This window comes from Fringilla coelebs, assembly GCF_963513975.1.
Source record: "Fringilla coelebs genome assembly, chromosome: Z".
NCBI classification, from domain to species: Eukaryota; Metazoa; Chordata; class Aves; order Passeriformes; family Fringillidae; genus Fringilla; species Fringilla coelebs.
In genome coordinates, this window is record NC_140031.1 from 23,425,377 (window position 1) to 23,495,586 (window position 70,210).

The following is a 70,210-nucleotide window of genomic DNA, read 5'->3' on the forward strand; positions in this document are numbered from 1 at the left end:
GAGAGAGAGAAGTACTATTGAGGGTAATAGAAAATGGGGGGAAGCATGTGTCTTCACTGATTTGACTGATTTCAAATCCCATTTGAAGCCTAGACATTTGTGGAAGAAAAGCAGAGAGAAATAGATGTTAGGCAGGGAGGTATAATTAAGAAGTGTGGAAGTAGAGATAGCCAGGCACTTATCCCAGCCCTTTAGGCTGTAGGAAAGAGGAGTCTTTTCCTCCGAGTGCTGGCTTGGCAGCCCGCCGCAGCCCACTGCCAAAGCCAGCCGTGTTCTCAGCTCTTTGGGCTTTGGAAGAATTTGCTTTGGCCCATAGATTTTTGTGCTGGACGCTCTGATTTGCAGCCTTGTGAGAGGAAGGAAACATTGATAAGAATTCTTTGATTTGCAGACTGCGTGCGAAGCAAAGAGCAGCAAAAGCCCCCCCAGAAAGGAGACTGGGCAGACAGGGAAGAGAAGCCGCAAGAGGGCTCGCAGCGCGGACTGTCCCTGCTGCCAAGCGCGCCAGCCGCCCCAGCCGGCGCGAGGCCCCTTTCCCTGCGGGCAGTGCAAACGGTGCGCAAGTTCCTCCTCTCTCTGCTCCAAGCTGCGCCTCTGCACTCAAACAGGCTGAGCCTTTTCAAAGGCACCACAGGGCAAGCTGAGGCCACTTGGAGGATGGGCCCTGCCAGCCGTGCTCAAGGTTACAACCCACTTCCAACCCAAAGGGCTCAGCTCAAACCCACTTCAATTCACAAGGAAACCTTGCCCTGCCCCCCAGCAAGACGCACTTCATACAAGTAGGAATAGATAGCATCAAAGCTTGCTTTGATGGGGCTGGTCAACTTCAAACGGGGATGAAGCAAAAGGACGATGACGTTCCAAGGAATTGAAAGCACAGAGAGCAAACTCATGGTGATGATCAATTTGCATATGTGTCACAGCCTGAAAAGACAGAAATTCGGACTAAAAGGGAGGTCTCCGAGCTTGCTTTCAGGGTGTGTATTAAATTGACAATGGATGGTTTGTTTCTTATCTTCCAGGGTGTTTGAAACCATCAAGGAAAGGAACAAACACAGGAGAAGACATGGCCCACGGAAGGAAGCAGAGCCTCTTGCCAAGAAGAAAAGGTCCAATTAGACAAGCCTGCAGTCGTGCAGGGCTAGCCATCAAGAGTTAGCCCTCAAGAAGACTAGATAGGAATAAGATGGCTTTTAAGACTTTAGGGTTGCTTATTCTTCTACTGAGTTGACATGGTAGCAAGTCTCTCCATTTCTTAGTTCAGATTAGTTCCGATTAGTTCCGATTAGTTCCGATTAGTTAAGTAGTATTATTGAAGATGTTTTTCTTAGTAGTCATAGATTTCTCAGTAAATGGAAGAGGTTTGGTGTTGGCTACGCTCTGTCTTTTGTCATTTTGCCTTTGTTGAGACGCAACCTCTCTTTATCATTAAAACAAAGTTTGTTCCAAATTCTGTCTTTTTGTCTGCATGAAATCACTCCAGCCAAGTTTGTTCCATTTGCTTGGTGTTGCAAGCATGGCACTTGCCCTGAGAGAAGAATGTGGGCACGTGAGTCCTCCCACCGGCCCAGCCCCCTGCTCAGCTGGCAGGACTTCCAAAGGGCCGTCTCCATGAGTGCCAAGGAAATAACGGTGGGGCTTCATCCTTTGATGCCTAAAAACCTCGGCTGGGAGTGCAAAGGGAGGCTTTGTTGAATTCAATGAATTGGAGCAAAATGAGTGATCTTGTCTCACTCCACTTTCTGGGATAAAAGCAGAGGGTTCCGTCCTTTTTTGCTGCCCAGCAACAGAACTTGCTTTCATTGTGGGCGACAGATGGACTTGAGCGCCTTCGAGGACGTTTCTAACCTCTCCGATTCTATAAAATCCCTATGCACCACAAAGACATCAGTGGTTGCATTTCAGTTTCAATGTAAAGGCCCACTCTCCCGCTCTGGGCCTCCAGCAATCTCCTCAGCTAAAGCAGAGCGGCTGTGCCCATTATCCTCTCACTTCTCACAGCTTTGGCATTTGCAGCAAAGAAGAGTCAAAGTCACTCTTTGGTCTAGCCCAGCAAATGGCAGTGCCTAGCAAGGCTTTGGAGGCAGGGGCTGGGGAGGATGGAGAGGGGGCCAGGGAGGGGGGAATTGCCAGGCTGCTTCTGGCAAGGCGAGGGAAGCTTGCCCTTGTCCGACGGAGCCAGGGCAGGTGGGATTTGGAACCTACAAAGTATCTGCACTGCAGATACTTGAGAACCTACAAAGTATCTGCACTGCAGTGGGCCTTGGTACAGCTGCGCCCTGCCTTTGCTGGCGTGTGTGGAACACGCAGGCTGGCAAGGAAGCCAGATTTGCTCTTGCTTAACGCTAGGCGGGATGGCAGCAAAACTGGCTGGGTTTTGCCATAGCTGGGACCTAAGTCTTGAAACAAAGGTGAAGGCCGTCAGTGTGGAGAAGTCATTCTGTCAGTGTTCCTTTCTCAGAGCAAGCCCAGAGTATTAGAGATGAACATTCTCCCTTCTTCAAGGCAGCTGGAAGAATGACATAGAAATTCTGCACGACAGATTGACTACCAAAACATGCTGGTGGACTGCCCCAGTGTGCGGCCCCATCAGTTGCCCTGAAAAACATCCTGTTTCTCCAAGGTGCAAGGAAGGAGTGTTGCGGTGAGAGACCCGCTCACTAGGCCAAAGGAGGCAAAACATCAAGTGACATCTTGGGCAGCAATAGGACAACTGAGCAAGGGGGCAGGAGGAATGCCTTCACTTGGAGAGAAAGCTTTGCACTTGGTTCTGCACGGAGCGCCTTGCAGCATCTAGCTCCTCTCAGAGCCCGAGGAGAGCCAGCGGCGGGAGTCGCCCTGCTTCTCCAGGGCAGGAGATGGGCTCTGGGCTCTGGGCCCTGGGACAGAGCCAGGCTCCTGTGCACATTCAGCTGCAGGCACCTTACAGAGAAGCCCAGGCAAGACCCAGAGCTGTCCCTGCACGCCTTTTGCCCGTCTCATCAGACCACTGATGAGAAATGCCCCAGGGGGAAGGTTCTCTCAGCAAACTTGCAGCCAAAGAAGCAAAAGGGGCAAAGGTGGCCCATCCCTGTTCCTGTCCCCTGGCTCCCCTGGGGTTCTCAATGGAATGTTGCCCCTAGCAACTGGCATTGTCTCCCACTCCTGTGGCCGTTGGTGGAACACTGGTGGAGCAGCAGCTGCAGGATCTGCTCCTGGGCTCTCCCTGCCTCTCTCTCTCGCTTTCTGCACTCAGCGCCACACCCGGCCTCTGCATCCACATCCTCCTCTTCTCCTCTGCCGCCAGGCATCCCCACAGTCCCTTTGGGACTGTCAAAGGTAAGGAAGTCCATGTTTGCCCTCAAAGCACTAACAGAACGGCAGGAGGCTCCAGCTGCCTCTCCCGCCAGCCACCACAGACAGGGTGCGTGCTCGCTTTCCCCAGACGAGATTCCTCATGAAAGCGGGCTCCTACTTCTCTTGGAATAATGCTGCTCCCAGGGCAAACACAGACCTTTCCACAGAGGACAGAGAGAGCTGTCACGCTGCACTTGCAGATGCTCGTCCACTGATGACCTGATGAAAATTCTTGGCACCCATTTCACTCCTGAAACTTTGTTGTGCTGACCCAAAAACATATTGGTCATTCCTGAGGAGTTCAGGGCTCCAGTGTCAAAAAGTCCTCTTGCGCCCTGACCCTGCTCACACCTCCTCCAAAGCTTCAAAAACCAGAAGGATGGCATTTCTCCTCTGTGATCCCTACCGTTCAGGGCATGGAAGCAGTTTGCTGGCCTTCTCCTCCAACAGGGGCTTTCATCTTCAATAATGATCTGGTTTCTGCAATTCTTAGAGACTTGCATACTTACATCACTCACAGATCCATTCTGGTTTAATCGCTTTATAGTTTGTTTTTGGGGGTTTTTTTGATCTCTTTTGCATAGAGATAGTGGTATAGATTTGTCTGAGTTTTTCAATGTCTGAAGGGCTGGCTCTGCTTCATGGCGAGAGGCAGCCATGAAATGCCATCTTGAGTGGTCCTTCTCAAGAGCACAATCACAGTAGGAGAGAATTTTCTGGGCTGGAAGGGATTCTCAAAGATCATCGAGCCCGCATCCTGGGCCTGCCCAGGACAGCCTCAAGAATCACAGCCTGGGCCCAAGGGCAGTGCCCAAAGGGTTTTGGAGCTCTCTCAGGCTTGGTGCTGTGACGCCTTCCCTGGGGAGGCTGCTGCAGTGCCCAAGCACCCTGTGAAGGCTGAAGAGCCTTCTCCTTCTATGCAACCCAAGCCTCCACTGGCACATCTTCCATGCCATTCTCTTGGTTCTTCTCCATGGCCCCAAGACCCGAGAGAGTAGTGCACGCCCTTCTGCTTCCCGTCTTGAGGAAGCTGCAGGCTGCTAGGGGGTGCTGCCTTTGAAAATCCAAGTGAAAAAACCCAGCAATTCCACCAAAGGGAGGGGAGCTGGGACAGAGGAGCTCGTGCTTTGCAATGATGAGGATGAGAAGGAAGGCTAGCGACACATCTTGGCAGAAGGATTTTTATCTGGAGCATTGTTTTCATCTCTTGCAGGTGGAAAGGGGAGGCACAATGAAAAGGAAAGCAAGAGCCAAGAGTCAGCCGTGAGTTTTGGCACAGGGTTAAAGGACAGCCAACTTGAGCAATGGCATAGAGGAGAACTGCTCTTTCAGAGTCAGGGTGGCATTGGGGCAAGGCTTTGGGTCTACGGGCGCTGTCTCTTGACCGCTCGCCTTTCTTACGTCCGCCTTCTTCTTCCTTTAGACACATCAATGTTGGCAGTGACTTTCAGGCCGAGCTCCCAGAGCTGCAGACCAGAGCAGCCAGTGAGGAGGAAGAGCATGCAAGCCTGGTGTGGAAACCCTGGGAGGAAGATGAATCTGACATGGAAAAACCGGACAGAGGTAGCTGTCAAGCTTCTCTTCCAGCCCTGGCATACTGGGCTGTGGGAAAGGCTGCTTCTTGGGTCCAAAGGCAGCTTTTTGCAGGCTCTGCTTCTCTCCTTGTCTCGCCCATCTTGCCACGTGCAAGTCTTAGAGGCAAAGAGAATGCTCTGCTTTTGCAGCAGAGCGGGCAAAAGAGCAAGCGTCCTGCTCTCCAAATTGGCCAGGGCCATTTGCCACTGGCAGAGGAGAGATTGGCCCCCACTTCTTCTTACAAAAGCTGCTTGGATGGGAGAGCCAGCAGCACTGTGTGGGCCTTTGCTTCAGCTGCCCCTGTCTTTGCTGTGCTTTTCATGCTCTCCAAGCTGATGACTTTAGCTCCTGTGCTTTCCTTCTGCCTTGGAGATGGCAGGCTTTGCCCCTTCTGGGCTCAAGCCTGACTTTCGGTGGGTTTCTCTTGTGCTTGCAGTAAGAGAACTCTTGGACATGGCCAGCTCCCGTGGCCTTCCCGGGGCAGCAGCTAACCTGGAGCTGGCCCTGCACTGCCTGCACCAGGCTGGCGGCAGCGTTCCGGTAAGAAGCGGCTCTTTGGGCGCAGGGAGGAGTGGACAGGGAATTCAGAAGGCCCGGGCACTGGCACAGCCTTTCCTGGCTGCTCCTTGAAGAAGGCACTGAACAGGAAGCAGAGCCCTTGCTGCCTGTTGTGTCTCCTGCAGCTGGGCCAGGCCTGAGCCCTAATGGCTCGAGCAGGAAGAATATCTCTCCTGGAGGCACTGGCCGACGCTCCTGCAGCCTGCTGCCTTGTGAATGGCCTGGAGATCCCTGTTCTCTAAGGCATTTGCAGGGGAAATTCCCAGAAGCCTCAGTGAGCCCAGGCAATTCTGGCTGCAGGAGCAGCAAGATCACTGACTTGGTCAGCCAAATGGCACTCTTGGGGAGCAGGATCAAAAGGCTGGGCAGCAAAACCCAGGGGCTGGCAGCAAATGCCAGTGTTTGAGCCCTATGGGAGCCAGTGGCCGGAATCCCTGAAGAGGCAAAGTAGCTGAAAGGCAGCATGGATGATTTTTGGCTTCTGCTTTTGTTGTGGGGCAGCTAAAGCCTTTTCCCCCTTTGATCTTGCAGGAGGCTCTGGAGATGCTGCTCTCGGGGGGGCCTCCAGCACCTCAAGGCCATCCCTTGGCCGATTATCATTACGCAGGTAACCAAAGCAGAGCTTCTTCTTCACTGACACATGCTGCCGGCTCCTTAAGTGCCGTGGCAAGCATTTCTGCTTCAACAAATTGTGCTTAACACCCGCACGAGGTCTCCACTTCTCCGGGGGGCGGGCAAAGCACCAGCATCTCCTCCTTCAGCTTTACTTCCTTTCCATGCCTTTTCCCTGGGCCATGCCTGCTCCTGTCTTCCTTGCCTTCTGAGGGAGCAGACGTGGACACGGGTGAATGATGGCTGGCGCCGACTTGGTTTCGGCAGCCAGGGGGATCTGCTTCAAGCGGATAGAGGCATCAATTGACCCGCTGCTGCTTTTTACGGCCAGGCTCCGATAGATGGACACCTGAGGAGAAGGAGTCCTTCCAAAAGGCTTTCCACACCTACGGCAAGGATTTTCATCTGATCCAGAAGCAGGTAAAGCCATAGGACGTTCTTTACCCTAGCAGATCATCAGAAGGAAAGCTTGGTTATTTCAGCTACCAAAGACGGGACTTCAGTCTCTCTCTTCTCAAGCACCAAACACCTTCAAGTAGTAACAAAAGGGGACATCCAAGGCCTGCGGGAAAATGACGATCCTGCCTCTCCAGCCCTTTTCTGCAAGCTCTCTTGCAAGAAGCAGCTGTATTCTGTCAGACTTGTCTCACAGGTGTGCTGCTGCTTGCACAACACACATTGCGCTGGCATAATTGCAGTGAAGCGGGCAAAGAAGAACGGTGCTCGATGGATTTGTTGTTGGTCTGTGCATTACATGTGGTACCACGTAGCATAAGACACGGTTTATTCCTTTGCATGATGCCTCGCTTCCTCTAGATGATTTCATTTTACACCCTACTCCATTTCCTCCAGGATTTTCCTTCCTCCCTTACTCCATCTTCTGCTTTTTCTACAGCAGGCTCATTTGGGATTCCTTCTTTTTCTCTTCCCAACAGATCCAGAGTAAGACCGTGGCACAGTGTGTGGAGTACTACTACTCCTGGAAAAAAGAGCATCAACTTGCCAGCACCCTTGCTCAGGTGAGTGGCAAGAGAATCGAGACATGCCAGGAGGGAATCAAGGAACTGGCAGAAGGGGACACAAGCTGCTGGCAAGCCATGCCAGATGCCGCTTTGCCAGGATCCCGTCGTCCCCTGCACTGGGAAAGGCGCAGCAGATGCTGCCCAGGGCTTCATTGTGCTGCTGCCCTGGAATACGCAATCCTGGAGCATAACTTTGACCCAAGAAAGCAGCACTGCCACCAACATGGCCTTTGACTCTCTACAGCTTGGTTTCTCAAGGGCTGGCAGCCTTGCTGATTCCAATCACACCCTTCATTCCCCACTGCTTGCCAACAGCAGCAATCCCAGCTGCCTTCATGCAGATGCTGCACATTTTCAGGGATCTTTTGGAGCATCCCAGCCTACTCCCCAAGAAGGAGCTGCCGCTGCTGTGGCTCTGCTCAAACTTTCCTTACTGGCAAACAGCAATTTCCTTCAGAGACAGAGACAGAGAGAGAGAGAGAAGTACTATTGAGGGTAATAGAAAATGGGGGGAAGCATGTGTCTTCACTGATTTGACTGATTTCAAATCCCATTTGAAGCCTAGACATTTGTGGAAGAAAAGCAGAGAGAAATAGATGTTAGGCAGGGAGGTATAATTAAGAAGTGTGGAAGTAGAGATAGCCAGGCACTTATCCCAGCCCTTTAGGCTGTAGGAAAGAGGAGTCTTTTCCTCCGAGTGCTGGCTTGGCAGCCCGCCGCAGCCCACTGCCAAAGCCAGCCGTGTTCTCAGCTCTTTGGGCTTTGGAAGAATTTGCTTTGGCCCATAGATTTTTGTGCTGGACGCTCTGATTTGCAGCCTTGTGAGAGGAAGGAAACATTGATAAGAATTCTTTGATTTGCAGACTGCGTGCGAAGCAAAGAGCAGCAAAAGCCCCCCCAGAAAGGAGACTGGGCAGACAGGGAAGAGAAGCCGCAAGAGGGCTCGCAGCGCCGACTGTCCCTGCTGCCAAGCGCGCCAGCCGCCCCAGCCGGCGCGAGGCCCCTTTCCCTGCGGGCAGTGCAAACGGTGCGCAAGTTCCTCCTCTCTCTGCTCCAAGCTGCGCCTCTGCACTCAAACAGGCTGAGCCTTTTCAAAGGCACCACAGGGCAAGCTGAGGCCACTTGGAGGATGGGCCCTGCCAGCCGTGCTCAAGGTTACAACCCACTTCCAACCCAAAGGGCTCAGCTCAAACCCACTTCAATTCACAAGGAAACCTTGCCCTGCCCCCCAGCAAGACGCACTTCATACAAGTAGGAATAGATAGCATCAAAGCTTGCTTTGATGGGGCTGGTCAACTTCAAACGGGGATGAAGCAAAAGGACGATGACGTTCCAAGGAATTGAAAGCACAGAGAGCAAACTCATGGTGATGATCAATTTGCATATGTGTCACAGCCTGAAAAGACAGAAATTCGGACTAAAAGGGAGGTCTCCGAGCTTGCTTTCAGGGTGTGTATTAAATTGACAATGGATGGTTTGTTTCTTATCTTCCAGGGTGTTTGAAACCATCAAGGAAAGGAACAAACACAGGAGAAGACATGGCCCACGGAAGGAAGCAGAGCCTCTTGCCAAGAAGAAAAGGTCCAATTAGACAAGCCTGCAGTCGTGCAGGGCTAGCCATCAAGAGTTAGCCCTCAAGAAGACTAGATAGGAATAAGATGGCTTTTAAGACTTTAGGGTTGCTTATTCTTCTACTGAGTTGACATGGTAGCAAGTCTCTCCATTTCTTAGTTCAGATTAGTTCCGATTAGTTCCGATTAGTTCCGATTAGTTAAGTAGTATTATTGAAGATGTTTTTCTTAGTAGTCATAGATTTCTCAGTAAATGGAAGAGGTTTGGTGTTGGCTACGCTCTGTCTTTTGTCATTTTGCCTTTGTTGAGACGCAACCTCTCTTTATCATTAAAACAAAGTTTGTTCCAAATTCTGTCTTTTTGTCTGCATGAAATCACTCCAGCCAAGTTTGTTCCATTTGCTTGGTGTTGCAAGCATGGCACTTGCCCTGAGAGAAGAATGTGGGCACGTGAGTCCTCCCACCGGCCCAGCCCCCTGCTCAGCTGGCAGGACTTCCAAAGGGCCGTCTCCATGAGTGCCAAGGAAATAACGGTGGGGCTTCATCCTTTGATGCCTAAAAACCTCGGCTGGGAGTGCAAAGGGAGGCTTTGTTGAATTCAATGAATTGGAGCAAAATGAGTGATCTTGTCTCACTCCACTTTCTGGGATAAAAGCAGAGGGTTCCGTCCTTTTTTGCTGCCCAGCAACAGAACTTGCTTTCATTGTGGGTGACAGATGGACTTGAGCGCCTTCGAGGACGTTTCTAACCTCTCCGATTCTATAAAATCCCTATGCACCACAAAGACATCAGTGGTTGCATTTCAGTTTCAATGTAAAGGCCCACTCTCCCGCTCTGGGCCTCCAGCAATCTCCTCAGCTAAAGCAGAGCGGCTGTGCCCATTATCCTCTCACTTCTCACAGCTTTGGCATTTGCAGCAAAGAAGAGTCAAAGTCACTCTTTGGTCTAGCCCAGCAAATGGCAGTGCCTAGCAAGGCTTTGGAGGCAGGGGCTGGGGAGGATGGAGAGGGGGCCAGGGAGGGGGGAATTGCCAGGCTGCTTCTGGCAAGGCGAGGGAAGCTTGCCCTTGTCCGACGGAGCCAGGGCAGGTGGGATTTGGAACCTACAAAGTATCTGCACTGCAGATACTTGAGAACCTACAAAGTATCTGCACTGCAGTGGGCCTTGGTACAGCTGCGCCCTGCCTTTGCTGGCGTGTGTGGAACACGCAGGCTGGCAAGGAAGCCAGATTTGCTCTTGCTTAACGCTAGGCGGGATGGCAGCAAAACTGGCTGGGTTTTGCCATAGCTGGGACCTAAGTCTTGAAACAAAGGTGAAGGCCGTCAGTGTGGAGAAGTCATTCTGTCAGTGTTCCTTTCTCAGAGCAAGCCCAGAGTATTAGAGATGAACATTCTCCCTTCTTCAAGGCAGCTGGAAGAATGACATAGAAATTCTGCACGACAGATTGACTACCAAAACATGCTGGTGGACTGCCCCAGTGTGCGGCCCCATCAGTTGCCCTGAAAAACATCCTGTTTCTCCAAGGTGCAAGGAAGGAGTGTTGCGGTGAGAGACCCGCTCACTAGGCCAAAGGAGGCAAAACATCAAGTGACATCTTGGGCAGCAATAGGACAACTGAGCAAGGGGGCAGGAGGAATGCCTTCACTTGGAGAGAAAGCTTTGCACTTGGTTCTGCACGGAGCGCCTTGCAGCATCTAGCTCCTCTCAGAGCCCGAGGAGAGCCAGCGGCGGGAGTCGCCCTGCTTCTCCAGGGCAGGAGATGGGCTCTGGGCTCTGGGCCCTTGGACAGAGCCAGGCTCCTGTGCACATTCAGCTGCAGGCACCTTACAGAGAAGCCCAGGCAAGACCCAGAGCTGTCCCTGCACGCCTTTTGCCCGTCTCATCAGACCACTGATGAGAAATGCCCCAGGGGGAAGGTTCTCTCAGCAAACTTGCAGCCAAAGAAGCAAAAGGGGCAAAGGTGGCCCATCCCTGTTCCTGTCCCCTGGCTCCCCTGGGGTTCTCAATGGAATGTTGCCCCTAGCAACTGGCATTGTCTCCCACTCCTGTGGCCGTTGGTGGAACACTGGTGGAGCAGCAGCTGCAGGATCTGCTCCTGGGCTCTCCCTGCCTCTCTCTCTCGCTTTCTGCACTCAGCGCCACACCCGGCCTCTGCATCCACATCCTCCTCTTCTCCTCTGCCGCCAGGCATCCCCACAGTCCCTTTGGGACTGTCAAAGGTAAGGAAGTCCATGTTTGCCCTCAAAGCACTAACAGAACGGCAGGAGGCTCCAGCTGCCTCTCCCGCCAGCCACCACAGACAGGGTGCGTGCTCGCTTTCCCCAGACGAGATTCCTCATGAAAGCGGGCTCCTACTTCTCTTGGAATAATGCTGCTCCCAGGGCAAACACAGACCTTTCCACAGAGGACAGAGAGAGCTGTCACGCTGCACTTGCAGATGCTCGTCCACTGATGACCTGATGAAAATTCTTGGCACCCATTTCACTCCTGAAACTTTGTTGTGCTGACCCAAAAACATATTGGTCATTCCTGAGGAGTTCAGGGCTCCAGTGTCAAAAAGTCCTCTTGCGCCCTGACCCTGCTCACACCTCCTCCAAAGCTTCAAAAACCAGAAGGATGGCATTTCTCCTCTGTGATCCCTACCGTTCAGGGCATGGAAGCAGTTTGCTGGCCTTCTCCTCCAACAGGGGCTTTCATCTTCAATAATGATCTGGTTTCTGCAATTCTTAGAGACTTGCATACTTACATCACTCACAGATCCATTCTGGTTTAATCGCTTTATAGTTTGTTTTTGGGGGTTTTTTTGATCTCTTTTGCATAGAGATAGTGGTATAGATTTGTCTGAGTTTTTCAATGTCTGAAGGGCTGGCTCTGCTTCATGGCGAGAGGCAGCCATGAAATGCCATCTTGAGTGGTCCTTCTCAAGAGCACAATCACAGTAGGAGAGAATTTTCTGGGCTGGAAGGGATTCTCAAAGATCATCGAGCCCGCATCCTGGGCCTGCCCAGGACAGCCTCAAGAATCACAGCCTGGGCCCAAGGGCAGTGCCCAAAGGGTTTTGGAGCTCTCTCAGGCTTGGTGCTGTGACGCCTTCCCTGGGGAGGCTGCTGCAGTGCCCAAGCACCCTGTGAAGGCTGAAGAGCCTTCTCCTTCTATGCAACCCAAGGCTCCACTGGCACATCTTCCATGCCATTCTCTTGGTTCTTCTCCATGGCCCCAAGACCCGAGAGAGTAGTGCACGCCCTTCTGCTTCCCGTCTTGAGGAAGCTGCAGACTGCTAGGGGGTGCTGCCTTTGAAAATCCAAGTGAAAAAACCCAGCAATTCCACCAAAGGGAGGGGAGCTGGGACAGAGGAGCTCGTGCTTTGCAATGATGAGGATGAGAAGGAAGGCTAGCGACACATCTTGGCAGAAGGATTTTTATCTGGAGCATTGTTTTCATCTCTTGCAGGTGGAAAGGGGAGGCACAATGAAAAGGAAAGCAAGAGCCAAGAGTCAGCCGTGAGTTTTGGCACAGGGTTAAAGGACAGCCAACTTGAGCAATGGCATAGAGGAGAACTGCTCTTTCAGAGTCAGGGTGGCATTGGGGCAAGGCTTTGGGTCTACGGGCGCTGTCTCTTGACCGCTCGCCTTTCTTACGTCCGCCTTCTTCTTCCTTTAGACACATCAATGTTGGCAGTGACTTTCAGGCCGAGCTCCCAGAGCTGCAGACCAGAGCAGCCAGTGAGGAGGAAGAGCATGCAAGCCTGGTGTGGAAACCCTGGGAGGAAGATGAATCTGACATGGAAAAACCGGACAGAGGTAGCTGTCAAGCTTCTCTTCCAGCCCTGGCATACTGGGCTGTGGGAAAGGCTGCTTCTTGGGTCCAAAGGCAGCTTTTTGCAGGCTCTGCTTCTCTCCTTGTCTCGCCCATCTTGCCACGTGCAAGTCTTAGAGGCAAAGAGAATGCTCTGCTTTTGCAGCAGAGCGGGCAAAAGAGCTAGCGTCCTGCTCTCCAAATTGGCCAGGGCCATTTGCCACTGGCAGAGGAGAGATTGGCCCCCACTTCTTCTTACAAAAGCTGCTTGGATGGGAGAGCCAGCAGCACTGTGTGGGCCTTTGCTTCAGCTGCCCCTGTCTTTGCTGTGCTTTTCATGCTCTCCAAGCTGATGACTTTAGCTCCTGTGCTTTCCTTCTGCCTTGGAGATGGCAGGCTTTGCCCCTTCTGGGCTCAAGCCTGACTTTCGGTGGGTTTCTCTTGTGCTTGCAGTAAGAGAACTCTTGGACATGGCCAGCTCCCGTGGCGTTCCCGGGGCAGCAGCTAACCTGGAGCTGGCCCTGCACTGCCTGCACCAGGCTGGCGGCAGCGTTCCGGTAAGAAGCGGCTCTTTGGGCGCAGGGAGGAGTGGACAGGGAATTCAGAAGGCCCGGGCACTGGCACAGCCTTTCCTGGCTGCTCCTTGAAGAAGGCACTGAACAGGAAGCAGAGCCCTTGCTGCCTGTTGTGTCTCCTGCAGCTGGGCCAGGCCTGAGCCCTAATGGCTCGAGCAGGAAGAATATCTCTCCTGGAGGCACTGGCCGACGCTCCTGCAGCCTGCTGCCTTGTGAATGGCCTGGAGATCCCTGTTCTCTAAGGCATTTGCAGGGGAAATTCCCAGAAGCCTCAGTGGGCCCAGGCAATTCTGGCTGCAGGAGCAGCAAGATCACTGACTTGGTCAGCCAAATGGCACTCTTGGGGAGCAGGATCAAAAGGCTGGGCAGCAAAACCCAGGGGCTGGCAGCAAATGCCAGTGTTTGAGCCCTATGGGAGCCAGTGGCCGGAATCCCTGAAGAGGCAAAGTAGCTGAAAGGCAGCATGGATGATTTTTGGCTTCTGCTTTTGTTGTGGGGCAGCTAAAGCCTTTTCCCCCTTTGATCTTGCAGGAGGCTCTGGAGATGCTGCTCTCGGGGGGGCCTCCAACACCTCAAGGCCATCCCTTGGCCGATTATCATTACGCAGGTAACCAAAGCAGAGCTTCTTCTTCACTGACACATGCTGCCGGCTCCTTAAGTGCCGTGGCAAGCATTTCTGCTTCAACAAATTGTGCTTAACACCCGCACGAGGTCTCCACTTCTCCGGGGGGCGGGCAAAGCACCAGCATCTCCTCCTTCAGCTTTACTTCCTTTCCATGCCTTTTCCCTGGGCCATGCCTGCTCCTGTCTTCCTTGCCTTCTGAGGGAGCAGACGTGGACACGGGTGAATGATGGCTGGCGCCGACTTGGTTTCGGCAGCCAGGGGGATCTGCTTCAAGCGGATAGAGGCATCAATTGACCCGCTGCTGCTTTTTACGGCCAGGCTCCGATAGATGGACACCTGAGGAGAAGGAGTCCTTCCAAAAGGCTTTCCACACCTACGGCAAGGATTTTCATCTGATCCAGAAGCAGGTAAAGCCATAGGACGTTCTTTACCCTAGCAGATCATCAGAAGGAAAGCTTGGTTATTTCAGCTACCAAAGACGGGACTTCAGTCTCTCTCTTCTCAAGCACCAAACACCTTCAAGTAGTAACAAAAGGGGACATCCAAGGCCTGCGGGAAAATGACGATCCTGCCTCTCCAGCCCTTTTCTGCAAGCTCTCTTGCAAGAAGCAGCTGTATTCTGTCAGACTTGTCTCACAGGTGTGCTGCTGCTTGCACAACACACATTGCGCTGGCATAATTGCAGTGAAGCGGGCAAAGAAGAACGGTGCTCGATGGATTTGTTGTTGGTCTGTGCATTACATGTGGTACCACGTAGCATAAGACACGGTTTATTCCTTTGCATGATGCCTCGCTTCCTCTAGATGATTTCATTTTACACCCTACTCCATTTCCTCCAGGATTTTCCTTCCTCCCTTACTCCATCTTCTGCTTTTTCTACAGCAGGCTCATTTGGGATTCCTTCTTTTTCTCTTCCCAACAGATCCAGAGTAAGACCGTGGCACAGTGTGTGGAGTACTACTACTCCTGGAAAAAAGAGCATCAACTTGCCAGCACCCTTGCTCAGGTGAGTGGCAAGAGAATCGAGACATGCCAGGAGGGAATCAAGGAACTGGCAGAAGGGGACACAAGCTGCTGGCAAGCCATGCCAGATGCCGCTTTGCCAGGATCCCGTCGTCCCCTGCACTGGGAAAGGCGCAGCAGATGCTGCCCAGGGCTTCATTGTGCTGCTGCCCTGGAATACGCAATCCTGGAGCATAACTTTGACCCAAGAAAGCAGCACTGCCACCAACATGGCCTTTGACTCTCTACAGCTTGGTTTCTCAAGGGCTGGCAGCCTTGCTGATTCCAATCACACCCTTCATTCCCCACTGCTTGCTAACAGCAGCAATCCCAGCTGCCTTCATGCAGATGCTGCACATTTTCAGGGATCTTTTGGAGCATCCCAGCCTACTCCCCAAGAAGGAGCTGCCGCTGCTGTGGCTCTGCTCAAACTTTCCTTACTGGCAAACAGCAATTTCCTTCAGAGACAGAGACAGAGAGAGAGAGAGAAGTACTATTGAGGGTAATAGAAAATGGGGGGAAGCATGTGTCTTCACTGATTTGACTGATTTCAAATCCCATTTGAAGCCTAGACATTTGTGGAAGAAAAGCAGAGAGAAATAGATGTTAGGCAGGGAGGTATAATTAAGAAGTGTGGAAGTAGAGATAGCCAGGCACTTATCCCAGCCCTTTGGGCTGTAGGAAAGAGGAGTCTTTTCCTCCGAGTGCTGGCTTGGCAGCCCGCCGCAGCCCACTGCCAAAGCCAGCCGTGTTCTCAGCTCTTTGGGCTTTGGAAGAATTTGCTTTGGCCCATAGATTTTTGTGCTGGACGCTCTGATTTGCAGCCTTCTGAGAGGAAGGAAACATTGATAAGAATTCTTTGATTTGCAGACTGCGTGCGAAGCAAAGAGCAGCAAAAGCCCCCCCAGAAAGGAGACTGGGCAGACAGGGAAGAGAAGCCGCAAGAGGGCTCGCAGCGCGGACTGTCCCTGCTGCCAAGCGCGCCAGCCGCCCCAGCCGGCGCGAGGCCCCTTTCCCTGCGGGCAGTGCAAACGGTGCGCAAGTTCCTCCTCTCTCTGCTCCAAGCTGCGCCTCTGCACTCAAACAGGCTGAGCCTTTTCAAAGGCACCACAGGGCAAGCTGAGGCCACTTGGAGGATGGGCCCTGCCAGCCGTGCTCAAGGTTACAACCCACTTCCAACCCAAAGGGCTCAGCTCAAACCCACTTCAATTCACAAGGAAACCTTGCCCTGCCCCCCAGCAAGACGCACTTCATACAAGTAGGAATAGATAGCATCAAAGCTTGCTTTGATGGGGCTGGTCAACTTCAAACGGGGATGAAGCAAAAGGACGATGACGTTCCAAGGAATTGAAAGCACAGAGAGCAAACTCATGGTGATGATCAATTTGCATATGTGTCACAGCCTGAAAAGACAGAAATTCGGACTAAAAGGGAGGTCTCCGAGCTTGCTTTCAGGGTGTGTATTAAATTGACAATGGATGGTTTGTTTCTTATCTTCCAGGGTGTTTGAAACCATCAAGGAAAGGAACAAACACAGGAGAAGACATGGCCCACGGAAGGAAGCAGAGCCTCTTGCCAAGAAGAAAAGGTCCAATTAGACAAGCCTGCAGTTGTGCAGGGCTAGCCATCAAGAGTTAGCCCTCAAGAAGACTAGATAGGAATAAGATGGCTTTTAAGACTTTAGGGTTGCTTATTCTTATACTGAGTTGACATGGTAGCAGTCTCTCCATTTCTTAGTTCCGATTAGTTCCGATTAGTTCCGATTAGTTAAGTAGTATTATTGAAGATGTTTTTCTTAGTAGTCATAGATTTCTCAGTAAATGGAAGAGGTTTGGTGTTGGCTACGCTCTGTCTTTTGTCATTTTGCCTTTGTTGAGACGCAACCTCTCTTTATCATTAAAACAAAGTTTGTTCCAAATTCTGTCTTTTTGTCTGCATGAAATCACTCCAGCCAAGTTTGTTCCATTTGCTTGGTGTTGCAAGCATGGCACTTGCCCTGAGAGAAGAATGTGGGCACGTGAGTCCTCCCACCGGCCCAGCCCCCTGCTCAGCTGGCAGGACTTCCGAAGGGCCGTCTCCATGAGTGCCAAGGAAATAACGGTGGGGCTTCATCCTTTGATGCCTAAAAACCTCGGCTGGGAGTGCAAAGGGAGGCTTTGTTGAACTCAATGAATTGGAGCAAAATGAGTGATCTTGTCTCACTCCACTTTCTGGGATAAAAGCAGAGGGTTCCGTCCTTTTTTGCTGCCCAGCAACAGAACTTGCTTTCATTGTGGGCGACAGATGGACTTGAGCGCCTTCGAGGACGTTTCTAACCTCTCCGATTCTATAAAATCCCTATGCACCACAAAGACATCAGTGGTTGCATTTCAGTTTCAATGTAAAGGCCCACTCTCCCGCTCTGGGCCTCCAGCAATCTCCTCAGCTAAAGCAGAGCGGCTGTGCCCATTATCCTCTCACTTCTCACAGCTTTGGCATTTGCAGCAAAGAAGAGTCAAAGTCACTCTTTTGTCTAGCCCAGCAAATGGCAGTGCCTAGCAAGGCTTTGGAGGCAGGGGCTGGGGAGGATGGAGAGGGGGCCAGGGAGGGGGGAATTGCCAGGCTGCTTCTGGCAAGGCGAGGGAAGCTTGCCCTTGTCCGATGGAGCCAGGGCAGGTGGGATTTGGAACCTACAAAGTATCTGCCCTGCAGATACTTGAGAACCTACAAAGTATCTGCACTGCAGTGGGCCTTGCTACAGCTGCGCCCTGCCTTTGCTGGCGTGTGTGGAACACGCAGGCTGGCAAGGAAGCCAGATTTGCTCTTGCTTAACGCTAGGTGGGATGGCAGCAAAACTGGCTGGGTTTTGCCATAGCTGGGACCTAAGTCTTGAAACAAAGGTGAAGGCCGTCAGTGTGGAGAAGTCATTCTGTCAGTGTTCCTTTCTCAGAGCAAGCCCAGAGTATTAGAGATGAACATTCTCCCTTCTTCAAGGCAGCTGGAAGAATGACATAGAAATTCTGCACGACAGATTGACTACCAAAACATGCTGGTGGACTGCCCCAGTGTGCGGCCCCATCAGTTGCCCTGAAAAACATCCTGTTTCTCCAAGGTGCAAGGAAGGAGTGTTGCGGTGAGAGACCCGCTCACTAGGCCAAAGGAGGCAAAACATCAAGTGACATCTTGGGCAGCAATAGGACAACTGAGCAAGGGGGCAGGAGGAATGCCTTCACTTGGAGAGAAAGCTTTGCACTTGGTTCTGCACGGAGCGCCTTGCAGCATCTAGCTCCTCTCAGAGCCCGAGGAGAGCCAGCGGCGGGAGTCGCCCTGCTTCTCCAGGGCAGGAGATGGGCTCTGGGCTCTGGGCCCTTGGACAGAGCCAGGCTCCTGTGCACATTCAGCTGCAGGCACCTTACAGAGAAGCCCAGGCAAGACCCAGAGCTGTCCCTGCACGCCTTTTGCCCGTCTCATCAGACCACTGATGAGAAATGCCCCAGGGGGAAGGTTCTCTCAGCAAACTTGCAGCCAAAGAAGCAAAAGGGGCAAAGGTGGCCCATCCCTGTTCCTGTCCCCTGGCTCCCCTGGGGTTCTCAATGGAATGTTGCCCCTAGCAACTGGCATTGTCTCCCACTCCTGTGGCCGTTGGTGGAACACTGGTGGAGCAGCAGCTGCAGGATCTGCTCCTGGGCTCTCCCTGCCTCTCTCTCTCGCTTTCTGCACTCAGCGCCACACCCGGCCTCTGCATCCACATCCTCCTCTTCTCCTCTGCCGCCAGGCATCCCCACAGTCCCTTTGGGACTGTCAAAGGTAAGGAAGTCCATGTTTGCCCTCAAAGCACTAACAGAACGGCAGGAGGCTCCAGCTGCCTCTCCCGCCAGCCACCACAGACAGGGTGCGTGCTCGCTTTCCCCAGACGAGATTCCTCATGAAAGCGGGCTCCTACTTCTCTTGGAATAATGCTGCTCCCAGGGCAAACACAGACCTTTCCACAGAGGACAGAGAGAGCTGTCACGCTGCACTTGCAGATGCTCGTCCACTGATGACCTGATGAAAATTCTTGGCACCCATTTCACTCCTGAAACTTTGTTGTGCTGACCCAAAAACATATTGGTCATTCCTGAGGAGTTCAGGGCTCCAGTGTCAAAAAGTCCTCTTGCGCCCTGACCCTGCTCACACCTCCTCCAAAGCTTCAAAAACCAGAAGGATGGCATTTCTCCTCCGTGATCCCTACCGTTCAGGGCATGGAAGCAGTTTGCTGGCCTTCTCCTCCAATAGGGGCTTTCATCTTCAATAATGATCTGGTTTCTGCAATTCTTAGAGACTTACATACTTACATCACTCACAGATCCATTCTGGTTTAATCGCTTTATAGTTTGTTTTTGGGGGTTTTTTTGATCTCTTTTGCATAGAGATAGTGGTATAGATTTGTCTGAGTTTTTCAATGTCTGAAGGGCTGGCTCTGCTTCATGGCGAGAGGCAGCCATGAAATGCCATCTTGAGTGGTCCTTCTCAAGAGCACAATCACAGTAGGAGAGAATTTTCTGGGCTGGAAGGGATTCTCAAAGATCATTGAGCCCGCATCCTGGGCCTGCCCAGGACAGCCTCAAGAATCACAGCCTGGGCCCAAGGGCAGTGCCCAAAGGGTTTTGGAGCTCTCTCAGGCTTGGTGCTGTGACGCCTTCCCTGGGGAGGCTGCTGCAGTGCCCAAGCACCCTGTGAAGGCTGAAGAGCCTTCTCCTTCTATGCAACCCAAGCCTCCACTGGCACATCTTCCATGCCATTCTCTTGGTTCTTCTCCATGGCCCCAAGACCCGAGAGAGTAGTGCACGCCCTTCTGCTTCCCGTCTTGAGGAAGCTGCAGACTGCTAGGGGGTGCTGCCTTTGAAAATCCAAGTGAAAAAACCCAGCAATTCCACCAAAGGGAGGGGAGCTGGGACAGAGGAGCTCGTGCTTTGCAATGATGAGGATGAGAAGGAAGGCTAGCGACACATCTTGGCAGAAGGATTTTTATCTGGAGCATTGTTTTCATCTCTTGCAGGTGGAAAGGGGAGGCACAATGAAAAGGAAAGCAAGAGCCAAGAGTCAGCCGTGAGTTTTGGCACAGGGTTAAAGGACAGCCAACTTGAGCAATGGCATAGAGGAGAACTGCTCTTTCAGAGTCAGGGTGGCATTGGGGCAAGGCTTTGGGTCTACGGGCGCTGTCTCTTGACCGCTCGCCTTTCTTACGTCCGCCTTCTTCTTCCTTTAGACACATCAATGTTGGCAGTGACTTTCAGGCCGAGCTCCCAGAGCTGCAGACCAGACCAGCCAGTGAGGAGGAAGAGCATGCAAGCCTGGTGTGGAAACCCTGGGAGGAAGATGAATCTGACATGGAAAAACCGGACAGAGGTAGCTGTCAAGCTTCTCTTCCAGCCCTGGCATACTGGGCTGTGGGAAAGGCTGCTTCTTGGGTCCAAAGGCAGCTTTTTGCAGGCTCTGCTTCTCTCCTTGTCTCGCCCATCTTGCCACGTGCAAGTCTTAGAGGCAAGGAGAATGCTCTGCTTTTGCAGGAGAGCAGGCAAAAGAGCTAGCGTCCTGCTCTCCAAATTGGCCAGGGCCATTTGCCACTGGCAGAGGAGAGATTGGCCCCCACTTCTTCTTACAAAAGCTGCTTGGATGGGAGAGCCAGCAGCACTGTGTGGGCCTTTGCTTCAGCTGCCCCTGTCTTTGCTGTGCTTTTCATGCTCTCCAAGCTGATGACTTTAGCTCCTGTGCTTTCCTTCTGCCTTGGAGATGGCAGGCTTTGCCCCTTCTGGGCTCAAGCCTGACTTTCGGTGGGTTTCTCTTGTGCTTGCAGTAAGAGAACTCTTGGACATGGCCAGCTCCCGTGGCGTTCCCGGGGCAGCAGCTAACCTGGAGCTGGCCCTGCACTGCCTGCACCAGGCTGGCGGCAGCGTTCCGGTAAGAAGCGGCTCTTTGGGCGCAGGGAGGAGTGGACAGGGAATTCAGAAGGCCCGGGCACTGGCACAGCCTTTCCTGGCTGCTCCTTGAAGAAGGCACTGAACAGGAAGCAGAGCCCTTGCTGCCTGTTGTGTCTCCTGCAGCTGGGCCAGGCCTGAGCCCTAATGGCTCGAGCAGGAAGAATATCTCTCCTGGAGGCACTGGCCGACGCTCCTGCAGCCTGCTGCCTTGTGAATGGCCTGGAGATCCCTGTTCTCTAAGGCATTTGCAGGGGAAATTCCCAGAAGCCTCAGTGGGCCCAGGCAATTCTGGCTGCAGGAGCAGCAAGATCACTGACTTGGTCAGCCAAATGGCACTCTTGGGGAGCAGGATCAAAAGGCTGGGCAGCAAAACCCAGGGGCTGGCAGCAAATGCCAGTGTTTGAGCCCTATGGGAGCCAGTGGCCGGAATCCCTGAAGAGGCAAAGTAGCTGAAAGGCAGCATGGATGATTTTTGGCTTCTGCTTTTGTTGTGGGGCAGCTAAAGCCTTTTCCCCCTTTGATCTTGCAGGAGGCTCTGGAGATGCTGCTCTCGGGGGGGCCTCCAACACCTCAAGGCCATCCCTTGGCCGATTATCATTACGCAGGTAACCAAAGCAGAGCTTCTTCTTCACTGACACATGCTGCCGGCTCCTTAAGTGCCGTGGCAAGCATTTCTGCTTCAACAAATTGTGCTTAACACCCGCACGAGGTCTCCACTTCTCCGGGGGGCGGGCAAAGCACCAGCATCTCCTCCTTCAGCTTTACTTCCTTTCCATGCCTTTTCCCTGGGCCATGCCTGCTCCTGTCTTCCTTGCCTTCTGAGGGAGCAGACGTGGACACGGGTGAATGATGGCTGGCGCCGACTTGGTTTCGGCAGCCAGGGGGATCTGCTTCAAGCGGATAGAGGCATCAATTGACCCGCTGCTGCTTTTTACGGCCAGGCTCCGATAGATGGACACCTGAGGAGAAGGAGTCCTTCCAAAAGGCTTTCCACACCTACGGCAAGGATTTTCATCTGATCCAGAAGCAGGTAAAGCCATAGGACGTTCTTTACCCTAGCAGATCATCAGAAGGAAAGCTTGGTTATTTCAGCTACCAAAGACGGGACTTCAGTCTCTCTCTTCTCAAGCACCAAACACCTTCAAGTAGTAACAAAAGGGGACATCCAAGGCCTGCGGGAAAATGACGATCCTGCCTCTCCAGCCCTTTTCTGCAAGCTCTCTTGCAAGAAGCAGCTGTATTCTGTCAGACTTGTCTCACAGGTGTGCTGCTGCTTGCACAACACACATTGCGCTGGCATAATTGCAGTGAAGCGGGCAAAGAAGAACGGTGCTCGATGGATTTGTTGTTGGTCTGTGCATTACATGTGGTACCACGTAGCATAAGACACGGTTTATTCCTTTGCATGATGCCTCGCTTCCTCTAGATGATTTCATTTTACACCCTACTCCATTTCCTCCAGGATTTTCCTTCCTCCCTTACTCCATCTTCTGCTTTTTCTACAGCAGGCTCATTTGGGATTCCTTCTTTTTCTCTTCCCAACAGATCCAGAGTAAGACCGTGGCACAGTGTGTGGAGTACTACTACTCCTGGAAAAAAGAGCATCAACTTGCCAGCACCCTTGCTCAGGTGAGTGGCAAGAGAATCGAGACATGCCAGGAGGGAATCAAGGAACTGGCAGAAGGGGACACAAGCTGCTGGCAAGCCATGCCAGATGCCGCTTTGCCAGGATCCCGTCGTCCCCTGCACTGGGAAAGGCGCAGCAGATGCTGCCCAGGGCTTCATTGTGCTGCTGCCCTGGAATACGCAATCCTGGAGCATAACTTTGACCCAAGAAAGCAGCACTGCCACCAACATGGCCTTTGACTCTCTACAGCTTGGTTTCTCAAGGGCTGGCAGCCTTGCTGATTCCAATCACACCCTTCATTCCCCACTGCTTGCTAACAGCAGCAATCCCAGCTGCCTTCATGCAGATGCTGCACATTTTCAGGGATCTTTTGGAGCATCCCAGCCTACTCCCCAAGAAGGAGCTGCCGCTGCTGTGGCTCTGCTCAAACTTTCCTTACTGGCAAACAGCAATTTCCTTCAGAGACAGAGACAGAGAGAGAGAGAGAAGTACTATTGAGGGTAATAGAAAATGGGGGGAAGCATGTGTCTTCACTGATTTGACTGATTTCAAATCCCATTTGAAGCCTAGACATTTGTGGAAGAAAAGCAGAGAGAAATAGATGTTAGGCAGGGAGGTATAATTAAGAAGTGTGGAAGTAGAGATAGCCAGGCACTTATCCCAGCCCTTTGGGCTGTAGGAAAGAGGAGTCTTTTCCTCCGAGTGCTGGCTTGGCAGCCCGCCGCAGCCCACTGCCAAAGCCAGCCGTGTTCTCAGCTCTTTGGGCTTTGGAAGAATTTGCTTTGGCCCATAGATTTTTGTGCTGGACGCTCTGATTTGCAGCCTTGTGAGAGGAAGGAAACATTGATAAGAATTCTTTGATTTGCAGACTGCGTGCGAAGCAAAGAGCAGCAAAAGCCCCCCCAGAAAGGAGACTGGGCAGACAGGGAAGAGAAGCCGCAAGAGGGCTCGCAGCGCGGACTGTCCCTGCTGCCAAGCGCGCCAGCCGCCCCAGCCGGCGCGAGGCCCCTTTCCCTGCGGGCAGTGCAAACGGTGCGCAAGTTCCTCCTCTCTCTGCTCCAAGCTGCGCCTCTGCACTCAAACAGGCTGAGCCTTTTCAAAGGCACCACAGGGCAAGCTGAGGCCACTTGGAGGATGGGCCCTGCCAGCCGTGCTCAAGGTTACAACCCACTTCCAACCCAAAGGGCTCAGCTCAAACCCACTTCAATTCACAAGGAAACCTTGCCCTGCCCCCCAGCAAGACGCACTTCATACAAGTAGGAATAGATAGCATCAAAGCTTGCTTTGATGGGGCTGGTCAACTTCAAACGGGGATGAAGCAAAAGGACGATGACGTTCCAAGGAATTGAAAGCACAGAGAGCAAACTCATGGTGATGATCAATTTGCATATGTGTCACAGCCTGAAAAGACAGAAATTCGGACTAAAAGGGAGGTCTCCGAGCTTGCTTTCAGGGTGTGTATTAAATTGACAATGGATGGTTTGTTTCTTATCTTCCAGGGTGTTTGAAACCATCAAGGAAAGGAACAAACACAGGAGAAGACATGGCCCACGGAAGGAAGCAGAGCCTCTTGCCAAGAAGAAAAGGTCCAATTAGACAAGCCTGCAGTTGTGCAGGGCTAGCCATCAAGAGTTAGCCCTCAAGAAGACTAGATAGGAATAAGATGGCTTTTAAGACTTTAGGGTTGCTTATTCTTATACTGAGTTGACATGGTAGCAGTCCCTCCATTTCTTAGTTCCGATTAGTTCCGATTAGTTCCGATTAGTTAAGTAGTATTATTGAAGATGTTTTTCTTAGTAGTCATAGATTTCTCAGTAAATGGAAGAGGTTTGGTGTTGGCTACGCTCTGTCTTTTGTCATTTTGCCTTTGTTGAGACGCAACCTCTCTTTATCATTAAAACAAAGTTTGTTCCAAATTCTGTCTTTTTGTCTGCATGAAATCACTCCAGCCAAGTTTGTTCCATTTGCTTGGTGTTGCAAGCATGGCACTTGCCCTGAGAGAAGAATGTGGGCACGTGAGTCCTCCCACCGGCCCAGCCCCCTGCTCAGCTGGCAGGACTTCCGAAGGGCCGTCTCCATGAGTGCCAAGGAAATAACGGTGGGGCTTCATCCTTTGATGCCTAAAAACCTCGGCTGGGAGTGCAAAGGGAGGCTTTGTTGAACTCAATGAATTGGAGCAAAATGAGTGATCTTGTCTCACTCCACTTTCTGGGATAAAAGCAGAGGGTTCCGTCCTTTTTTGCTGCCCAGCAACAGAACTTGCTTTCATTGTGGGCGACAGATGGACTTGAGCGCCTTCGAGGACGTTTCTAACCTCTCCGATTCTATAAAATCCCTATGCACCACAAAGACATCAGTGGTTGCATTTCAGTTTCAATGTAAAGGCCCACTCTCCCGCTCTGGGCCTCCAGCAATCTCCTCAGCTAAAGCAGAGCGGCTGTGCCCATTATCCTCTCACTTCTCACAGCTTTGGCATTTGCAGCAAAGAAGAGTCAAAGTCACTCTTTGGTCTAGCCCAGCAAATGGCAGTGCCTAGCAAGGCTTTGGAGGCAGGGGCTGGGGAGGATGGAGAGGGGGCCAGGGAGGGGGGAATTGCCAGGCTGCTTCTGGCAAGGCGAGGGAAGCTTGCCCTTGTCCGATGGAGCCAGGGCAGGTGGGATTTGGAACCTACAAAGTATCTGCCCTGCAGATACTTGAGAACCTACAAAGTATCTGCACTGCAGTGGGCCTTGCTACAGCTGCGCCCTGCCTTTGCTGGCGTGTGTGGAACACGCAGGCTGGCAAGGAAGCCAGATTTGCTCTTGCTTAACGCTAGGTGGGATGGCAGCAAAACTGGCTGGGTTTTGCCATAGCTGGGACCTAAGTCTTGAAACAAAGGTGAAGGCCGTCAGTGTGGAGAAGTCATTCTGTCAGTGTTCCTTTCTCAGAGCAAGCCCAGAGTATTAGAGATGAACATTCTCCCTTCTTCAAGGCAGCTGGAAGAATGACATAGAAATTCTGCACGACAGATTGACTACCAAAACATGCTGGTGGACTGCCCCAGTGTGCGGCCCCATCAGTTGCCCTGAAAAACATCCTGTTTCTCCAAGGTGCAAGGAAGGAGTGTTGCGGTGAGAGACCCGCTCACTAGGCCAAAGGAGGCAAAACATCAAGTGACATCTTGGGCAGCAATAGGACAACTGAGCAAGGGGGCAGGAGGAATGCCTTCACTTGGAGAGAAAGCTTTGCACTTGGTTCTGCACGGAACGCCTTGCAGCATCTAGCTCCTCTCAGAGCCCGAGGAGAGCCAGCGGCGGGAGTCGCCCTGCTTCTCCAGGGCAGGAGATGGGCTCTGGGCTCTGGGCCCTGGGACAGAGCCAGGCTCCTGTGCACATTCAGCTGCAGGCACCTTACAGAGAAGCCCAGGCAAGACCCAGAGCTGTCCCTGCACGCCTTTTGCCCGTCTCATCAGACCACTGATGAGAAATGCCCCAGGGGGAAGGTTCTCTCAGCAAACTTGCAGCCAAAGAAGCAAAAGGGGCAAAGGTGGCCCATCCCTGTTCCTGTCCCCTGGCTCCCCTGGGGTTCTCAATGGAATGTTGCCCCTAGCAACTGGCATTGTCTCCCACTCCTGTGGCCGTTGGTGGAACACTGGTGGAGCAGCAGCTGCAGGATCTGCTCCTGGGCTCTCCCTGCCTCTCTCTCTCGCTTTCTGCACTCAGCGCCACACCCGGCCTCTGCATCCACATCCTCCTCTTCTCCTCTGCCGCCAGGCATCCCCACAGTCCCTTTGGGACTGTCAAAGGTAAGGAAGTCCATGTTTGCCCTCAAAGCACTAACAGAACGGCAGGAGGCTCCAGCTGCCTCTCCCGCCAGCCACCACAGACAGGGTGCGTGCTCGCTTTCCCCAGACGAGATTCCTCATGAAAGCGGGCTCCTACTTCTCTTGGAATAATGCTGCTCCCAGGGCAAACACAGACCTTTCCACAGAGGACAGAGAGAGCTGTCACGCTGCACTTGCAGATGCTCGTCCACTGATGACCTGATGAAAATTCTTGGCACCCATTTCACTCCTGAAACTTTGTTGTGCTGACCCAAAAACATATTGGTCATTCCTGAGGAGTTCAGGGCTCCAGTGTCAAAAAGTCCTCTTGCGCCCTGACCCTGCTCACACCTCCTCCAAAGCTTCAAAAACCAGAAGGATGGCATTTCTCCTCCGTGATCCCTACCGTTCAGGGCATGGAAGCAGTTTGCTGGCCTTCTCCTCCAATAGGGGCTTTCATCTTCAATAATGATCTGGTTTCTGCAATTCTTAGAGACTTACATACTTACATCACTCACAGATCCATTCTGGTTTAATCGCTTTATAGTTTGTTTTTGGGGGTTTTTTTGATCTCTTTTGCATAGAGATAGTGGTATAGATTTGTCTGAGTTTTTCAATGTCTGAAGGGCTGGCTCTGCTTCATGGCGAGAGGCAGCCATGAAATGCCATCTTGAGTGGTCCTTCTCAAGAGCACAATCACAGTAGGAGAGAATTTTCTGGGCTGGAAGGGATTCTCAAAGATCATTGAGCCCGCATCCTGGGCCTGCCCAGGACAGCCTCAAGAATCACAGCCTGGGCCCAAGGGCAGTGCCCAAAGGGTTTTGGAGCTCTCTCAGGCTTGGTGCTGTGACGCCTTCCCTGGGGAGGCTGCTGCAGTGCCCAAGCACCCTGTGAAGGCTGAAGAGCCTTCTCCTTCTATGCAACCCAAGCCTCCACTGGCACATCTTCCATGCCATTCTCTTGGTTCTTCTCCATGGCCCCAAGACCCGAGAGAGTAGTGCACGCCCTTCTGCTTCCCGTCTTGAGGAAGCTGCAGACTGCTAGGGGGTGCTGCCTTTGAAAATCCAAGTGAAAAAACCCAGCAATTCCACCAAAGGGAGGGGAGCTGGGACAGAGGAGCTCGTGCTTTGCAATGATGAGGATGAGAAGGAAGGCTAGCGACACATCTTGGCAGAAGGATTTTTATCTGGAGCATTGTTTTCATCTCTTGCAGGTGGAAAGGGGAGGCACAATGAAAAGGAAAGCAAGAGCCAAGAGTCAGCCGTGAGTTTTGGCACAGGGTTAAAGGACAGCCAACTTGAGGAATGGCATAGAGGAGAACTGCTCTTTCAGAGTCAGGGTGGCATTGGGGCAAGGCTTTGGGTCTACGGGCGCTGTCTCTTGACCGCTCGCCTTTCTTACGTCCGCCTTCTTCTTCCTTTAGACACATCAATGTTGGCAGTGACTTTCAGGCCGAGCTCCCAGAGCTGCAGACCAGAGCAGCCAGTGAGGAGGAAGAGCATGCAAGCCTGGTGTGGAAACCCTGGGAGGAAGATGAATCTGACATGGAAAAACCGGACAGAGGTAGCTGTCAAGCTTCTCTTCCAGCCCTGGCATACTGGGCTGTGGGAAAGGCTGCTTCTTGGGTCCAAAGGCAGCTTTTTGCAGGCTCTGCTTCTCTCCTTGTCTCGCCCATCTTGCCACGTGCAAGTCTTAGAGGCAAGGAGAATGCTCTGCTTTTGCAGGAGAGCAGGCAAAAGAGCTAGCGTCCTGCTCTCCAAATTGGCCAGGGCCATTTGCCACTGGCAGAGGAGAGATTGGCCCCCACTTCTTCTTACAAAAGCTGCTTGGATGGGAGAGCCAGCAGCACTGTGTGGGCCTTTGCTTCAGCTGCCCCTGTCTTTGCTGTGCTTTTCATGCTCTCCAAGCTGATGACTTTAGCTCCTGTGCTTTCCTTCTGCCTTGGAGATGGCAGGCTTTGCCCCTTCTGGGCTCAAGCCTGACTTTCGGTGGGTTTCTCTTGTGCTTGCAGTAAGAGAACTCTTGGACATGGCCAGCTCCCGTGGCGTTCCCGGGGCAGCAGCTAACCTGGAGCTGGCCCTGCACTGCCTGCACCAGGCTGGCGGCAGCGTTCCGGTAAGAAGCGGCTCTTTGGGCGCAGGGAGGAGTGGACAGGGAATTCAGAAGGCCCGGGCACTGGCACAGCCTTTCCTGGCTGCTCCTTGAAGAAGGCACTGAACAGGAAGCAGAGCCCTTGCTGCCTGTTGTGTCTCCTGCAGCTGGGCCAGGCCTGAGCCCTAATGGCTCGAGCAGGAAGAATATCTCTCCTGGAGGCACTGGCCGACGCTCCTGCAGCCTGCTGCCTTGTGAATGGCCTGGAGATCCCTGTTCTCTAAGGCATTTGCAGGGGAAATTCCCAGAAGCCTCAGTGGGCCCAGGCAATTCTGGCTGCAGGAGCAGCAAGATCACTGACTTGGTCAGCCAAATGGCACTCTTGGGGAGCAGGATCAAAAGGCTGGGCAGCAAAACCCAGGGGCTGGCAGCAAATGCCAGTGTTTGAGCCCTATGGGAGCCAGTGGCCGGAATCCCTGAAGAGGCAAAGTAGCTGAAAGGCAGCATGGATGATTTTTGGCTTCTGCTTTTGTTGTGGGGCAGCTAAAGCCTTTTCCCCCTTTGATCTTGCAGGAGGCTCTGGAGATGCTGCTCTCGGGGGGGCCTCCAACACCTCAAGGCCATCCCTTGGCCGATTATCATTACGCAGGTAACCAAAGCAGAGCTTCTTCTTCACTGACACATGCTGCCGGCTCCTTAAGTGCCGTGGCAAGCATTTCTGCTTCAACAAATTGTGCTTAACACCCGCACGAGGTCTCCACTTCTCCGGGGGGCGGGCAAAGCACCAGCATCTCCTCCTTCAGCTTTACTTCCTTTCCATGCCTTTTCCCTGGGCCATGCCTGCTCCTGTCTTCCTTGCCTTCTGAGGGAGCAGACGTGGACACGGGTGAATGATGGCTGGCGCCGACTTGGTTTCGGCAGCCAGGGGGATCTGCTTCAAGCGGATAGAGGCATCAATTGACCCGCTGCTGCTTTTTACGGCCAGGCTCCGATAGATGGACACCTGAGGAGAAGGAGTCCTTCCAAAAGGCTTTCCACACCTACGGCAAGGATTTTCATCTGATCCAGAAGCAGGTAAAGCCATAGGACGTTCTTTACCCTAGCAGATCATCAGAAGGAAAGCTTGGTTATTTCAGCTACCAAAGACGGGACTTCAGTCTCTCTCTTCTCAAGCACCAAACACCTTCAAGTAGTAACAAAAGGGGACATCCAAGGCCTGCGGGAAAATGACGATCCTGCCTCTCCAGCCCTTTTCTGCAAGCTCTCTTGCAAGAAGCAGCTGTATTCTGTCAGACTTGTCTCACAGGTGTGCTGCTGCTTGCACAACACACATTGCGCTGGCATAATTGCAGTGAAGCGGGCAAAGAAGAACGGTGCTCGATGGATTTGTTGTTGGTCTGTGCATTACATGTGGTACCACGTAGCATAAGACACGGTTTATTCCTTTGCATGATGCCTCGCTTCCTCTAGATGATTTCATTTTACACCCTACTCCATTTCCTCCAGGATTTTCCTTCCTCCCTTACTCCATCTTCTGCTTTTTCTACAGCAGGCTCATTTGGGATTCCTTCTTTTTCTCTTCCCAACAGATCCAGAGTAAGACCGTGGCACAGTGTGTGGAGTACTACTACTCCTGGAAAAAAGAGCATCAACTTGCCAGCACCCTTGCTCAGGTGAGTGGCAAGAGAATCGAGACATGCCAGGAGGGAATCAAGGAACTGGCAGAAGGGGACACAAGCTGCTGGCAAGCCATGCCAGATGCCGCTTTGCCAGGATCCCGTCGTCCCCTGCACTGGGAAAGGCGCAGCAGATGCTGCCCAGGGCTTCATTGTGCTGCTGCCCTGGAATACGCAATCCTGGAGCATAACTTTGACCCAAGAAAGCAGCACTGCCACCAACATGGCCTTTGACTCTCTACAGCTTGGTTTCTCAAGGGCTGGCAGCCTTGCTGATTCCAATCACACCCTTCATTCCCCACTGCTTGCTAACAGCAGCAATCCCAGCTGCCTTCATGCAGATGCTGCACATTTTCAGGCATCTTTTGCAGCATCCCAGCCTACTCCCCAAGAAGGAGCTGCCGCTGCTGTGGCTCTGCTCAAACTTTCCTTACTGGCAAACAGCAATTTCCTTCAGAGACAGAGACAGAGAGAGAGAGAGAAGTACTATTGAGGGTAATAGAAAATGGGGGGAAGCATGTGTCTTCACTGATTTGACTGATTTCAAATCCCATTTGAAGCCTAGACATTTGTGGAAGAAAAGCAGAGAGAAATAGATGTTAGGCAGGGAGGTATAATTAAGAAGTGTGGAAGTAGAGATAGCCAGGCACTTATCCCAGCCCTTTGGGCTGTAGGAAAGAGGAGTCTTTTCCTCCGAGTGCTGGCTTGGCAGCCCGCCGCAGCCCACTGCCAAAGCCAGCCGTGTTCTCAGCTCTTTGGGCTTTGGAAGAATTTGCTTTGGCCCATAGATTTTTGTGCTGGACGCTCTGATTTGCAGCCTTGTGAGAGGAAGGAAACATTGATAAGAATTCTTTGATTTGCAGACTGCGTGCGAAGCAAAGAGCAGCAAAAGCCCCCCCAGAAAGGAGACTGGGCAGACAGGGAAGAGAAGCCGCAAGAGGGCTCGCAGCGCGGACTGTCCCTGCTGCCAAGCGCGCCAGCCGCCCCAGCCGGCGCGAGGCCCCTTTCCCTGCGGGCAGTGCAAACGGTGCGCAAGTTCCTCCTCTCTCTGCTCCAAGCTGCGCCTCTGCACTCAAACAGGCTGAGCCTTTTCAAAGGCACCACAGGGCAAGCTGAGGCCACTTGGAGGATGGGCCCTGCCAGCCGTGCTCAAGGTTACAACCCACTTCCAACCCAAAGGGCTCAGCTCAAACCCACTTCAATTCACAAGGAAACCTTGCCCTGCCCCCCAGCAAGACGCACTTCATACAAGTAGGAATAGATAGCATCAAAGCTTGCTTTGATGGGGCTGGTCAACTTCAAACGGGGATGAAGCAAAAGGACGATGACGTTCCAAGGAATTGAAAGCACAGAGAGCAAACTCATGGTGATGATCAATTTGCATATGTGTCACAGCCTGAAAAGACAGAAATTCGGACTAAAAGGGAGGTCTCCGAGCTTGCTTTCAGGGTGTGTATTAAATTGACAATGGATGGTTTGTTTCTTATCTTCCAGGGTGTTTGAAACCATCAAGGAAAGGAACAAACACAGGAGAAGACATGGCCCACGGAAGGAAGCAGAGCCTCTTGCCAAGAAGAAAAGGTCCAATTAGACAAGCCTGCAGTTGTGCAGGGCTAGCCATCAAGAGTTAGCCCTCAAGAAGACTAGATAGGAATAAGATGGCTTTTAAGACTTTAGGGTTGCTTATTCTTCTACTGAGTTGACATGGTAGCAGTCTCTCCATTTCTTAGTTCCGATTAGTTCCGATTAGTTCCGATTAGTTAAGTAGTATTATTGAAGATGTTTTTCTTAGTAGTCATAGATTTCTCAGTAAATGGAAGAGGTTTGGTGTTGGCTATGCTCTGTCTTTTGTCATTTTGCCTTTGTTGAGACGCAACCTCTCTTTATCATTAAAACAAAGTTTGTTCCAAATTCTGTCTTTTTGTCTGCATGAAATCACTCCAGCCAAGTTTGTTCCATTTGCTTGGTGTTGCAAGCATGGCACTTGCCCTGAGAGAAGAATGTGGGCACGTGAGTCCTCCCACCGGCCCAGCCCCCTGCTCAGCTGGCAGGACTTCCGAAGGGCCGTCTCCATGAGTGCCAAGGAAATAACGGTGGGGCTTCATCCTTTGATGCCTAAAAACCTCGGCTGGGAGTGCAAAGGGAGGCTTTGTTGAACTCAATGAATTGGAGCAAAATGAGTGATCTTGTCTCACTCCACTTTCTGGGATAAAAGCAGAGGGTTCCGTCCTTTTTTGCTGCCCAGCAACAGAACTTGCTTTCATTGTGGGCGACAGATGGACTTGAGCGCCTTCGAGGACGTTTCTAACCTCTCCGATTCTATAAAATCCCTATGCACCACAAAGACATCAGTGGTTGCATTTCAGTTTCAATGTAAAGGCCCACTCTCCCGCTCTGGGCCTCCAGCAATCTCCTCAGCTAAAGCAGAGCGGCTGTGCCCATTATCCTCTCACTTCTCACAGCTTTGGCATTTGCAGCAAAGAAGAGTCAAAGTCACTCTTTGGTCTAGCCCAGCAAATGGCAGTGCCTAGCAAGGCTTTGGAGGCAGGGGCTGGGGAGGATGGAGAGGGGGCCAGGGAGGGGGGAATTGCCAGGCTGCTTCTGGCAAGGCGAGGGAAGCTTGCCCTTGTCCGATGGAGCCAGGGCAGGTGGGATTTGGAACCTACAAAGTATCTGCCCTGCAGATACTTGAGAACCTACAAAGTATCTGCACTGCAGTGGGCCTTGGTACAGCTGCGCCCTGCCTTTGCTGGCGTGTGTGGAACACGCAGGCTGGCAAGGAAGCCAGATTTGCTCTTGCTTAACGCTAGGTGGGATGGCAGCAAAACTGGCTGGGTTTTGCCATAGCTGGGACCTAAGTCTTGAAACAAAGGTGAAGGCCGTCAGTGTGGAGAAGTCATTCTGTCAGTGTTCCTTTCTCAGAGCAAGCCCAGAGTATTAGAGATGAACATTCTCCCTTCTTCAAGGCAGCTGGAAGAATGACATAGAAATTCTGCACGACAGATTGACTACCAAAACATGCTGGTGGACTGCCCCAGTGTGCGGCCCCATCAGTTGCCCTGAAAAACATCCTGTTTCTCCAAGGTGCAAGGAAGGAGTGTTGCGGTGAGAGACCCGCTCACTAGGCCAAAGGAGGCAAAACATCAAGTGACATCTTGGGCAGCAATAGGACAACTGAGCAAGGGGGCAGGAGGAATGCCTTCACTTGGAGAGAAAGCTTTGCACTTGGTTCTGCACGGAGCGCCTTGCAGCATCTAGCTCCTCTCAGAGCCCGAGGAGAGCCAGCGGCGGGAGTCGCCCTGCTTCTCCAGGGCAGGAGATGGGCTCTGGGCTCTGGGCCCTGGGACAGAGCCAGGCTCCTGTGCACATTCAGCTGCAGGCACCTTACAGAGAAGCCCAGGCAAGACCCAGAGCTGTCCCTGCACGCCTTTTGCCCGTCTCATCAGACCACTGATGAGAAATGCCCCAGGGGGAAGGTTCTCTCAGCAAACTTGCAGCCAAAGAAGCAAAAGGGGCAAAGGTGGCCCATCCCTGTTCCTGTCCCCTGGCTCCCCTGGGGTTCTCAATGGAATGTTGCCCCTAGCAACTGGCATTGTCTCCCACTCCTGTGGCCGTTGGTGGAACACTGGTGGAGCAGCAGCTGCAGGATCTGCTCCTGGGCTCTCCCTGCCTCTCTCTCTCGCTTTCTGCACTCAGCGCCACACCCGGCCTCTGCATCCACATCCTCCTCTTCTCCTCTGCCGCCAGGCATCTCCACAGTCCCTTTGGGACTGTCAAAGGTAAGGAAGTCCATGTTTGCCCTCAAAGCACTAACAGAACGGCAGGAGGCTCCAGCTGCCTCTCCCGCCAGCCACCACAGACAGGGTGCGTGCTCGCTTTCCCCAGACGAGATTCCTCATGAAAGCGGGCTCCTACTTCTCTTGGAATAATGCTGCTCCCAGGGCAAACACAGACCTTTCCACAGAGGACAGAGAGAGCTGTCACGCTGCACTTGCAGATGCTCGTCCACTGATGACCTGATGAAAATTCTTGGCACCCATTTCACTCCTGAAACTTTGTTGTGCTGACCCAAAAACATATTGGTCATTCCTGAGGAGTTCAGGGCTCCAGTGTCAAAAAGTCCTCTTGCGCCCTGACCCTGCTCACACCTCCTCCAAAGCTTCAAAAACCAGAAGGATGGCATTTCTCCTCCGTGATCCCTACCGTTCAGGGCATGGAAGCAGTTTGCTGGCCTTCTCCTCCAATAGGGGCTTTCATCTTCAATAATGATCTGGTTTCTGCAATTCTTAGAGACTTACATACTTACATCACTCACAGATCCATTCTGGTTTAATCGCTTTATAGTTTGTTTTTGGGGGTTTTTTTGATCTCTTTTGCATAGAGATAGTGGTATAGATTTGTCTGAGTTTTTCAATGTCTGAAGGGCTGGCTCTGCTTCATGGCGAGAGGCAGCCATGAAATGCCATCTTGAGTGGTCCTTCTCAAGAGCACAATCACAGTAGGAGAGAATTTTCTGGGCTGGAAGGGATTCTCAAAGATCATCGAGCCCGCATCCTGGGCCTGCCCAGGACAGCCTCAAGAATCACAGCCTGGGCCCAAGGGCAGTGCCCAAAGGGTTTTGGAGCTCTCTCAGGCTTGGTGCTGTGACGCCTTCCCTGGGGAGGCTGCTGCAGTGCCCAAGCACCCTGTGAAGGCTGAAGAGCCTTCTCCTTCTATGCAACCCAAGCCTCCACTGGCACATCTTCCATGCCATTCTCTTGGTTCTTCTCCATGGCCCCAAGACCCGAGAGAGTAGTGCACGCCCTTCTGCTTCCCGTCTTGAGGAAGCTGCAGACTGCTAGGGGGTGCTGCCTTTGAAAATCCAAGTGAAAAAACCCAGCAATTCCACCGAAGGGAGGGGAGCTGGGACAGAGGAGCTCGTGCTTTGCAATGATGAGGATGAGAAGGAAGGCTAGCGACACATCTTGGCAGAAGGATTTTTATCTGGAGCATTGTTTTCATCTCTTGCAGGTGGAAAGGGGAGGCACAATGAAAAGGAAAGCAAGAGCCAAGAGTCAGCCGTGAGTTTTGGCACAGGGTTAAAGGACAGCCAACTTGAGGAATGGCATAGAGGAGAACTGCTCTTTCAGAGTCAGGGTGGCATTGGGGCAAGGCTTTGGGTCTACGGGCGCTGTCCCTTGACCGCTCGCCTTTCTTACGTCCGCCTTCTTCTTACTTTAGACACATCAATGTTGGCAGTGACTTTCAGGCCGAGCTCCCAGAGCTGCAGACCAGAGCAGCCAGTGAGGAGGAAGAGCATGCAAGCCTGGTGTGGAAACCCTGGGAGGAAGATGAATCTGACACGGAAAAACCGGACAGAGGTAGCTGTCAAGCTTCTCTTCCAGCCCTGGCATACTGGGCTGTGGGAAAGGCTGCTTCTTGGGTCCAAAGGCAGCTTTTTGCAGGCTCTGCTTCTCTCCTTGTCTCGCCCATCTTGCCACGTGCAAGTCTTAGAGGCAAGGAGAATGCTCTGCTTTTGCAGGAGAGCAGGCAAAAGAGCTAGCGTCCTGCTCTCCAAATTGGCCAGGGCCATTTGCCACTGGCAGAGGAGAGATTGGCCCCCACTTCTTCTTACAAAAGCTGCTTGGATGGGAGAGCCAGCAGCACTGTGTGGGCCTTTGCTTCAGCTGCCCCTGTCTTTGCTGTGCTTTTCATGCTCTCCAAGCTGATGACTTTAGCTCCTGTGCTTTCCTTCTGCCTTGGAGATGGCAGGCTTTGCCCCTTCTGGGCTCAAGCCTGACTTTCGGTGGGTTTCTCTTGTGCTTGCAGTAAGAGAACTCTTGGACATGGCCAGCTCCCGTGGCATTCCCGGGGCAGCAGCTAACCTGGAGCTGGCCCTGCACTGCCTGCACCAGGCTGGCGGCAGCGTTCCGGTAAGAAGCGGCTCTTTGGGCGCAGGGAGGAGTGGACAGGGAATTCAGAAGGCCCGGGCACTGGCACAGCCTTTCCTGGCTGCTCCTTGAAGAAGGCACTGAACAGGAAGCAGAGCCCTTGCTGCCTGTTGTGTCTCCTGCAGCTGGGCCAGGCCTGAGCCCTAATGGCTCGAGCAGGAAGAATATCTCTCCTGGAGGCACTGGCCGACGCTCCTGCAGCCTGCTGCCTTGTGAATGGCCTGGAGATCCCTGTTCTCTAAGACATTTGCAGGGGAAATTCCCAGAAGCCTCAGTGGGCCCAGGCAATTCTGGCTGCAGGAGCAGCAAGATCACTGACTTGGTCAGCCAAATGGCACTCTTGGGGAGCAGGATCAAAACCCAGGGGCTGGCAGCAAATGCCAGTGTTTGAGCGCTATGGGAGCCAGTGGCCGGAATCCCTGAAGAGGCAAAGTAGCTGAAAGGCAGCATGGATGATTTTTGGCTTCTGCTTTTGTTGTGGGGCAGCTAAAGCCTTTTCCCCCTTTGATCTTGCAGGAGGCTCTGGAGATGCTGCTCTCGGGGGGGCCTCCAACACCTCAAGGCCATCCCTTGGCCGATTATCATTACGCAGGTAACCAAAGCAGAGCTTCTTCTTCACTGACACATGCTGCCGGCTCCTTAAGTGCCGTGGCAAGCATTTCTGCTTCAACAAATTGTGCTTAACACCCGCACGAGGTCTCCACTTCTCCGGGGGGCGGGCAAAGCACCAGCATCTCCTCCTTCAGCTTTACTTCCTTTCCATGCCTTTTCCCTGGGCCATGCCTGCTCCTGTCTTCCTTGCCTTCTGAGGGAGCAGACGTGGACACGGGTGAATGATGGCTGGCGCCGACTTGGTTTCGGCAGCCAGGGGGATCTGCTTCAAGCGGATAGAGGCATCAATTGACCCGCTGCTGCTTTTTACGGCCAGGCTCCGATAGATGGACACCTGAGGAGAAGGAGTCCTTCCAAAAGGCTTTCCACACCTACGGCAAGGATTTTCATCTGATCCAGAAGCAGGTAAAGCCATAGGACGTTCTTTACCCTAGCAGATCATCAGAAGGAAAGCTTGGTTATTTCAGCTACCAAAGACGGGACTTCAGTCTCTCTCTTCTCAAGCCCCAAACACCTTCAAGTAGTAACAAAAGGGGACATCCAAGGCCTGCGGGAAAATGACGATCCTGCCTCTCCAGCCCTTTTCTGCAAGCTCTCTTGCAAGAAGCAGCTGTATTCTGTCAGACTTGTCTCACAGGTGTGCTGCTGCTTGCACAACACACATTGCGCTGGCATAATTGCAGTGAAGCGGGCAAAGAAGAACGGTGCTCGATGGATTTGTTGTTGGTCTGTGCATTACATGTGGTACCACGTAGCATAAGACACAGTTTATTCCTTTGCATGATGCCTCGCTTCCTCTAGATGATTTCATTTTACACCCTACTCCATTTCCTCCAGGATTTTCCTTCCTCCCTTACTCCATCTTCTGCTTTTTCTACAGCAGGCTCATTTGGGATTCCTTCTTTTTCTCTTCCCAACAGATCCAGAGTAAGACCGTGGCACAGTGTGTGGAGTACTACTACTCCTGGAAAAAAGAGCATCAACTTGCCAGCACCCTTGCTCAGGTGAGTGGCAAGAGAATCGAGACATGCCAGGAGGGAATCAAGGAACTGGCAGAAGGGGACACAAGCTGCTGGCAAGCCATGCCAGATGCCGCTTTGCCAGGATCCCGTCGTCCCCTGCACTGGGAAAGGCGCAGCAGATGCTGCCCAGGGCTTCATTGTGCTGCTGCCCTGGAATACGCAATCCTGGAGCATAACTTTGACCCAAGAAAGCAGCACTGCCACCAACATGGCCTTTGACTCTCTACAGCTTGGTTTCTCAAGGGCTGGCAGCCTTGCTGATTCCAATCACACCCTTCATTCCCCACTGCTTGCTAACAGCAGCAATCCCAGCTGCCTTCATGCAGATGCTGCACATTTTCAGGCATCTTTTGCAGCATCCCAGCCTACTCCCCAAGAAGGAGCTGCCGCTGCTGTGGCTCTGCTCAAACTTTCCTTACTGGCAAACAGCAATTTCCTTCAGAGACAGAGACAGAGAGAGAGAGAGAAGTACTATTGAGGGTAATAGAAAATGGGGGGAAGCATGTGTCTTCACTGATTTGACTGATTTCAAATCCCATTTGAAGCCTAGACATTTGTGGAAGAAAAGCAGAGAGAAATAGATGTTAGGCAGGGAGGTATAATTAAGAAGTGTGGAAGTAGAGATAGCCAGGCACTTATCCCAGCCCTTTGGGCTGTAGGAAAGAGGAGTCTTTTCCTCCGAGTGCTGGCTTGGCAGCCCGCCGCAGCCCACTGCCAAAGCCAGCCGTGTTCTCAGCTCTTTGGGCTTTGGAAGAATTTGCTTTGGCCCATAGATTTTTGTGCTGGACGCTCTGATTTGCAGCCTTGTGAGAGGAAGGAAACATTGATAAGAATTCTTTGATTTGCAGACTGCGTGCGAAGCAAAGAGCAGCAAAAGCCCCCCCAGAAAGGAGACTGGGCAGACAGGGAAGAGAAGCCGCAAGAGGGCTCGCAGCGCGGACTGTCCCTGCTGCCAAGCGCGCCAGCCGCCCCAGCCGGCGCGAGGCCCCTTTCCCTGCGGGCAGTGCAAACGGTGCGCAAGTTCCTCCTCTCTCTGCTCCAAGCTGCGCCTCTGCACTCAAACAGGCTGAGCCTTTTCAAAGGCACCACAGGGCAAGCTGAGGCCACTTGGAGGATGGGCCCTGCCAGCCGTGCTCAAGGTTACAACCCACTTCCAACCCAAAGGGCTCAGCTCAAACCCACTTCAATTCACAAGGAAACCTTGCCCTGCCCCCCAGCAAGACGCACTTCATACAAGTAGGAATAGATAGCATCAAAGCTTGCTTTGATGGGGCTGGTCAACTTCAAACGGGGATGAAGCAAAAGGACGATGACGTTCCAAGGAATTGAAAGCACAGAGAGCAAACTCATGGTGATGATCAATTTGCATATGTGTCACAGCCTGAAAAGACAGAAATTCGGACTAAAAGGGAGGTCTCCGAGCTTGCTTTCAGGGTGTGTATTAAATTGACAATGGATGGTTTGTTTCTTATCTTCCAGGGTGTTTGAAACCATCAAGGAAAGGAACAAACACAGGAGAAGACATGGCCCACGGAAGGAAGCAGAGCCTCTTGCCAAGAAGAAAAGGTCCAATTAGACAAGCCTGCAGTTGTGCAGGGCTAGCCATCAAGAGTTTTCCCTCAAGAAGACTAGATAGGAATAAGATGGCTTTTAAGACTTTAGGGTTGCTTATTCTTCTACTGAGTTGACATGGTAGCAGTCTCTCCATTTCTTAGTTCCGATTAGTTCCGATTAGTTCCGATTAGTTCCGATTAGTTCCGATTAGTTAAGTAGTATTATTGAAGATGTTTTTCTTAGTAGTCATAGATTTCTCAGTAAATGGAAGAGGTTTGGTGTTGGCTACGCTCTGTCTTTTGTCATTTTGCCTTTGTTGAGACGCAACCTCTCTTTATCATTAAAACAAAGTTTGTTCCAAATTCTGTCTTTTTGTCTGCATGAAATCACTCCAGCCAAGTTTGTTCCATTTGCTTGGTGTTGCAAGCATGGCACTTGCCCTGAGAGAAGAATGTGGGCACGTGAGTCCTCCCACCGGCCCAGCCCCCTGCTCAGCTGGCAGGACTTCCGAAGGGCCGTCTCCATGAGTGCCAAGGAAATAACGGTGGGGCTTCATCCTTTGATGCCTAAAAACCTCGGCTGGGAGTGCAAAGGGAGGCTTTGTTGAATTCAATGAATTGGAGCAAAATGAGTGATCTTGTCTCACTCCACTTTCTGGGATAAAAGCAGAGGGTTCCGTCCTTTTTTGCTGCCCAGCAACAGAACTTGCTTTCATTGTGGGCGACAGATGGACTTGAGCGCCTTCGAGGACGTTTCTAACCTCTCCGATTCTATAAAATCCCTATGCACCACAAAGACATCAGTGGTTGCATTTCAGTTTCAATGTAAAGGCCCACTCTCCCGCTCTGGGCCTCCAGCAATCTCCTCAGCTAAAGCAGAGCGGCTGTGCCCATTATCCTCTCACTTCTCACAGCTTTGGCATTTGCAGCAAAGAAGAGTCAAAGTCACTCTTTGGTCTAGCCCAGCAAATGGCAGTGCCTAGCAAGGCTTTGGAGGCAGGGGCTGGGGAGGATGGAGAGGGGGCCAGGGAGGGGGGAATTGCCAGGCTGCTTCTGGCAAGGCGAGGGAAGCTTGCCCTTGTCCGATGGAGCCAGGGCAGGTGGGATTTGGAACCTACAAAGTATCTGCCCTGCAGATACTTGAGAACCTACAAAGTATCTGCACTGCAGTGGGCCTTGGTACAGCTGCGCCCTGCCTTTGCTGGCGTGTGTGGAACACGCAGGCTGGCAAGGAAGCCAGATTTGCTCTTGCTTAACGCTAGGTGGGATGGCAGCAAAACTGGCTGGGTTTTGCCATAGCTGGGACCTAAGTCTTGAAACAAAGGTGAAGGCCGTCAGTGTGGAGAAGTCATTCTGTCAGTGTTCCTTTCTCAGAGCAAGCCCAGAGTATTAGAGATGAACATTCTCCCTTCTTCAAGGCAGCTGGAAGAATGACATAGAAATTCTGCACGACAGATTGACTACCAAAACATGCTGGTGGACTGCCCCAGTGTGCGGCCCCATCAGTTGCCCTGAAAAACATCCTGTTTCTCCAAGGTGCAAGGAAGGAGTGTTGCGGTGAGAGACCCGCTCACTAGGCCAAAGGAGGCAAAACATCAAGTGACATCTTGGGCAGCAATAGGACAACTGAGCAAGGGGGCAGGAGGAATGCCTTCACTTGGAGAGAAAGCTTTGCACTTGGTTCTGCACGGAGCGCCTTGCAGCATCTAGCTCCTCTCAGAGCCCGAGGAGAGCCAGCGGCGGGAGTCGCCCTGCTTCTCCAGGGCAGGAGATGGGCTCTGGGCTCTGGGCCCTTGGACAGAGCCAGGCTCCTGTGCACATTCAGCTGCAGGCACCTTACAGAGAAGCCCAGGCAAGACCCAGAGCTGTCCCTGCACGCCTTTTGCCCGTCTCATCAGACCACTGATGAGAAATGCCCCAGGGGGAAGGTTCTCTCAGCAAACTTGCAGCCAAAGAAGCAAAAGGGGCAAAGGTGGCCCATCCCTGTTCCTGTCCCCTGGCTCCCCTGGGGTTCTCAATGGAATGTTGCCCCTAGCAACTGGCATTGTCTCCCACTCCTGTGGCCGTTGGTGGAACACTGGTGGAGCAGCGGTGGAGCAGCAGCTGCAGGATCTGCTCCTGGGCTCTCCCTGCCTCTCTCTCTCGCTTTCTGCACTCAGCGCCACACCCGGCCTCTGCATCCACATCCTCCTCTTCTCCTCTGCCGCCAGGCATCCCCACAGTCCCTTTGGGACTGTCAAAGGTAAGGAAGTCCATGTTTGCCCTCAAAGCACTAACAGAACGGCAGGAGGCTCCAGCTGCCTCTCCCGCCAGCCACCACAGACAGGGTGCGTGCTCGCTTTCCCCAGACGAGATTCCTCATGAAAGCGGGCTCCTACTTCTCTTGGAATAATGCTGCTCCCAGGGCAAACACAGACCTTTCCACAGAGGACAGAGAGAGCTGTCACGCTGCACTTGCAGATGCTCGTCCACTGATGACCTGATGAAAATTCTTGGCACCCATTTCACTCCTGAAACTTTGTTGTCCTGACCCAAAAACATATTGGTCATTCCTGAGGAGTTCAGGGCTCCAGTGTCAAAAAGTCCTCTTGCGCCCTGACCCTGCTCACACCTCCTCCAAAGCTTCAAAAACCAGAAGGATGGCATTTCTCCTCCGTGATCCCTACCGTTCAGGGCATGGAAGCAGTTTGCTGGCCTTCTCCTCCAATAGGGGCTTTCATCTTCAATAATGATCTGGTTTCTGCAATTCTTAGAGACTTACATACTTACATCACTCACAGATCCATTCTGGTTTAATCGCTTTATAGTTTGTTTTTGGGGGTTTTTTTGATCTCTTTTGCATAGAGATAGTGGTATAGATTTGTCTGAGTTTTTCAATGTCTGAAGGGCTGGCTCTGCTTCATGGCGAGAGGCAGCCATGAAATGCCATCTTGAGTGGTCCTTCTCAAGAGCACAATCACAGTAGGAGAGAATTTTCTGGGCTGGAAGGGATTCTCAAAGATCATCGAGCCCGCATCCTGGGCCTGCCCAGGACAGCCTCAAGAATCACAGCCTGGGCCCAAGGGCAGTGCCCAAAGGGGTTTGGAGCTCTCTCAGGCTTGGTGCTGTGACGCCTTCCCTGGGGAGGCTGCTGCAGTGCCCAAGCACCCTGTGAAGGCTGAAGAGCCTTCTCCTTCTATGCAACCCAAGCCTCCACTGGCACATCTTCCATGCCATTCTCTTGGTTCTTCTCCATGGCCCCAAGACCCGAGAGAGTAGTGCACGCCCTTCTGCTTCCCGTCTTGAGGAAGCTGCAGGCTGCTAGGGGGTGCTGCCTTTGAAAATCCAAGTGAAAAAACCCAGCAATTCCACCAAAGGGAGGGGAGCTGGGACAGAGGAGCTCGTGCTTTGCAATGATGAGGATGAGAAGGAAGGCTAGCGACACATCTTGGCAGAAGGATTTTTATCTGGAGCATTGTTTTCATCTCTTGCAGGTGGAAAGGGGAGGCACAATGAAAAGGAAAGCAAGAGCCAAGAGTCAGCCGTGAGTTTTGGCACAGGGTTAAAGGACAGCCAACTTGAGCAATGGCATAGAGGAGAACTGCTCTTTCAGAGTCAGGGTGGCATTGGGGCAAGGCTTTGGGTCTACGGGCGCTGTCTCTTGACCGCTCGCCTTTCTTACGTCCGCCTTCTTCTTCCTTTAGACACATCAATGTTGGCAGTGACTTTCAGGCCGAGCTCCCAGAGCTGCAGACCAGAGCAGCCAGTGAGGAGGAAGAGCATGCAAGCCTGGTGTGGAAACCCTGGGAGGAAGATGAATCTGACATGGAAAAACCGGACAGAGGTAGCTGTCAAGCTTCTCTTCCAGCCCTGGCATACTGGGCTGTGGGAAAGGCTGCTTCTTGGGTCCAAAGGCAGCTTTTTGCAGGCTCTGCTTCTCTCCTTGTCTCGCCCATCTTGCCACGTGCAAGTCTTAGAGGCAAGGAGAATGCTCTGCTTTTGCAGGAGAGCAGGCAAAAGAGCTAGCGTCCTGCTCTCCAAATTGGCCAGGGCCATTTGCCACTGGCAGAGGAGAGATTGGCCCCCACTTCTTCTTACAAAAGCTGCTTGGATGGGAGAGCCAGCAGCACTGTGTGGGCCTTTGCTTCAGCTGCCCCTGTCTTTGCTGTGCTTTTCATGCTCTCCAAGCTGATGACTTTAGCTCCTGTGCTTTCCTTCTGCCTTGGAGATGGCAGGCTTTGCCCCTTCTGGGCTCAAGCCTGACTTTCGGTGGGTTTCTCTTGTGCTTGCAGTAAGAGAACTCTTGGACATGGCCAGCTCCCGTGGCCTTCCCGGGGCAGCAGCTAACCTGGAGCTGGCCCTGCACTGCCTGCACCAGGCTGGCGGCAGCGTTCCGGTAAGAAGCGGCTCTTTGGGCGCAGGGAGGAGTGGACAGGGAATTCAGAAGGCCCGGGCACTGGCACAGCCTTTCCTGGCTGCTCCTTGAAGAAGGCACTGAACAGGAAGCAGAGCCCTTGCTGCCTGTTGTGTCTCCTGCAGCTGGGCCAGGCCTGAGCCCTAATGGCTCGAGCAGGAAGAATATCTCTCCTGGAGGCACTGGCCGACGCTCCTGCAGCCTGCTGCCTTGTGAATGGCCTGGAGATCCCTGTTCTCTAAGACATTTGCAGGGGAAATTCCCAGAAGCCTCAGTGGGCCCAGGCAATTCTGGCTGCAGGAGCAGCAAGATCACTGACTTGGTCAGCCAAATGGCACTCTTGGGGAGCAGGATCAAAAGGCTGGGCAGCAAAACCCAGGGGCTGGCAGCAAATGCCAGTGTTTGAGCCCTATGGGAGCCAGTGGCCGGAATCCCTGAAGAGGCAAAGTAGCTGAAAGGCAGCATGGATGATTTTTGGCTTCTGCTTTTGTTGTGGGGCAGCTAAAGCCTTTTCCCCCTTTGATCTTGCAGGAGGCTCTGGAGATGCTGCACTCGGGGGGGCCTCCAACACCTCAAGGCCATCCCTTGGCCGATTATCATTACGCAGGTAACCAAAGCAGAGCTTCTTCTTCACTGACACATGCTGCCGGCTCCTTAAGTGCCGTGGCAAGCATTTCTGCTTCAACAAATTGTGCTTAACACCCGCACGAGGTCTCCACTTCTCCGGGGGGCGGGCAAAGCACCAGCACCTCCTCCTTCAGCTTTACTTCCTTTCCATGCCTTTTCCCTGGGCCATGCCTGCTCCTGTCTTCCTTGCCTTCTGAGGGAGCAGACGTAGACACGGGTGAATGATGGCTGGCGCCGACTTGGTTTCGGCAGCCAGGGGGATCTGCTTCAAGCGGATAGAGGCATCAATTGACCCGCTGCTGCTTTTTACGGCCAGGCTCCGATAGATGGACACCTGAGGAGAAGGAGTCCTTCCAAAAGGCTTTCCACACCTACGGCAAGGATTTTCATCTGATCCAGAAGCAGGTAAAGCCATAGGACGTTCTTTACCCTAGCAGATCATCAGAAGGAAAGCTTGGTTATTTCAGCTACCAAAGACGGGACTTCAGTCTCTCTCTTCTCAAGCACCAAACACCTTCAAGTAGTAACAAAAGGGGACATCCAAGGCCTGCGGGAAAATGACGATCCTGCCTCTCCAGCCCTTTTCTGCAAGCTCTCTTGCAAGAAGCAGCTGTATTCTGTCAGACTTGTCTCACAGGTGTGCTGCTGCTTGCACAACACACATTGCGCTGGCATAATTGCAGTGAAGCAGGCAAAGAAGAACGGTGCTCGATGGATTTGTTGTTGGTCTGTGCATTACATGTGGTACCACGTAGCATAAGACACGGTTTATTCCTTTGCATGATGCCTCGCTTCCTCTAGATGATTTCATTTTACACCCTACTCCATTTCCTCCAGGATTTTCCTTCCTCCCTTACTCCATCTTCTGCTTTTTCTACAGCAGGCTCATTTGGGATTCCTTCTTTTTCTCTTCCCAACAGATCCAGAGTAAGACCGTGGCACAGTGTGTGGAGTACTACTACTCCTGGAAAAAAGAGCATCAACTTGCCAGCACCCTTGCTCAGGTGAGTGGCAAGAGAATCGAGACATGCCAGGAGGGAATCAAGGAACTGGCAGAAGGGGACACAAGCTGCTGGCAAGCCATGCCAGATGCCGCTTTGCCAGGATCCCGTCGTCCCCTGCACTGGGAAAGGCGCAGCAGATGCTGCCCAGGGCTTCATTGTGCTGCTGCCCTGGAATACGCAATCCTGGAGCATAACTTTGACCCAAGAAAGCAGCACTGCCACCAACATGGCCTTTGACTCTCTACAGCTTGGTTTCTCAAGGGCTGGCAGCCTTGCTGATTCCAATCACACCCTTCATTCCCCACTGCTTGCTAACAGCAGCAATCCCAGCTGCCTTCATGCAGATGCTGCACATTTTCAGGCATCTTTTGCAGCATCCCAGCCTACTCCCCAAGAAGGAGCTGCCGCTGCTGTGGCTCTGCTCAAACTTTCCTTACTGGCAAACAGCAATTTCCTTCAGAGACAGAGACAGAGAGAGAGAGAGAAGTACTATTGAGGGTAATAGAAAATGGGGGGAAGCATGTGTCTTCACTGATTTGACTGATTTCAAATCCCATTTGAAGCCTAGACATTTGTGGAAGAAAAGCAGAGAGAAATAGATGTTAGGCAGGGAGGTATAATTAAGAAGTGTGGAAGTAGAGATAGCCAGGCACTTATCCCAGCCCTTTGGGCTGTAGGAAAGAGGAGTCTTTTCCTCCGAGTGCTGGCTTGGCAGCCCGCCGCAGCCCACTGCCAAAGCCAGCCGTGTTCTCAGCTCTTTGGGCTTTGGAAGAATTTGCTTTGGCCCATAGATTTTTGTGCTGGACGCTCTGATTTGCAGCCTTCTGAGAGGAAGGAAACATTGATAAGAATTCTTTGATTTGCAGACTGCGTGCGAAGCAAAGAGCAGCAAAAGCCCCCCCAGAAAGGAGACTGGGCAGACAGGGAAGAGAAGCCGCAAGAGGGCTCGCAGCGCGGACTGTCCCTGCTGCCAAGCGCGCCAGCCGCCCCAGCCGGCGCGAGGCCCCTTTCCCTGCGGGCAGTGCAAACGGTGCGCAAGTTCCTCCTCTCTCTGCTCCAAGCTGCGCCTCTGCACTCAAACAGGCTGAGCCTTTTCAAAGGCACCACAGGGCAAGCTGAGGCCACTTGGAGGATGGGCCCTGCCAGCCGTGCTCAAGGTTACAACCCACTTCCAACCCAAAGGGCTCAGCTCAAACCCACTTCAATTCACAAGGAAACCTTGCCCTGCCCCCCAGCAAGACGCACTTCATACAAGTAGGAATAGATAGCATCAAAGCTTGCTTTGATGGGGCTGGTCAACTTCAAACGGGGATGAAGCAAAAGGACGATGACGTTCCAAGGAATTGAAAGCACAGAGAGCAAACTCATGGTGATGATCAATTTGCATATGTGTCACAGCCTGAAAAGACAGAAATTCGGACTAAAAGGGAGGTCTCCGAGCTTGCTTTCAGGGTGTGTATTAAATTGACAATGGATGGTTTGTTTCTTATCTTCCAGGGTGTTTGAAACCATCAAGGAAAGGAACAAACACAGGAGAAGACATGGCCCACGGAAGGAAGAAGAGCCTCTTGCCAAGAAGAAAAGGCCCAATTAGACAAGCCTGCAGTTGTGCAGGGCTAGCCATCAAGAGTTAGCCCTCAAGAAGACTAGATAGGAATAAGATGGCTTTTAAGACTTTAGGGTTGCTTATTCTTCTACTGAGTTGACATGGTAGCAGTCTCTCCATTTCTTAGTTCCGATTAGTTCCAATTAGTTCCGATTAGTTAAGTAGTATTATTGAAGATGTTTTTCTTAGTAGTCATAGATTTCTCAGTAAATGAAAGAGGTTTGGTGTTGGCTACGCTCTGGCTTTTGTCATTTTGCCTTTGTTGAGACGCAACCTCTCTTTATCATTAAAACAAAGTTTGTTCCAAATTCTGTCTTTTTGTCTGCATGAAATCACTCCAGCCAAGTTTGTTCCATTTGCTTGGTGTTGCAAGCATGGCACTTGCCCTGAGAGAAGAATGTGGGCACGTGAGTCCTCCCACCGGCCCAGCCCCCTGCTCAGCTGGCAGGACTTCCGAAGGACCGTCTCCATGAGTGCCAAGGAAATAACGGTGGGGCTTCATCCTTTGATGCCTAAAAACCTCGGCTGGGAGTGCAAAGGGAGGCTTTGTTGAATTCAATGAATTGGAGCAAAATGAGTGATCTTGTCTCACTCCACTTTCTGGGATAAAAGCAGAGGGTTCCGTCCTTTTTTGCTGCCCAGCAACAGAACTTGCTTTCATTGTGGGCGACAGATGGACTTGAGCGCCTTCGAGGACGTTTCTAACCTCTCCGATTCTATAAAATCCCTATGCACCACAAAGACATCAGTGGTTGCATTTCAGTTTCAATGTAAAGGCCCACTCTCCCGCTCTGGGCCTCCAGCAATCTCCTCAGCTAAAGCAGAGCGGCTGTGCCCATTATCCTCTCACTTCTCACAGCTTTGGCATTTGCAGCAAAGAAGAGTCAAAGTCACTCTTTGGTCTAGCCCAGCAAATGGCAGTGCCTAGCAAGGCTTTGGAGGCAGGGGCTGGGGAGGATGGAGAGGGGGCCAGGGAGGGGGGAATTGCCAGGCTGCTTCTGGCAAGGCGAGGGAAGCTTGCCCTTGTCCGATGGAGCCAGGGCAGGTGGGATTTGGAACCTACAAAGTATCTGCCCTGCAGATACTTGAGAACCTACAAAGTATCTGCACTGCAGTGGGCCTTGGTACAGCTGCGCCCTGCCTTTGCTGGCGTGTGTGGAACACGCAGGCTGGCAAGGAAGCCAGATTTGCTCTTGCTTAACGCTAGGTGGGATGGCAGCAAAACTGGCTGGGTTTTGCCATAGCTGGGACCTAAGTCTTGAAACAAAGGTGAAGGCCGTCAGTGTGGAGAAGTCATTCTGTCAGTGTTCCTTTCTCAGAGCAAGCCCAGAGTATTAGAGATGAACATTCTCCCTTCTTCAAGGCAGCTGGAAGAATGACATAGAAATTCTGCACGACAGATTGACTACCAAAACATGCTGGTGGACTGCCCCAGTGTGCGGCCCCATCAGTTGCCCTGAAAAACATCCTGTTTCTCCAAGGTGCAAGGAAGGAGTGTTGCGGTGAGAGACCCGCTCACTAGGCCAAAGGAGGCAAAACATCAAGTGACATCTTGGGCAGCAATAGGACAACTGAGCAAGGGGGCAGGAGGAATGCCTTCACTTGGAGAGAAAGCTTTGCACTTGGTTCTGCACGGAGCGCCTTGCAGCATCTAGCTCCTCTCAAAGCCCGAGGAGAGCCAGCGGCGGGAGTCGCCCTGCTTCTCCAGGGCAGGAGATGGGCTCTGGGCTCTGGGCCCTGGGACAGAGCCAGGCTCCTGTGCACATTCAGCTGCAGGCACCTTACAGAGAAGCCCAGGCAAGACCCAGAGCTGTCCCTGCACGCCTTTTGCCCGTCTCATCAGACCACTGATGAGAAATGCCCCAGGGGGAAGGTTCTCTCAGCAAACTTGCAGCCAAAGAAGCAAAAGGGGCAAAGGTGGCCCATCCCTGTTCCTGTCCCCTGGCTCCCCTGGGCTTCTCAATGGAATGTTGCCCCTAGCAACTGGCATTGTCTCCCACTCCTGTGGCCGTTGGTGGAACACTGGTGGAACAGCGGTGGAGCAGCAGCTGCAGGATCTGCTCCTGGGCTCTCCCTGCCTCTCTCTCTCGCTTTCTGCACTCAGCGCCACACCCGGCCTCTGCATCCACATCCTCCTCTTCTCCTCTGCCGCCAGGCATCCCCACAGTCCCTTTGGGACTGTCAAAGGTAAGGAAGTCCATGTTTGCCCTCAAAGCACTAACAGAACGGCAGGAGGCTCCAGCTGCCTCTCCCGCCAGCCACCACAGACAGGGTGCGTGCTCGCTTTCCCCAGACGAGATTCCTCATGAAAGCGGGCTCCTACTTCTCTTGGAATAATGCTGCTCCCAGGGCAAACACAGACCTTTCCACAGAGGACAGAGAGAGCTGTCACGCTGCACTTGCAGATGCTCGTCCACTGATGACCTGATGAAAATTCTTGGCACCCATTTCACTCCTGAAACTTTGTTGTGCTGACCCAAAAACATATTGGTCATTCCTGAGGAGTTCAGGGCTCCAGTGTCAAAAAGTCCTGTTGCGCCCTGACCCTGCTCACACCTCCTCCAAAGCTTCAAAAACCAGAAGGATGGCATTTCTCCTCCGTGATCCCTACCGTTCAGGGCATGGAAGCAGTTTGCTGGCCTTCTCCTCCAATAGGGGCTTTCATCTTCAATAATGATCTGGTTTCTGCAATTCTTAGAGACTTACATACTTACATCACTCACAGATCCATTCTGGTTTAATCGCTTTATAGTTTGTTTTTGGGGGTTTTTTTGATCTCTTTTGCATAGAGATAGTGGTATAGATTTGTCTGAGTTTTTCAATGTCTGAAGGGCTGGCTCTGCTTCATGGCGAGAGGCAGCCATGAAATGCCATCTTGAGTGGTCCTTCTCAAGAGCACAATCACAGTAGGAGAGAATTTTCTGGGCTGGAAGGGATTCTCAAAGATCATCGAGCCCGCATCCTGGGCCTGCCCAGGACAGCCTCAAGAATCACAGCCTGGGCCCAAGGGCAGTGCCCAAAGGGTTTTGGAGCTCTCTCAGGCTTGGTGCTGTGACGCCTTCCCTGGGGAGGCTGCTGCAGTGCCCAAGCACCCTGTGAAGGCTGAAGAGCCTTCTCCTTCTATGCAACCCAAGCCTCCACTGGCACATCTTCCATGCCATTCTCTTGGTTCTTCTCCATGGCCCCAAGACCCGAGAGAGTAGTGCACGCCCTTCTGCTTCCCGTCTTGAGGAAGCTGCAGACTGCTAGGGGGTGCTGCCTTTGAAAATCCAAGTGAAAAAACCCAGCAATTCCACCAAAGGGAGGGGAGCTGGGACAGAGGAGCTCGTGCTTTGCAATGATGAGGATGAGAAGGAAGGCTAGCGACACATCTTGGCAGAAGGATTTTTATCTGGAGCATTGTTTTCATCTCTTGCAGGTGGAAAGGGGAGGCACAATGAAAAGGAAAGCAAGAGCCAAGAGTCAGCCGTGAGTTTTGGCACAGGGTTAAAGGACAGCCAACTTGAGGAATGGCATAGAGGAGAACTGCTCTTTCAGAGTCAGGGTGGCATTGGGGCAAGGCTTTGGGTCTACGGGCGCTGTCCCTTGACCGCTCGCCTTTCTTACGTCCGCCTTCTTCTTACTTTAGACACATCAATGTTGGCAGTGACTTTCAGGCCGAGCTCCCAGAGCTGCAGACCAGAGCAGCCAGTGAGGAGGAAGAGCATGCAAGCCTGGTGTGGAAACCCTGGGAGGAAGATGAATCTGACACGGAAAAACCGGACAGAGGTAGCTGTCAAGCTTCTCTTCCAGCCCTGGCATACTGGGCTGTGGGAAAGGCTGCTTCTTGGGTCCAAAGGCAGCTTTTTGCAGGCTCTGCTTCTCTCCTTGTCTCGCCCATCTTGCCACGTGCAAGTCTTAGAGGCAAGGAGAATGCTCTGCTTTTGCAGGAGAGCAGGCAAAAGAGCTAGCGTCCTGCTCTCCAAATTGGCCAGGGCCATTTGCCACTGGCAGAGGAGAGATTGGCCCCCACTTCTTCTTACAAAAGCTGCTTGGATGGGAGAGCCAGCAGCACTGTGTGGGCCTTTGCTTCAGCTGCCCCTGTCTTTGCTGTGCTTTTCATGCTCTCCAAGCTGATGACTTTAGCTCCTGTGCTTTCCTTCTGCCTTGGAGATGGCAGGCTTTGCCCCTTCTGGGCTCAAGCCTGACTTTCGGTGGGTTTCTCTTGTGCTTGCAGTAAGAGAACTCTTGGACATGGCCAGCTCCCGTGGCGTTCCCGGGGCAGCAGCTAACCTGGAGCTGGCCCTGCACTGCCTGCACCAGGCTGGCGGCAGCGTTCCGGTAAGAAGCGGCTCTTTGGGCGCAGGGAGGAGTGGACAGGGAATTCAGAAGGCCCGCGCACTGGCACAGCCTTTCCTGGCTGCTCCTTGAAGAAGGCACTGAACAGGAAGCAGAGCCCTTGCTGCCTGTTGTGTCTCCTGCAGCTGGGCCAGGCCTGAGCCCTAATGGCTCGAGCAGGAAGAATATCTCTCCTGGAGGCACTGGCCGACGCTCCTGCAGCCTGCTGCCTTGTGAATGGCCTGGAGATCCCTGTTCTCTAAGACATTTGCAGGGGAAATTCCCAGAAGCCTCAGTGGGCCCAGGCAATTCTGGCTGCAGGAGCAGCAAGATCACTGACTTGGTCAGCCAAATGGCACTCTTGGGGAGCAGGATCAAAAGGCTGGGCAGCAAAACCCAGGGGCTGGCAGCAAATGCCAGTGTTTGAGCCCTATGGGAGCCAGTGGCCGGAATCCCTGAAGAGGCAAAGTAGCTGAAAGGCAGCATGGATGATTTTTGGCTTCTGCTTTTGTTGTGGGGCAGCTAAAGCCTTTTCCCCCTTTGATCTTGCAGGAGGCTCTGGAGATGCTGCACTCGGGGGGGCCTCCAACACCTCAAGGCCATCCCTTGGCCGATTATCATTACGCAGGTAACCAAAGCAGAGCTTCTTCTTCACTGACACATGCTGCCGGCTCCTTAAGTGCCGTGGCAAGCATTTCTGCTTCAACAAATTGTGCTTAACACCCGCACGAGGTCTCCACTTCTCCGGGGGGCGGGCAAAGCACCAGCACCTCCTCCTTCAGCTTTACTTCCTTTCCATGCCTTTTCCCTGGGCCATGCCTGCTCCTGTCTTCCTTGCCTTCTGAGGGAGCAGACGTAGACACGGGTGAATGATGGCTGGCGCCGACTTGGTTTCGGCAGCCAGGGGGATCTGCTTCAAGCGGATAGAGGCATCAATTGACCCGCTGCTGCTTTTTACGGCCAGGCTCCGATAGATGGACACCTGAGGAGAAGGAGTCCTTCCAAAAGGCTTTCCACACCTACGGCAAGGATTTTCATCTGATCCAGAAGCAGGTAAAGCCATAGGACGTTCTTTACCCTAGCAGATCATCAGAAGGAAAGCTTGGTTATTTCAGCTACCAAAGACGGGACTTCAGTCTCTCTCTTCTCAAGCACCAAACACCTTCAAGTAGTAACAAAAGGGGACATCCAAGGCCTGCGGGAAAATGACGATCCTGCCTCTCCAGCCCTTTTCTGCAAGCTCTCTTGCAAGAAGCAGCTGTATTCTGTCAGACTTGTCTCACAGGTGTGCTGCTGCTTGCACAACACACATTGCACTGGCATAATTGCAGTGAAGCAGGCAAAGAAGAACGGTGCTCGATGGATTTGTTGTTGGTCTGTGCATTACATGTGGTACCACGTAGCATAAGACACGGTTTATTCCTTTGCATGATGCCTCGCTTCCTCTAGATGATTTCATTTTACACCCTACTCCATTTCCTCCAGGATTTTCCTTCCTCCCTTACTCCATCTTCTGCTTTTTCTACAGCAGGCTCATTTGGGATTCCTTCTTTTTCTCTTCCCAACAGATCCAGAGTAAGACCGTGGCACAGTGTGTGGAGTACTACTACTCCTGGAAAAAAGAGCATCAACTTGCCAGCACCCTTGCTCAGGTGAGTGGCAAGAGAATCGAGACATGCCAGGAGGGAATCAAGGAACTGGCAGAAGGGGACACAAGCTGCTGGCAAGCCATGCCAGATGCCGCTTTGCCAGGATCCCGTCGTCCCCTGCACTGGGAAAGGCGCAGCAGATGCTGCCCAGGGCTTCATTGTGCTGCTGCCCTGGAATACGCAATCCTGGAGCATAACTTTGACCCAAGAAAGCAGCACTGCCACCAACATGGCCTTTGACTCTCTACAGCTTGGTTTCTCAAGGGCTGGCAGCCTTGCTGATTCCAATCACACCCTTCATTCCCCACTGCTTGCTAACAGCAGCAATCCCAGCTGCCTTCATGCAGATGCTGCACATTTTCAGGCATCTTTTGCAGCATCCCAGCCTACTCCCCAAGAAGGAGCTGCCGCTGCTGTGGCTCTGCTCAAACTTTCCTTACTGGCAAACAGCAATTTCCTTCAGAGACAGAGACAGAGAGAGAGAGAGAAGTACTATTGAGGGTAATAGAAAATGGGGGGAAGCATGTGTCTTCACTGATTTGACTGATTTCAAATCCCATTTGAAGCCTAGACATTTGTGGAAGAAAAGCAGAGAGAAATAGATGTTAGGCAGGGAGGTATAATTAAGAAGTGTGGAAGTAGAGATAGCCAGGCACTTATCCCAGCCCTTTGGGCTGTAGGAAAGAGGAGTCTTTTCCTCCGAGTGCTGGCTTGGCAGCCCGCCGCAGCCCACTGCCAAAGCCAGCCGTGTTCTCAGCTCTTTGGGCTTTGGAAGAATTTGCTTTGGCCCATAGATTTTTGTGCTGGACGCTCTGATTTGCAGCCTTCTGAGAGGAAGGAAACATTGATAAGAATTCTTTGATTTGCAGACTGCGTGCGAAGCAAAGAGCAGCAAAAGCCCCCCCAGAAAGGAGACTGGGCAGACAGGGAAGAGAAGCCGCAAGAGGGCTCGCAGCGCCGACTGTCCCTGCTGCCAAGCGCGCCAGCCGCCCCAGCCGGCGCGAGGCCCCTTTCCCTGCGGGCAGTGCAAACGGTGCGCAAGTTCCTCCTCTCTCTGCTCCAAGCTGCGCCTCTGCACTCAAACAGGCTGAGCCTTTTCAAAGGCACCACAGGGCAAGCTGAGGCCACTTGGAGGATGGGCCCTGCCAGCCGTGCTCAAGGTTACAACCCACTTCCAACCCAAAGGGCTCAGCTCAAACCCACTTCAATTCACAAGGAAACCTTGCCCTGCCCCCCAGCAAGACGCACTTCATACAAGTAGGAATAGATAGCATCAAAGCTTGCTTTGATGGGGCTGGTCAACTTCAAACGGGGATGAAGCAAAAGGACGATGACGTTCCAAGGAATTGAAAGCACAGAGAGCAAACTCATGGTGATGATCAATTTGCATATGTGTCACAGCCTGAAAAGACAGAAATTCGGACTAAAAGGGAGGTCTCCGAGCTTGCTTTCAGGGTGTGTATTAAATTGACAATGGATGGTTTGTTTCTTATCTTCCAGGGTGTTTGAAACCATCAAGGAAAGGAACAAACACAGGAGAAGACATGGCCCACGGAAGGAAGAAGAGCCTCTTGCCAAGAAGAAAAGGCCCAATTAGACAAGCCTGCAGTTGTGCAGGGCTAGCCATCAAGAGTTAGCCCTCAAGAAGACTAGATAGGAATAAGATGGCTTTTAAGACTTTAGGGTTGCTTATTCTTCTACTGAGTTGACATGGTAGCAGTCTCTCCATTTCTTAGTTCCGATTAGTTCCAATTAGTTCCGATTAGTTAAGTAGTATTATTGAAGATGTTTTTCTTAGTAGTCATAGATTTCTCAGTAAATGAAAGAGGTTTGGTGTTGGCTACGCTCTGGCTTTTGTCATTTTGCCTTTGTTGAGACGCAACCTCTCTTTATCATTAAAACAAAGTTTGTTCCAAATTCTGTCTTTTTGTCTGCATGAAATCACTCCAGCCAAGTTTGTTCCATTTGCTTGGTGTTGCAAGCATGGCACTTGCCCTGAGAGAAGAATGTGGGCACGTGAGTCCTCCCACCGGCCCAGCCCCCTGCTCAGCTGGCAGGACTTCCGAAGGACCGTCTCCATGAGTGCCAAGGAAATAACGGTGGGGCTTCATCCTTTGATGCCTAAAAACCTCGGCTGGGAGTGCAAAGGGAGGCTTTGTTGAATTCAATGAATTGGAGCAAAATGAGTGATCTTGTCTCACTCCACTTTCTGGGATAAAAGCAGAGGGTTCCGTCCTTTTTTGCTGCCCAGCAACAGAACTTGCTTTCATTGTGGGCGACAGATGGACTTGAGCGCCTTCGAGGACGTTTCTAACCTCTCCGATTCTATAAAATCCCTATGCACCACAAAGACATCAGTGGTTGCATTTCAGTTTCAATGTAAAGGCCCACTCTCCCGCTCTGGGCCTCCAGCAATCTCCTCAGCTAAAGCAGAGCGGCTGTGCCCATTATCCTCTCACTTCTCACAGCTTTGGCATTTGCAGCAAAGAAGAGTCAAAGTCACTCTTTGGTCTAGCCCAGCAAATGGCAGTGCCTAGCAAGGCTTTGGAGGCAGGGGCTGGGGAGGATGGAGAGGGGGCCAGGGAGGGGGGAATTGCCAGGCTGCTTCTGGCAAGGCGAGGGAAGCTTGCCCTTGTCCGATGGAGCCAGGGCAGGTGGGATTTGGAACCTACAAAGTATCTGCCCTGCAGATACTTGAGAACCTACAAAGTATCTGCACTGCAGTGGGCCTTGGTACAGCTGCGCCCTGCCTTTGCTGGCGTGTGTGGAACACGCAGGCTGGCAAGGAAGCCAGATTTGCTCTTGCTTAACGCTAGGTGGGATGGCAGCAAAACTGGCTGGGTTTTGCCATAGCTGGGACCTAAGTCTTGAAACAAAGGTGAAGGCCGTCAGTGTGGAGAAGTCATTCTCTCAGTGTTCCTTTCTCAGAGCAAGCCCAGAGTATTAGAGATGAACATTCTCCCTTCTTCAAGGCAGCTGGAAGAATGACATAGAAATTCTGCACGACAGATTGACTACCAAAACATGCTGGTGGACTGCCCCAGTGTGCGGCCCCATCAGTTGCCCTGAAAAACATCCTGTTTCTCCAAGGTGCAAGGAAGGAGTGTTGCGGTGAGAGACCCGCTCACTAGGCCAAAGGAGGCAAAACATCAAGTGACATCTTGGGCAGCAATAGGACAACTGAGCAAGGGGGCAGGAGGAATGCCTTCACTTGGAGAGAAAGCTTTGCACTTGGTTCTGCACGGAGCGCCTTGCAGCATCTAGCTCCTCTCAAAGCCCGAGGAGAGCCAGCGGCGGGAGTCGCCCTGCTTCTCCAGGGCAGGAGATGGGCTCTGGGCTCTGGGCCCTGGGACAGAGCCAGGCTCCTGTGCACATTCAGCTGCAGGCACCTTACAGAGAAGCCCAGGCAAGACCCAGAGCTGTCCCTGCACGCCTTTTGCCCGTCTCATCAGACCACTGATGAGAAATGCCCCAGGGGGAAGGTTCTCTCAGCAAACTTGCAGCCAAAGAAGCAAAAGGGGCAAAGGTGGCCCATCCCTGTTCCTGTCCCCTGGCTCCCCTGGGCTTCTCAATGGAATGTTGCCCCTAGCAACTGGCATTGTCTCCCACTCCTGTGGCCGTTGGTGGAACACTGGTGGAACAGCGGTGGAGCAGCAGCTGCAGGATCTGCTCCTGGGCTCTCCCTGCCTCTCTCTCTCGCTTTCTGCACTCAGCGCCACACCCGGCCTCTGCATCCACATCCTCCTCTTCTCCTCTGCCGCCAGGCATCCCCACAGTCCCTTTGGGACTGTCAAAGGTAAGGAAGTCCATGTTTGCCCTCAAAGCACTAACAGAACGGCAGGAGGCTCCAGCTGCCTCTCCCGCCAGCCACCACAGACAGGGTGCGTGCTCGCTTTCCCCAGACGAGATTCCTCATGAAAGCGGGCTCCTACTTCTCTTGGAATAATGCTGCTCCCAGGGCAAACACAGACCTTTCCACAGAGGACAGAGAGAGCTGTCACGCTGCACTTGCAGATGCTCGTCCACTGATGACCTGATGAAAATTCTTGGCACCCATTTCACTCCTGAAACTTTGTTGTGCTGACCCAAAAACATATTGGTCATTCCTGAGGAGTTCAGGGCTCCAGTGTCAAAAAGTCCTCTTGCGCCCTGACCCTGCTCACACCTCCTCCAAAGCTTCAAAAACCAGAAGGATGGCATTTCTCCTCCGTGATCCCTACCGTTCAGGGCATGGAAGCAGTTTGCTGGCCTTCTCCTCCAATAGGGGCTTTCATCTTCAATAATGATCTGGTTTCTGCAATTCTTAGAGACTTACATACTTACATCACTCACAGATCCATTCTGGTTTAATCGCTTTATAGTTTGTTTTTGGGGGTTTTTTTGATCTCTTTTGCATAGAGATAGTGGTATAGATTTGTCTGAGTTTTTCAATGTCTGAAGGGCTGGCTCTGCTTCATGGCGAGAGGCAGCCATGAAATGCCATCTTGAGTGGTCCTTCTCAAGAGCACAATCACAGTAGGAGAGAATTTTCTGGGCTGGAAGGGATTCTCAAAGATCATCGAGCCCGCATCCTGGGCCTGCCCAGGACAGCCTCAAGAATCACAGCCTGGGCCCAAGGGCAGTGCCCAAAGGGTTTTGGAGCTCTCTCAGGCTTGGTGCTGTGACGCCTTCCCTGGGGAGGCTGCTGCAGTGCCCAAGCACCCTGTGAAGGCTGAAGAGCCTTCTCCTTCTATGCAACCCAAGCCTCCACTGGCACATCTTCCATGCCATTCTCTTGGTTCTTCTCCATGGCCCCAAGACCCGAGAGAGTAGTGCACGCCCTTCTGCTTCCCGTCTTGAGGAAGCTGCAGACTGCTAGGGGGTGCTGCCTTTGAAAATCCAAGTGAAAAAACCCAGCAATTCCACCAAAGGGAGGGGAGCTGGGACAGAGGAGCTCGTGCTTTGCAATGATGAGGATGAGAAGGAAGGCTAGCGACACATCTTGGCAGAAGGATTTTTATCTGGAGCATTGTTTTCATCTCTTGCAGGTGGAAAGGGGAGGCACAATGAAAAGGAAAGCAAGAGCCAAGAGTCAGCCGTGAGTTTTGGCACAGGGTTAAAGGACAGCCAACTTGAGGAATGGCATAGAGGAGAACTGCTCTTTCAGAGTCAGGGTGGCATTGGGGCAAGGCTTTGGGTCTACGGGCGCTGTCCCTTGACCGCTCGCCTTTCTTACGTCCGCCTTCTTCTTACTTTAGACACATCAATGTTGGCAGTGACTTTCAGGCCGAGCTCCCAGAGCTGCAGACCAGAGCAGCCAGTGAGGAGGAAGAGCATGCAAGCCTGGTGTGGAAACCCTGGGAGGAAGATGAATCTGACACGGAAAAACCGGACAGAGGTAGCTGTCAAGCTTCTCTTCCAGCCCTGGCATACTGGGCTGTGGGAAAGGCTGCTTCTTGGGTCCAAAGGCAGCTTTTTGCAGGCTCTGCTTCTCTCCTTGTCTCGCCCATCTTGCCACGTGCAAGTCTTAGAGGCAAGGAGAATGCTCTGCTTTTGCAGGAGAGCAGGCAAAAGAGCTAGCGTCCTGCTCTCCAAATTGGCCAGGGCCATTTGCCACTGGCAGAGGAGAGATTGGCCCCCACTTCTTCTTACAAAAGCTGCTTGGATGGGAGAGCCAGCAGCACTGTGTGGGCCTTTGCTTCAGCTGCCCCTGTCTTTGCTGTGCTTTTCATGCTCTCCAAGCTGATGACTTTAGCTCCTGTGCTTTCCTTCTGCCTTGGAGATGGCAGGCTTTGCTCCTTCTGGGCTCAAGCCTGACTTTCGGTGGGTTTCTCTTGTGCTTGCAGTAAGAGAACTCTTGGACATGGCCAGCTCCCGTGGCATTCCCGGGGCAGCAGCTAACCTGGAGCTGGCCCTGCACTGCCTGCACCAGGCTGGCGGCAGCGTTCCGGTAAGAAGCGGCTCTTTGGGCGCAGGGAGGAGTGGACAGGGAATTCAGAAGGCCCGCGCACTGGCATAGCCTTTCCTGGCTGCTCCTTGAAGAAGGCACTGAACAGGAAGCAGAGCCCTTGCTGCCTGTTGTGTCTCCTGCAGCTGGGCCAGGCCTGAGCCCTAATGGCTCGAGCAGGAAGAATATCTCTCCTGGAGGCACTGGCCGACGCTCCTGCAGCCTGCTGCCTTGTGAATGGCCTGGAGATCCCTGTTCTCTAAGACATTTGCAGGGGAAATTCCCAGAAGCCTCAGTGGGCCCAGGCAATTCTGGCTGCAGGAGCAGCAAGATCACTGACTTGGTGAGCCAAATGGCACTCTTGGGGAGCAGGATCAAAAGGCTGGGCAGCAAAACCCAGGGGCTGGCAGCAAATGCCAGTGTTTGAGCCCTATGGGAGCCAGTGGCCGGAATCCCTGAAGAGGCAAAGTAGCTGAAAGGCAGCATGGATGATTTTTGGCTTCTGCTTTTGTTGTGGGGCAGCTAAAGCCTTTTCCCCCTTTGATCTTGCAGGAGGCTCTGGAGATGCTGCTCTCGGGGGGGCCTCCAAAACCTCAAGGCCATCCCTTGGCCGATTATCATTACGCAGGTAACCAAAGCAGAGCTTCTTCTTCACTGACACATGCTGCTGGCTCCTTAAGTGCCGTGGCAAGCATTTCTGCTTCAACAAATTGTGCTTAACACCCGAACGAGGTCTCCACTTCTCCGGGGGGCGGGCAAAGCACCAGCATCTCCTCCTTCAGCTTTACTTCCTTTCCATGCCTTTTCCCTGGGCCATGCCTGCTCCTGTCTTCCTTGCCTTCTGAGGGAGCAGACGTGGACACGGGTGAATGATGGCTGGCGCCGACTTGGTTTCGGCAGCCAGGGGGATCTGCTTCAAGCGGATAGAGGCATCAATTGACCCGCTGCTGCTTTTTACGGCCAGGCTCCGATAGATGGACACCTGAGGAGAAGGAGTCCTTCCAAAAGGCTTTCCACACCTATGGCAAGGATTTTCATCTGATCCAGAAGCAGGTAAAGCCATAGGACGTTCTTTACCCTAGCAGATCATCAGAAGGAAAGCTTGGTTATTTCAGCTACCAAAGACGGGACTTCAGTCTCTCTCTTCTCAAGCACCAAACACCTTCAAGTAGTAACAAAAGGGGACATCCAAGGCCTGCGGGAAAATGACGATCCTGCCTCTCCAGCCCTTTTCTGCAAGCTCTCTTGCAAGAAGCAGCTGTATTCTGTCAGACTTGTCTCACAGGTGTGCTGCTGCTTGCACAACACACATTGCGCTGGCATAATTGCAGTGAAGCGGGCAAAGAAGAACGGTGCTCGATGGATTTGTTGTTGGTCTCTGCATTACATGTGGTACCACGTAGCATAAGACACGGTTTATTCCTTTGCATGATGCCTCGCTTCCTCTAGATGATTTCATTTTACACCCTACTCCATTTCCTCCAGGATTTTCCTTCCTCCCTTACTCCATCTTCTGCTTTTTCTACAGCAGGCTCATTTGGGATTCCTTCTTTTTCTCTTCCCAACAGATCCAGAGTAAGACCGTGGCACAGTGTGTGGAGTACTACTACTCCTGGAAAAAAGAGCATCAACTTGCCAGCACCCTTGCTCAGGTGAGTGGCAAGAGAATCGAGACATGCCAGGAGGGAATCAAGGAACTGGCAGAAGGGGACACAAGCTGCTGGCAAGCCATGCCAGATGCCGCTTTGCCAGGATCCCGTCGTCCCCTGCACTGGGAAAGGCGCAGCAGATGCTGCCCAGGGCTTCATTGTGCTGCTGCCCTGGAATACGCAATCCTGGAGCATAACTTTGACCCAAGAAAGCAGCACTGCCACCAACATGGCCTTTGACTCTCTACAGCTTGGTTTCTCAAGGGCTGGCAGCCTTGCTGATTCCAATCACACCCTTCATTCCCCACTGCTTGCTAACAGCAGCAATCCCAGCTGCCTTCATGCAGATGCTGCACATTTTCAGGGATCTTTTGGAGCATCCCAGCCTACTCCCCAAGAAGGAGCTGCCGCTGCTGTGGCTCTGCTCAAACTTTCCTTACTGGCAAACAGCAATTTCCTTCAGAGACAGAGACAGAGAGAGAGAGAGAAGTACTATTGAGGGTAATAGAAAATGGGGGGAAGCATGTGTCTTCACTGATTTGACTGATTTCAAATCCCATTTGAAGCCTAGACATTTGTGGAAGAAAAGCAGAGAGAAATAGATGTTAGGCAGGGAGGTATAATTAAGAAGTGTGGAAGTAGAGATAGCCAGGCACTTATCCCAGCCCTTTGGGCTGTAGGAAAGAGGAGTCTTTTCCTCCGAGTGCTGGCTTGGCAGCCCGCCGCAGCCCACTGCCAAAGCCAGCCGTGTTCTCAGCTCTTTGGGCTTTGGAAGAATTTGCTTTGGCCCATAGATTTTTGTGCTGGACGCTCTGATTTGCAGCCTTCTGAGAGGAAGGAAACATTGATAAGAATTCTTTGATTTGCAGACTGCGTGCGAAGCAAAGAGCAGCAAAAGCCCCCCCAGAAAGGAGACTGGGCAGACAGGGAAGAGAAGCCGCAAGAGGGCTCGCAGCGCGGACTGTCCCTGCTGCCAAGCGCGCCAGCCGCCCCAGCCGGCGCGAGGCCCCTTTCCCTGCGGGCAGTGCAAACGGTGCGCAAGTTCCTCCTCTCTCTGCTCCAAGCTGCGCCTCTGCACTCAAACAGGCTGAGCCTTTTCAAAGGCACCACAGGGCAAGCTGAGGCCACTTGGAGGATGGGCCCTGCCAGCCGTGCTCAAGGTTACAACCCACTTCCAACCCAAAGGGCTCAGCTCAAACCCACTTCAATTCACAAGGAAACCTTGCCCTGCCCCCCAGCAAGACGCACTTCATACAAGTAGGAATAGATAGCATCAAAGCTTGCTTTGATGGGGCTGGTCAACTTCAAACGGGGATGAAGCAAAAGGACGATGACGTTCCAAGGAATTGAAAGCACAGAGAGCAAACTCATGGTGATGATCAATTTGCATATGTGTCACAGCCTGAAAAGACAGAAATTCGGACTAAAAGGGAGGTCTCCGAGCTTGCTTTCAGGGTGTGTATTAAATTGACAATGGATGGTTTGTTTCTTATCTTCCAGGGTGTTTGAAACCATCAAGGAAAGGAACAAACACAGGAGAAGACATGGCCCACGGAAGGAAGCAGAGCCTCTTGCCAAGAAGAAAAGGCCCAATTAGACAAGCCTGCAGTTGTGCAGGGCTAGCCATCAAGAGTTAGCCCTCAAGAAGACTAGATAGGAATAAGATGGCTTTTAAGACTTTAGGGTTGCTTATTCTTCTACTGAGTTGACATGGTAGCAGTCTCTCCATTTCTTAGTTCAGATTAGTTCCGATTAGTTCCGATTAGTTAAGTAGTATTATTGAAGATGTTTTTCTTAGTAGTCATAGATTTCTCAGTAAATGGAAGAGGTTTGGTGTTGGCTACGCTCTGGCTTTTGTCATTTTGCCTTTGTTGAGACGCAACCTCTCTTTATCATTAAAACAAAGTTTGTTCCAAATTCTGTCTTTTTGTCTGCATGAAATCACTCCAGCCAAGTTTGTTCCATTTGCTTGGTGTTGCAAGCATGGCACTTGCCCTGAGAGAAGAATGTGGGCACGTGAGTCCTCCCACCGGCCCAGCCCCCTGCTCAGCTGGCAGGACTTCCGAAGGACCGTCTCCATGAGTGCCAAGGAAATAACGGTGGGGCTTCATCCTTTGATGCCTAAAAACCTCGGCTGGGAGTGCAAAGGGAGGCTTTGTTGAATTCAATGAATTGGAGCAAAATGAGTGATCTTGTCTCACTCCACTTTCTGGGATAAAAGCAGAGGGTTCCGTCCTTTTTTGCTGCCCAGCAACAGAACTTGCTTTCATTGTGGGCGACAGATGGACTTGAGCGCCTTCGAGGATGTTTCTAACCTCTCCGATTCTATAAAATCCCTATGCACCACAAAGACATCAGTGGTTGCATTTCAGTTTCAATGTAAAGGCCCACTCTCCCGCTCTGGGCATCCAGCAATCTCCTCAGCTAAAGCAGAGCGGCTGTGCCCATTATCCTCTCACTTCTCACAGCTTTGGCATTTGCAGCAAAGAAGAGTCAAAGTCACTCTTTGGTCTAGCCCAGCAAATGGCAGTGCCTAGCAAGGCTTTGGAGGCAGGGGCTGGGGAGGATGGAGAGGGGGCCAGGGAGGGGGGAATTGCCAGGCTGCTTCTGGCAAGGCGAGGGAAGCTTGCCCTTGTCCGATGGAGCCAGGGCAGGTGGGATTTGGAACCTACAAAGTATCTGCACTGCAGATACTTGAGAACCTACAAAGTATCTGCACTGCAGTGGGCCTTGGTACAGCTGCGCCCTGCCTTTGCTGGCGTGTGTGGAACACGCAGGCTGGCAAGGAAGCCAGATTTGCTCTTGCTTAACGCTAGGTGGGATGGCAGCAAAACTGGCTGGGTTTTGCCATAGCTGGGACCTAAGTCTTGAAACAAAGGTGAAGGCCGTCAGTGTGGAGAAGTCATTCTGTCAGTGTTCCTTTCTCAGAGCAAGCCCAGAGTATTAGAGATGAACATTCTCCCTTCTTCAAGGCAGCTGGAAGAATGACATAGAAATTCTGCACGACAGATTGACTACCAAAACATGCTGGTGGACTGCCCCAGTGTGCGGCCCCATCAGTTGCCCTGAAAAACATCCTGTTTCTCCAAGGTGCAAGGAAGGAGTGTTGCGGTGAGAGACCCGCTCACTAGGCCAAAGGAGGCAAAACATCAAGTGACATCTTGGGCAGCAATAGGACAACTGAGCAAGGGGGCAGGAGGAATGCCTTCACTTGGAGAGAAAGCTTTGCACATGGTTCTGCACGGAGCGCCTTGCAGCATCTAGCTCCTCTCAGAGCCCGAGGAGAGCCAGCGGCGGGAGTCGCCCTGCTTCTCCAGGGCAGGAGATGGGCTCTGGGCTCTGGGCCCTTGGACAGAGCCAGGCTCCTGTGCACATTCAGCTGCAGGCACCTTACAGAGAAGCCCAGGCAAGACCCAGAGCTGTCCCTGCACGCCTTTTGCCCGTCTCATCAGACCACTGATGAGAAATGCCCCAGGGGGAAGGTTCTCTCAGCAAACTTGCAGCCAAAGAAGCAAAAGGGGCAAAGGTGGCCCATCCCTGTTCTTGTCCCCTGGCTCCCCTGGGGTTCTCAATGGAATGTTGCCCCTAGCAACTGGCATTGTCTCCCACTCCTGTGGCCGTTGGTGGAACACTGGTGGAACAGCGGTGGAGCAGCAGCTGCAGGATCTGCTCCTGGGCTCTCCCTGCCTCTCTCTCTCGCTTTCTGCACTCAGCGCCACACCCGGCCTCTGCATCCACATCCTCCTCTTCTCCTCTGCCGCCAGGCATCCCCACAGTCCCTTTGGGACTGTCAAAGGTAAGGAAGTCCATGTTTGCCCTCAAAGCACTAACAGAACGGCAGGAGGCTCCAGCTGCCTCTCCCGCCAGCCACCACAGACAGGGTGCGTGCTCGCTTTCCCCAGACGAGATTCCTCATGAAAGCGGGCTCCTACTTCTCTTGGAATAATGCTGCTCCCAGGGCAAACACAGACCTTTCCACAGAGGACAGAGAGAGCTGTCACGCTGCACTTGCGGATGCTCGTCCACTGATGACCTGATGAAAATTCTTGGCACCCATTTCACTCCTGAAACTTTGTTGTGCTGACCCAAAAACATATTGGTCATTCCTGAGGAGTTCAGGGCTCCAGTGTCAAAAAGTCCTGTTGCGCCCTGACCCTGCTCACACCTCCTCCAAAGCTTCAAAAACCAGAAGGATGGCATTTCTCCTCCGTGATCCCTACCGTTCAGGGCATGGAAGCAGTTTGCTGGCCTTCTCCTCCAATAGGGGCTTTCATCTTCAATAATGATCTGGTTTCTGCAATTCTTAGAGACTTACATACTTACATCACTCACAGATCCATTCTGGTTTAATCGCTTTATAGTTTGTTTTTTGGGGTTTTTTTGATCTCTTTTGCATAGAGATAGTGGTATAGATTTGTCTGAGTTTTTCAATGTCTGAAGGGCTGGCTCTGCTTCATGGCGAGAGGCAGCCATGAAATGCCATCTTGAGTGGTCCTTCTCAAGAGCACAATCACAGTAGGAGAGAATTTTCTGGGCTGGAAGGGATTCTCAAAGATCATCGAGCCCGCATCCTGGGCCTGCCCAGGACAGCCTCAAGAATCACAGCCTGGGCCCAAGGGCAGTGCCCAAAGGGTTTTGGAGCTCTCTCAGGCTTGGTGCTGTGACGCCTTCCCTGGGGAGGCTGCTGCAGTGCCCAAGCACCCTGTGAAGGCTGAAGAGCCTTCTCCTTCTATGCAACCCAAGCCTCCACTGGCACATCTTCCATGCCATTCTCTTGGTTCTTCTCCATGGCCCCAAGACCCGAGAGAGTAGTGCACGCCCTTCTGCTTCCCGTCTTGAGGAAGCTGCAGACTGCTAGGGGGTGCTGCCTTTGAAAATCCAAGTGAAAAAACCCAGCAATTCCACCAAAGGGAGGGGAGCTGGGACAGAGGAGCTCGTGCTTTGCAATGATGAGGATGAGAAGGAAGGCTAGCGACACATCTTGGCAGAAGGATTTTTATCTGGAGCATTGTTTTCATCTCTTGCAGGTGGAAAGGGGAGGCCCAATGAAAAGGAAAGCAAGAGCCAAGAGTCAGCCGTGAGTTTTGGCACAGGGTTAAAGGACAGCCAACTTGAGCAATGGCATCGAGGAGAACTGCTCTTTCAGAGTCAGGGTGGCATTGGGGCAAGGCTTTGGGTCTACGGGCGCTGTCTCTTGACCGCTCGCCTTTCTTACGTCCGCCTTCTTCTTCCTTTAGACACATCAATGTTGGCAGTGACTTTCAGGCCGAGCTCCCAGAGCTGCAGACCAGAGCAGCCAGTGAGGAGGAAGAGCATGCAAGCCTGGTGTGGAAACCCTGGGAGGAAGATGAATCTGACATGGAAAAACCGGACAGAGGTAGCTGTCAAGCTTCTCTTCCAGCCCTGGCATACTGGGCTGTGGGAAAGGCTGCTTCTTGGGTCCAAAGGCAGCTTTTTGCAGGCTCTGCTTCTCTCCTTGTCTCGCCCATCTTGCCACGTGCAAGTCTTAGAGGCAAGGAGAATGCTCTGCTTTTGCAGGAGAGCAGGCAAAAGAGCTAGCGTCCTGCTCTCCAAATTGGCCAGGGCCATTTGCCACTGGCAGAGGAGAGATTGGCCCCCACTTCTTCTTACAAAAGCTGCTTGGATGGGAGAGCCAGCAGCACTGTGTGGGCCTTTGCTTCAGCTGCCCCTGTCTTTGCTGTGCTTTTCATGCTCTCCAAGCTGATGACTTTAGCTCCTGTGCTTTCCTTCTGCCTTGGAGATGGCAGGCTTTGCCCCTTCTGGGCTCAAGCCTGACTTTCGGTGGGTTTCTCTTGTGCTTGCAGTAAGAGAACTCTTGGACATGGCCAGCTCCCGTGGCGTTCCCGGGGCAGCAGCTAACCTGGAGCTGGCCCTGCACTGCCTGCACCAGGCTGGCGGCAGCGTTCCGGTAAGAAGCGGCTCTTTGGGCGCAGGGAGGAGTGGACAGGGAATTCAGAAGGCCCGCGCACTGGCACAGCCTTTCCTGGCTGCTCCTTGAAGAAGGCACTGAACAGGAAGCAGAGCCCTTGCTGCCTGTTGTGTCTCCTGCAGCTGGGCCAGGCCTGAGCCCTAATGGCTCGAGCAGGAAGAATATCTCTCCTGCAGGCACTGGCCGACGCTCCTGCAGCCTGCTGCCTTGTGAATGGCCTGGAGATCCCTGTTCTCTAAGGCATTTGCAGGGGAAATTCCCAGAAGCCTCAGTGGGCCCAGGCAATTCTGGCTGCAGGAGCAGCAAGATCACTGACTTGGTCAGCCAAATGGCACTCTTGGGGAGCAGGATCAAAAGGCTGGGCAGCAAAACCCAGGGGCTGGCAGCAAATGCCAGTGTTTGAGCCCTATGGGAGCCAGTGGCCGGAATCCCTGAAGAGGCAAAGTAGCTGAAAGGCAGCATGGATGATTTTTGGCTTCTGCTTTTGTTGTGGGGCAGCTAAAGCCTTTTCCCCCTTTGATCTTGCAGGAGGCTCTGGAGATGCTGCTCTCGGGGGGGCCTCCAACACCTCAAGGCCATCCCTTGGCCGATTATCATTACGCAGGTAACCAAAGCAGAGCTTCTTCTTCACTGACACATGCTGCCGGCTCCTTAAGTGCCGTGGCAAGCATTTCTGCTTCAACACATTGTGCTTAACACCCGCACGAGGTCTCCACTTCTCCGGGGGGCGGGCAAAGCACCAGCATCTCCTCCTTCAGCTTTACTTCCTTTCCATGCCTTTTCCCTGGGCCATGCCTGCTCCTGTCTTCCTTGCCTTCTGAGGGAGCAGACGTGGACACGGGTGAATGATGGCTGGCGCCGACTTGGTTTCGGCAGCCAGGGGGATCTGCTTCAAGCGGATAGAGGCATCAATTGACCCGCTGCTGCTTTTTACGGCCAGGCTCCGATAGATGGACACCTGAGGAGAAGGAGTCCTTCCAAAAGGCTTTCCACACCTACGGCAAGGATTTTCATCTGATCCAGAAGCAGGTAAAGCCATAGGACGTTCTTTACCCTAGCAGATCATCAGAAGGAAAGCTTGGTTATTTCAGCTACCAAAGACGGGACTTCAGTCTCTCTCTTCTCAAGCACCAAACACCTTCAAGTAGTAACAAAAGGGGACATCCAAGGCCTGCGGGAAAATGACGATCCTGCCTCTCCAGCCCTTTTCTGCAAGCTCTCTTGCAAGAAGCAGCTGTATTCTGTCAGACTTGTCTCACAGGTGTGCTGCTGCTTGCACAACACACATTGCGCTGGCATAATTGCAGTGAAGCGGGCAAAGAAGAACGGTGCTCGATGGATTTGTTGTTGGTCTGTGCATTACATGTGGTACCACGTAGCATAAGACACGGTTTATTCCTTTGCATGATGCCTCGCTTCCTCTAGATGATTTCATTTTACACCCTACTCCATTTCCTCCAGGATTTTCCTTCCTCCCTTACTCCATCTTCTGCTTTTTCTACAGCAGGCTCATTTGGGATTCCTTCTTTTTCTCTTCCCAACAGATCCAGAGTAAGACCGTGGCACAGTGTGTGGAGTACTACTACTCCTGGAAAAAAGAGCATCAACTTGCCAGCACCCTTGCTCAGGTGAGTGGCAAGAGAATCGAGACATGCCAGGAGGGAATCAAGGAACTGGCAGAAGGGGACACAAGCTGCTGGCAAGCCATGCCAGATGCCGCTTTGCCAGGATCCCGTCGTCCCCTGCACTGGGAAAGGCGCAGCAGATGCTGCCCAGGGCTTCATTGTGCTGCTGCCCTGGAATACGCAATCCTGGAGCATAACTTTGACCCAAGAAAGCAGCACTGCCACCAACATGGCCTTTGACTCTCTACAGCTTGGTTTCTCAAGGGCTGGCAGCCTTGCTGATTCCAATCACACCCTTCATTCCCCACTGCTTGCTAACAGCAGCAATCCCAGCTGCCTTCATGCAGATGCTGCACATTTTCAGGCATCTTTTGCAGCATCCCAGCCTACTCCCCAAGAAGGAGCTGCCGCTGCTGTGGCTCTGCTCAAACTTTCCTTACTGGCAAACAGCAATTTCCTTCAGAGACAGAGACAGAGAGAGAGAGAGAAGTACTATTGAGGGTAATAGAAAATGGGGGGAAGCATGTGTCTTCACTGATTTGACTGATTTCAAATCCCATTTGAAGCCTAGACATTTGTGGAAGAAAAGCAGAGAGAAATAGATGTTAGGCAGGGAGGTATAATTAAGAAGTGTGGAAGTAGAGATAGCCAGGCACTTATCCCAGTCCTTTGGGCTGTAGGAAAGAGGAGTCTTTTCCTCCGAGTGCTGGCTTGGCAGCCCGCTGCAGCCCACTGCCAAAGCCAGCCGTGTTCTCAGCTCTTTGGGCTTTGGAAGAATTTGCTTTGGCCCATAGATTTTTGTGCTGGACGCTCTGATTTGCAGCCTTCTGAGAGGAAGGAAACATTGATAAGAATTCTTTGATTTGCAGACTGCGTGCGAAGCAAAGAGCAGCAAAAGCCCCCCCAGAAAGGAGACTGGGCAGACAGGGAAGAGAAGCCGCAAGAGGGCTCGCAGCGCCGACTGTCCCTGCTGCCAAGCGCGCCAGCCGCCCCAGCCGGCGCGAGGCCCCTTTCCCTGCGGGCAGTGCAAACGGTGCGCAAGTTCCTCCTCTCTCTGCTCCAAGCTGCACCTCTGCACTCAAACAGGCTGAGCCTTTTCAAAGGCACCACAGGGCAAGCTGAGGCCACTTGGAGGATGGGCCCTGCCAGCCGTGCTCAAGGTTACAACCCACTTCCAACCCAAAGGGCTCAGCTCAAACCCACTTCAATTCACAAGGAAACCTTGCCCTGCCCCCCAGCAAGACGCACTTCATACAAGTAGGAATAGATAGCATCAAAGCTTGCTTTGATGGGGCTGGTCAACTTCAAACGGGGATGAAGCAAAAGGACGATGACGTTCCAAGGAATTGAAAGCACAGAGAGCAAACTCATGGTGATGATCAATTTGCATATGTGTCACAGCCTGAAAAGACAGAAATTCGGACTAAAAGGGAGGTCTCCGAGCTTGCTTTCAGGGTGTGTATTAAATTGACAATGGATGGTTTGTTTCTTATCTTCCAGGGTGTTTGAAACCATCAAGGAAAGGAACAAACACAGGAGAAGACATGGCCCACGGAAGGAAGCAGAGCCTCTTGCCAAGAAGAAAAGGTCCAATTAGACAAGCCTGCAGTTGTGCAGGGCTAGCCATCAAGAGTTAGCCCTCAAGAAGACTAGATAGGAATAAGATGGCTTTTAAGACTTTAGGGTTGCTTATTCTTCTACTGAGTTGACATGGTAGCAGTCTCTCCATTTCTTAGTTCAGATTAGTTCCGATTAGTTCCGATTAGTTCCGATTAGTTAAGTAGTATTATTGAAGATGTTTTTCTTAGTAGTCATAGATTTCTCAGTAAATGGAAGAGGTTTGGTGTTGGCTACGCTCTGTCTTTTGTCATTTTGCCTTTGTTGAGACGCAACCTCTCTTTATCATTAAAACAAAGTTTGTTCCAAATTCTGTCTTTTTGTCTGCATGAAATCACTCCAGCCAAGTTTGTTCCATTTGCTTGGTGTTGCAAGCATGGCACTTGCCCTGAGAGAAGAATGTGGGCACGTGAGTCCTCCCACCGGCCCAGCCCCCTGCTCAGCTGGCAGGACTTCCAAAGGACCGTCTCCATGAGTGCCAAGGAAATAACGGTGGGGCTTCATCCTTTGATGCCTAAAAACCTTGGCTGGGAGTGCAAAGGGAGGCTTTGTTGAATTCAATGAATTGGAGCAAAATGAGTGATCTTGTCTCACTCCACTTTCTGGGATAAAAGCAGAGGGTTCCGTCCTTTTTTGCTGCCCAGCAACAGAACTTGCTTTCATTGTGGGCGACAGATGGACTTGAGCGCCTTCGAGGACGTTTCTAACCTCTCCGATTCTATAAAATCCCTATGCACCACAAAGACATCAGTGGTTGCATTTCAGTTTCAATGTAAAGGCCCACTCTCCCGCTCTGGGCCTCCAGCAATCTCCTCAGCTAAAGCAGAGCGGCTGTGCCCATTATCCTCTCACTTCTCACAGCTTTGGCATTTGCAGCAAAGAAGAGTCAAAGTCACTCTTTGGTCTAGCCCAGCAAATGGCAGT